Source organism: Cupressus sempervirens, chromosome 4, assembly GCF_028749045.1.
Source record: "Cupressus sempervirens isolate cs-2001-9-10 chromosome 4, ASM2874904v1, whole genome shotgun sequence".
NCBI classification, from domain to species: domain Eukaryota; kingdom Viridiplantae; phylum Streptophyta; class Pinopsida; order Cupressales; family Cupressaceae; genus Cupressus; species Cupressus sempervirens.
In genome coordinates, this window is record NC_143121.1 from 350,724,054 (window position 1) to 350,796,142 (window position 72,089).

The 72,089-nt window shown below is 33.3% G+C and overlaps 2 protein-coding genes and 2 pseudogenes across 2 annotated transcripts; 2 read left to right on the plus strand and 2 right to left on the minus strand.

The window, feature by feature from the left end:
• Positions 1–47,504: 47,504 nt before the first annotated feature.
• LOC149561486 (protein ANTAGONIST OF LIKE HETEROCHROMATIN PROTEIN 1-like) lies at positions 47,505–49,098 on the minus strand (annotated as a pseudogene).
• Positions 49,099–50,010: 912 nt separating this feature from the next.
• Positions 50,011–54,413, plus strand: LOC149561487 (thiol protease aleurain-like; annotated as a pseudogene).
• A 1,147-nt stretch (positions 54,414–55,560) lies between these two features.
• Positions 55,561–56,229, plus strand: LOC149561488 (scarecrow-like protein 21). Its single transcript, XM_089827839.1, has 2 exons — positions 55,561–56,018; positions 56,136–56,229. The coding sequence occupies exons 1-2, from the start codon at positions 55,561–55,563 to the stop codon at positions 56,227–56,229; spliced, it is 552 nt and encodes a 183-aa protein (XP_089683965.1).
• A 6,784-nt stretch (positions 56,230–63,013) lies between these two features.
• On the minus strand, positions 63,014–64,699 carry LOC149561489 (GRAS family protein RAM1-like). Its single transcript, XM_089827840.1, has 3 exons — positions 64,597–64,699; positions 63,290–64,513; positions 63,014–63,195 (listed from the first exon to the last, which is right to left on the minus strand). Exons 1-3 carry the CDS (start codon positions 64,697–64,699, stop codon positions 63,014–63,016), a joined length of 1,509 nt encoding a protein of 502 aa, XP_089683966.1.
• Positions 64,700–72,089: the final 7,390 nt, after the last annotated feature.

Consider the following 72,089-nt stretch of genomic DNA (forward strand, 5'->3'; position numbering starts at 1 on the left):
TTATGACCCCTTTCAACCCATTAGAAAACAATATGTATGTCCCTATAAATGCACGTTACATGTGGTTGGTTGAATAGGGGTGATAGGTCATCCTATGACCCCTTATGACCCATTGGAACCCAACTTGCATGTCTATAGGGGTCGTACGATGCCTAGGAACACATGCTATAATGTAAATGGTTGAAGGGTGTCATAAGGTATGATATGACCCATTTCAACCAATTTCAGCACAACATATATGTCCTAGGGGTCTTAGGACCCCTATGAACACATGTTGTCAAGTGATTTGTCAAAATGAGTCATAGGGTTTCCTACGACCCCTTATAACCAATTAGAGCATAACAGGCATTTCCCTAGGTGTCTTAGGACTTCTTGAAGCATATATCGTCATGTGATTGATTGAAAGGAAACATAGGTTATCCTATGGCCCCTTACGACCCTTTGGAACACATACTGTCGTAGGAGCCCTAATGATACATTGGAACACCACATCTATGTCCCTAGGGGTCCTAGGAACCCTATGAATAGATGTTGTCATGTGGATTTTCGAAAGGGGTCAATGTATAGCCTTCAACCCTTTTGACCTATTAGAACACAACATGCATGTCCCTAGGAATTTTAGGATCCCTAAGAACATATCTTGTTATGTGGTTGGTCGAAAGGGGATATTTGGTATCGTATGATCCCTTATGATCCATTCTAACACAAATTTCATGTGCCTAGAGGATCTATGAATTTGAGGAACATATGTTGTCATGTGAATGGTGAAAGAGGTCATAGGGTATGCTACAACCCCTTTTAACCCATTAGAACAAAACATGTATGTCCCTAAGGGTCCTAGGACCCCTATGAACACAAGTTCTCATGTGATAGGTTGAAATGGGTCATACAATATCCTATTACCCCTTATGGCCCTTTGGGACATAATATGCATGTCCCTAGGGATCATATGACCCTGAGGAAGACATTTTGTCATGTGAATGGTCAAAAGGGGTCTTAGGATAACCTACAACCTTTCATCACCCATTGGAACATAAAGTGTATATCCTTAGGGGTCCTTGGACACATAGGAATAGATGTTATCCTTTGAATTGTCAAAAGGGGTCACAAGATATCCTATGACCAATTTCAACACATTTGAACACAATAGGTATGTCCCTATGGGTCCTTGGACCCCTAGAAACATATGTTGTCATGTTAATGTTTGAAAGTATTCATAGGTTAACTTGCAACCCATTACGATAGATTCAAACACAATATGCATGTCGAACAAACAATGTCATGTGATTGGTTTAAATGGGTCACACATACCTATGACCCCTTACTACCCATTGGAACACAAAATTCATGTCCCTATGGGTTCTATGACCCCTAGAAATACATGTTTTCATGTAAATGTTGGAAAGTGGATGTAAGGTAACCCACAACTCCTTATTACCCTATCGATCACAACATAGATGTCCTTAAGGGTTCTAGGACTCCAGGGAAACATGTATGTCCCTAGGGGTTCTAGGACCCTTAGGAATACATATTGTCATGTGAATGGTCAAAAGGGGACCTACTAAAGTAAACCAAAACACATGTTGTCATGTGAATGCTCAAAAGGGGTTTGAGGAAAGCCTACAAAAACTTATGTGGGTAAAAGTACAAAGTTGTGTCACCTTTTAGGATGACTTATCAGAATGACTAAATTTGAGTATTTCTATCTAAAAGTAAATTTTGTTCAAACATATGATCTAGATAAATACATTGTATCTAAGTTATATATGGTCTCACACTTTTCCAATTGGAAATGCCAATTAAGTGCATGTTTTATACTAGTTTGTACCCAATTACTAAAGAAGTCAAATTATTTCAAAAAAGAAGGATTTCAATAACTCTTACTATTTTTATGATATTATTTTAATAACATATAAACACCAGTTTATAGAGCTCAAAGTCAAGAATATTCTCATATAGAGTTCATAGTGTTTTAATTAGACATAGTATGTTTTAATTAATAAATTCTACAAGCACATATTTCAACACTCAAAAAGATGATGATTTTGAGAAAGAAAAAAATATTAAATCATGTCGAAAAAATTTTAAAATTATGTTACGTTCTAGAGGAGACAATTCTCTTCCAGAATGTATAATTTTTCTTCTAGTTAGAATAGATTTGTTTTGAAAAATGTGGTGGGAGATGAAAGCTATCGATTTCAGGTGAGTTAGAATTTGAATCATTATAAAAGAGAAAATATAGCTCTAAATAATTTTTTTATTTTTGATTGTTCTAGCTATATATGTTATCTATAGCATAGTCTGAAATTCCATATAGTTTTGTGGTGGGAACTAGACCCTTAATTTTTAGCAGTTTTTAGTGGCTAAAAATTTATCTATTAAAATTAGGAAAATATATCAATTCTTACTCGAAATAATTATTATAAATTATAATCATAAACTTTATCAATTTATACACATTTTATTAATTTAATTCATTTTCAAATTCAATATAATAATGTTAGTTTTATGTCATTGAAGGTGAACTATCATACTCTTGTTAGGCTTTTCCTTTACAAAGGAGTGACACAGGTTTGTGATTTTACCAATGTCCCATTCAAACACAACATGAGTGTCCCTAGGGATCCAAGGACCTCTAGGAACATATTTTATCATGTCAATGGTTGTAAAGGGTCATAAGGTACCCTATGTCACACCATAAGAACACAACATGCATGTCCTTAAGGGTCTTAGGATACCTAGGAACACATTTTGTCATGGGTATGACTGAAAGAAGTCATAGGGTAAGCATCAACATCTTATGAACCAGTTGAACACAACATGCATGTTTGGAACAGATGTGTTCATGTAAAGGGCTGAAAGTGTTCCTAGGGAAACCTAGGACCCCTTATGACCCATTTAAACAAAAAATGCATGTCCCTGGGGAACTCATGTTGTCATATGAATAGTTTAAAGGGGTCATAACATTACCTACAACCCCTTATGACCCATTGAAACACAACATGTAGGTCCCTAGTTCTCTTAAGAGGACACATAGGAGTACATGTTGTCATGCAAATTGTTAAAATGGGTCATAGTGTAATATATGACCCCTTATGACCCATTCAAAAACAACATACATGTACCTATGGATCCTGGGACCTCTAGGGATACATGTTGTCATGTAAATGGGAAAAAGGGGTCATAGGGTAACCTACAACCCCTTATGACATATTTAAACACAAAATACATGTATATAGCAGTCCTAGGACCCACAGGAACATGTGTTGTCATGTAAATGGTCAAAAGGTGTCACAGAGTAACCTATGACTACTTATGACCCATTAGGAAAGAACATGTATTTTCCTAGTCGTCCTACGACTCCTAGTAACACAAGTTGTATTGTGAGTGGTTGAAAGGGGTCATAGTTGAACATGTGGCCCCTTTCAACCCATTGGAACACAACACGTATGTTCCTAGAGGTCCTAGGACCCTTAGGAACACATGTTTTCATGTTAATGGTCAAAAGCAGTCATAGGCTAAAAATAGACCCCTTTAATCCCATTAAAACATAGTAATGTCCCTAGGGTTCTTCGGACCCCTAGGAACTGATGCAAGGCTAAGAAAGGTTAAATTCTCTCAATAAGAAAAGCATATAAAACAATAAAATGTCAGACTATGAGGCATTCCATGTAGTGGTCTAATACATGAGAAGAATTAAAATTTAGACTCCAAGATTGCATCTTCTACCTTCTACCTCAAGTCTCTCCTCTCCTACATCCAACCAAGCTTCTTATATAGCTAGCTAAGCCAAAGTTAGCTAGTCCAACATTTAATTGCATTATACATCTAATCTTGGAAGAATAAATCAAAACCCAGTAAAATGACAATATTACAACACATGCCCTTAAAGATAGATCCACACAGATATTAGGAGTTAGATACAAACTGTGCAAGACACAACATCACCACTAGAAACTATTCAAATAGAAACAACATGCCTTACTTGATGAAAACTATAGGAAATAGAGACTATGAATAATGACTCTTGAATTGAGCCATGTGAAATATAAGAATGCACCCAATTAGGACATAGATCTAGGATAGGTCCTCATCATCATGCCAACTATGTGTAACCTAGAACCAAAAGCAATGACAACTATGTCACGAACAAAAAACTAGTACATTAAATGGAAATATTTTTGGTTGGTGCAAGATATTTTATTAACCCAAGATGCCCCTACATAATACACCTATTGTAAGAAGAAAATTGATGTCTAGGTTAGAAGTCAAGTGTGTTCTAACATGAATCATAAATGTCTAGTTCATCTTGCGATATTCATGACTTATCTTCAATTGGATTTCCTTTCCACTTAACAAGGTACTCCATGTTATACATTCCTTTGGTGCTTCTACTTATTTTGATTTTTAAGATCTATTTAACTCCCTCATCTTTCTTCTTTCGATGATTTGGATTATTAGTTAACTCACTTTTAGTCTCATGGTATTCAAACATATTATAATTGTTGAATTTGGTAGAAATTTTCATATCTTTTGGCAACTCAACTTCAAAAGCATTTCTAATGTCAACTTTCTTAGAATCTTACAAGGTTTAAGCTTCTTCATCTTTAATCTGTTGTATGTTGCAATTGAAAATCAGTTTTCTTCAAATGAGCCATTACTTGATCACCTTCATTGAAAGATCTGTCTTCTCCTCTTATCACTGAACCCACACATCGAATCAGATTATTTTTTATAAATTGTCTTTAGTGAAAATGAGATTCATAAAAAATTATCATTTCTAAAAACATGAAGGTCAAATAAAATCCTAGGATATTATCAAGGTACTTTAGAGGCTCATGGATAGTCATGTTTTTGTTTTCTTTAAAATATAATAATTTATGCTATCATAATTGGGATTTTTTGTTTTTCTACCAATGAAATAAATAAATCTTATAAAGTGTTAAGGCAAGGGTAGATTTGATTATTAGCAATAGAATATTCAACAAATATTAATGAGCTTCTCAGAGAGTGAGAGGATCTAAAAAGTAGGCATTCTTGTTTACCTACCAACTAGGTATTGTGGTTGATAATGGCCATGTGGATATCAACATTTGGAAACTTTTTATTAGGAAAAATAAAAATGTAAAGTTAACACAAATGAGAATGTTGTAAGAGTAAGTTGCATATAAATATAACTTGTACATAATTATTAGAAATATGAAATGACATAAATATTTTTTAGTTCTAAACACCGCACTTGTGATTGTCATCATAATGGAAAAAGTGCTATTTCTTCTCCTCCAAAGACCTACATCATAGAAATGATTAGAATTGTTTTCCATCTATTTCTCACTATTAGTACTAGCCTCATCCTTCTTCTACTGATCTTCATTTCATTTTTTATAAGACCATTTACTATATTTTCCACCATGACCTCTACCACTATTCTTCTTATCAAACTTGTTGTTTAGAATTTCCTCAAATCTTAGGGAAAAATGTTATGCCTCTTCAATATTGTTCATTCATACTAGAATTGATTCCACCTAAAAGCTAGGGCTCAACCCATTAAGATAACTAGAAACTTTCTCCTTGTCAGCTAATGCATTGCCTACTTTGATGAGAACTCAGTAGAAATCTTTGGTATATCTTTGCCTCTGATATTTTTCTTTAATTAAATCTTCTACAACGAAATCTTCACATGAATGTTTAGTTTGGCCTTTGCAAACATGACCTTATAGGTATGCTCAATAACTTTATACTTATAGTATTCTTGTAATTCATTGATCCAACTTATAAATTCCACTATGTTAAGATTTCCCAAAAATGTGGAAACCTTTAACTTTGGTCTTTTCCCAAACTTGGAGATGGCCCTAAAAAGCCTTTCTTCTTTTAGGTTCACAACTACCTCCTCTTCACCATTTTCATCTTCTTCCTCTACTTCATCCTCAATTTCATCCCTTAAACACTTTATTTACTTATTTTTTCTTCCAATGCTTTCATTTGTCTTCAGAGGGTGCTAAATCCCCTAGATGTAACATGCACAACTCTTCTATTACACTCTCATCTTGGAGGAATTTTTTCACTTTTGTAGAAACCCTAGTATAAACTCCCTCACAATCATGATCTATGTACACATACAACCAAAATCGTGGCCCTTGTGAAAAATATCTTAGAGACAATAATATGTTAACATAGTTAGGAAATCTTTCTTTGATACCACTTAATGAAGTGTGCTTCCTTTATTACCATAAAAAAAACATAAATTAAAAAATAACAATAATTTGGAAGAAAAAAAATGGACTTCTTATTTTTTCCACAAATGTGACATTAAAAAAAAAAAATACAATTTGGAAACCCACAAGAGCACCTTTGATACATCAATCTGCAAGATAGAGTTGTGAACTATTACTTTGGGTTATCCTAGACAATCTAGGAACCTTCCTTATATAGGAAACTTTACACTACTTGGAATGTTTATAAATGTTTAACCTAACTATTTAGGCCAACTGACCCTAAAATTACATATAGAGTTGGCTCAAAATAATTATAATATTTATTTTGGAAATATTATTTTCCCAACTTTGAAAGATCATAACTTGTGAACAGTTAATGTGAATGGCTATTATAGCCCCATTTTTAAATCCTCATGTTCTAATCTACATGGCTTGACTTGTGCAAGCTCTATTTGGCCTCATTTTGGAGCCTATCTAGAGCCTCTACGACCTTTAAATATGAGCCTAAAGGTTTTCTACCAAAAATTGGACCCAAAAAATCTCCCATAACTTCACAATTACTCATGATATGTTAGTAAGCATCAAGGAATAGGCTGATATATCCAAGATGAATATCCACCTATGCAATTAGGACATTTTGAGCTCATAGGATTTACATAGTAAGTAGAAAATCTCCAAAAATAACAATTAGGCTCTAAGATAACCCTTATTCAATAAACATAAAGGAAATATTTTTGGGTGATGCAAGATTTCTCTTAAACCCATGATGATCCTGTATCAGATCACCTTGTTGAATTTTCTTCACATTACCTTCCTCCACAAAGTGGTTCTCAAAACTACCAACCTTGTTTTTGAGATAAATAATTTTATTATAGAATCAACTATCCAAGGCTAGGGAAACATCAAGGTTATCCTTGGCCTTGTAAAGGAACTCCAAGGAGGAAGGGAAGACATCAAGCATTAAGTTCCCCTTATCCAACATAGTGACATTAGTATCAACATTCTAAAAATTATTAGGTTTATAACGATTCCAATTAAAATTCATAAACTAGTAGTCAACTATATTTTTAATAGGGGAGTTATTGTTACACATTACATCAAGCTTCTTATTTTCCCCATTTGCAACTTTTCTAGGGCTCTTCTTTCTTATAGGGAATGGAGAAAGACTCCCATTTTTATCATGTAACTTGTCAAATCCTTTCATCTCTAAATCAACATCAATTTTTGTGCCCTTAGGGTCATTCTTCCAAATCTTTCCTTGATCCCCAACATTCATTAAACTTTTTAAGACCTCATTAAAATCCTGCCCCATATTAATCTCACTTTTTTGGGTATGCAAAAAAATCCTTCATTTCTTATCCTTTTAAGACCAATAATATTTTCTCTTCACTCTACTAGGAATATCACCCTCCCCCTTGTTATAATTCTATATTTTTGATTTGTAGGTGTGGGATTTATAGTATTTTAAAAACTAAGAATAAGCCCTTTATGTAGAACATGCTTAAAATATTGTTACAATGCTCAATTCCATTATTTTTTAGTGATTTCAAAATGTAAAATAGAAAAGAGACCCTACCACCATAATAGAAATGATTTAGAAAAATAAATTTGTAATTGTATACTCTATAATACCTACCATCAAAGGTGAAATATTCCCTAATAAATGGAAACATCTTCATTTGAATAGGTTTAATTTGCATACTTGAGTAGTAATCTCCCTCATTAATTAGACCACTCCTCTCTTAATCATTTATGTGGAATTTTGCATCAACATGATCCATAACCTTTCTTTCCTCATAGAAACTCATGTCAACACAAGGAAGACCATAAATATAAAAAGTAAAGGACGGTGTAAGAGGGAACACGATATCATTTGGGCAATTAGTCTCCTTTCCAATGCTTAAATAATTCCAAAGTTACTTCCAACTTGAAACTATATATAGGTGTTCCAAATAAATGGTGACCCAACCTTTCTCAACCTGCTTCTAAATAGAAAAAACCTCCTTCCATTATACGTATTTCACTTTGTTCCTCACATTTTAAATCACCAACCATAACTCTGTTATTACTATTATGAACTAGATCTTTATTAACAATGGCTGAATTCAAAATGTACTTGAACATACAACTGTGAATAGTGAAAGTTATATCACCCATAAAGCATGTGAGTCATAATTACTAAACAAGGCTTACTAGTGTCATCTTGGCCTAATGATGTTACAAATTTCCATTACCTATCACTTCCATTATTCTTTGATATATTTCTAGTAACATTATGTGTCAAATCCATCTTTATTATTACCTTAAGGGCTTGTTTGGTTTCAGACATTGGAATTAAGAATCATAATGTATATTAGAATAGGAATGGCTATTCCAATAACAACAATTTTTTAGAAAAGACATAAACTCATTTTATGGGTAAAATGAGAATATTTATTCCTATTACCTACTCCAATTAACAAATCCCTCTTTATTATTTCCTTAAGGACTTGTTTAGTTTCTCGTATTGGAATTAAGAATCAGAATGTATATTAGAATAGGCATGGTTATTCCAATAACAACTATTTTTTGGAAAGGACATAAGCTCATTTTAGGGCCAAAATGAGAATATGTATTCCTATTACCTATTCCAATTGACACACCAAACATAAATTAGAAAACATATTCCTAATTTCCTATTCCTATTCCAACAACCAAATGGTCCCTAAGCTCAAATTCTAACTTAATATTCTCTTCAAAAAGAAAACTTGCTTGACACAGACCACTAAATTGGATATATGATCCACTTTCATATTGGCTTCCTATTATGTATAAGTAATGAGAACATTCTCAAAAGTTTTGATTATGGATCTCACTTCTTTCATTATATTATTGACTATCTATGAGGGGTCTGATTCACCAAATAAGCATTGAACAATATTGTTAGAATCCACATAAATGCAAAAGTTTTTGCATTGAAGTGACTTAGAAATATTATCAAGTTTTAGTTTTTGTAACTATTTCATCTCATTTACTACTATTATCTTTATCCATATATGATTTTCCATGTTATTTTCCTATTAATCTTTAATAATAGACATTTAATGTTGAGATTTTTTAAGATAGTCATTTAATTCAATAATGATAAATTAAATATAAATTTCAATATTATTTTTGAAGTTAGAGATAATTTACACATGAAGTCGACTTGTGATATTGCCATCAAGATTTAACTGTGTAGTTTTTGAGTCAAACTCATTGAGAATCACCTAGATCCAATGAGTGCTAGCTGATTCATTTATTTTCATGAGAGATTGATTTATGTTGAATCACTACTAATAAAATATGTATCAATGCGGTTGAATCAAAAAATACTCAGTTAGATTCTAATAGCAATAGATAAATTTTACTTCCAATGGACATTTTCTCCTAATTATAAATTGATGAGCTTAAGGGGCTTTCTAATAAATGGTTCATAAGGCACAACACTTGGTGAAGATTTTACAACTGGGCTTGCAAGAAGAGTGGGTTAAACCATGGAGGAAAGTTTTGTAGTTTAGCATGCTCAAGTTGGAGTAGTATTGGGATGGGTGACGTCCTAAGAAGTCTTGATGCTTCACCTTTGTGAGCATCACCTAGATCAAATGAGTGCTAAGTGTTCTATTTATTGTCATGATGAATCACTACTATAGAAATATAGGTCAATGAGTTTAACTAAAAAATTAAATAGTTATATCCTAACAAAAATATCACAAAATTTTTAGTTTATTTAAATTTTATAAAAAAATTGCTTTAGTTAAATTATAAATTAATTATAATCTAATTTTTTCACATGAAATCATATTTATGTTGATAGCTTTATATGGAAAATTTGTTGACATAAATAACTTTTTCACGCTAATACATTTTAGTGCTCCTCCCATATTTTTTTATTCTTCAGCTATAAACTTTAGTTATTTATTCTTTTTTCTCATTATTTTTTAGAAATTGGCATAAATAGGAATTACTTAATTTATTCTTTTTTCTCATTGTTTTTTTTTTTGAGAAATTGGCATAATTAGGAATTAATTTATGTTTTCTTTACAAAATTTGAATTGTATTTTGGTTTTGTTTCAATTGATTTAGATTTAGTTATTAAAATTATTCTAGATTGTTTATGAGTGCTTCTTTAATGATCATATTGTCAAATTTGTCAAATGGTGTCCAAACTTTAAATTAGAAGATTTAGATTTTAAATGCCCAATTTGGTTCAATTTTCAGTCAATACTACCTGAATTGAATCAGATTGAGATCCTCAAATCAATAGGGTCTTCTTGTGGTGAGTTCATAGGGATTGATGCTTCATTTCAGTATTATAACAATGTGAAATTACTAATTAAGACTAAATTCAATCAATCTTTACATTTCCATAAAAAATTAATAACAAATAAAGCAACTTATGAGTTAAATCTATACTCATTCGAAGGAGAAATTTTAGAAATAATAAAGATTGAAGACAATAATGGTATGGGGTTCCAAAATTTACCTCTTACCTCAGACCTTTGGAGTATGTTTCCTATGATTTACAATCTAAGAAAGAAGATGGGTATCAAATTCTCAAATCTAAACTCTTCTTTACAGTCTAAAAGTAAGGATGGGTCTCAGGTTGATATGCAATATACAAAACTAATGAATCAAGAGGAGGATAAGGTCAATCTAGCACCTACTATAAAGGTTAAATCAATTATTGTTACTGATCATAAAGATTCTTCGAAATTAACTCAAAAGAATGAGGTAACAAGGAAGTATAGATCTAAGAAAAATAAGAAAGTACCAAAGAGAAATTTTAGACAGAGATTAAATCCAAATGAAGAGGAGAATATGTCAAATAAAGAGGTAAAGGTGGATATATGTCAAAAATTGACAAAAAGTAATGTAAAGAGAGTAAAAGTGGTTAGTCCATCCATAATGGATCAAAAGGTACATAATGATTCAAGGAGGGGAGGTTCATTTAATATGTTAAGCCTTTCAAGAGAAGGAGAAATAGATATAGAAGATCCAGTAATAATACAAAATAGGGTAACAAGGGCTCCAGAGAAAGATGACATAGTTGAGCTGGAAAATTCCTTACTGTGTGATCCACTTATAGACAAAGTAGAAAGCAACAAACTATCGAAGTTAGAGAGGAAAATGGTGTAGCATTAGACACAATCTATAGAGGTTAAATCCTTGACTCCCAGCAATAAAGGTATCAACATCTCTTCAAAGTTTTGGCAGACTTTGGCTGCCTATACAAGTTATCCGTTTACTCAAGAGAATAATTAGTCAGATAAGATTGATAAAGAAAAAAGGGAAGATAGATCTAGTATAAAATAAGTACAAAATTTTTTAAACAAAGATATGGATATGATCTCAGAATTGGAAATTTCAAATCCAGAAGATAAGGACCTAGATCAATTAACTAAGGAGTTAATTCAGGTATTTAGCCTCAATAATATAAACTTTAGGACAGATGCCCAGAAGGAGGCTTTAATCCAAAGGATCCTCAAATTAGGAGGCAAATATTATATAGCTAAAGATCTTAGAAGGGATCTACTAAAGATAGAGATGGAGGATAACATATTAAGACAGACTCAGAAATGTGGTAGCACAACAGAGACATACCAAGAAGTTAACAGAGCTAGAAAAAGCATCATGGAAGAGATAAAGATTGCAGTTGAAGAGTAGCTATGAATAATTAGTGAGATCATCAATGAAATAGAAAATGAAGAATTGGATAAACAAAGTGACTTCAAGACATCTTCTGGTCATAGTCCAGTAAATTCACAGCATCTCGAGATCCATATGAATCAAGAAGGTTTAAATTCACCAAAATATGGTAGATCAAAAGGCAAAAGAGGGAGGAAATCTTTGAAGGAACTAAGAGAGGAAAATGGACATTGTAGAGAATAGTAGAAGATTGATGACTTGATAAATAGTGGGAAGAGGAAGTACCTTCCCAGGCCATCATTAGGATCACCACATGGAATGCTAGGGGTTTAAATGCCCCTAGTAAAAGAAAGGCTAATAAAAGCATATCTTAAAACTTTTAACTTAGAAATTATATTAATTCAAAAAACAAAATTGAATAAAATTGAAGGTTTAAAAATTTATAAGGTGTTAGGTTTTTGGGATTCTTTCTTTCTAGAATTTGCAAGTGCATCAGGGTGTCTATGTTTAATTTGGAATCCTAGGAGGGTAGATATATAGTGCTTAGAATTTAGGAACAATTGGATATGTGCTAGAGTGCAAAATCTTAAAATAGATCTGAAATTTATTTTAATTAATATTTACAGTCCAATTAGTCATTTAGGGAAGAAAGTTGTTTGGGATGAATCAGGCTCTGTTTTTCAAAATCATAAGGACAGTCCCATTTTGGTAGTAAGTAATTTTAATACTATTTTAAGCATAGAAGAAAAGGTAGGAGGTTTGTAGCATCTCTCTCATTCGTCTCTAGATTTTAAAACTTGGATTGGAAAACATAATATGATAGATGTTCCAATGAATAATGGTATCTACACATGGAACAATAGAAGGAAGGACTTTGCGTATATTGCTGAAAAGTTAGATAGGTTTTTTATAATAGGTAATTTTGAAGATTATAATTTAATTTTTCAATCCTCCATCCTGCCAATTGCAGGTTCTAATCATTATCTTGTTTGTTTTGAGTTTAGTGAACCTTCAAAACTAGTCTAGAATCCTTTTAAATTCAAAAAGATGTGGTTTCAAGACCCCAATTTCATCAAAAATATTAGAGATTGGTGGAAAAAATCTAGATTTGAAGGCTGTAAGATGTTTTTTTTTTTCTAAACTAAAATTTTTAAAAGAAAAAAAATCTTAAGATGGAATAGAGAGCATTTTAATAATATCTTGAAAGAAAAGATGGAAATTGAAGACAAATTAAAAATCTTAACCTAGAAATTATTAAGCATGGTATGAACAACGAAACTTATACATTAGAAAAAGAACTCCTTGCTAAGCAGGAAGATATTCTCTCCAAAGAAGACATATTTTGGAGATAGAAATCATGAGACAAATGGCCAGATGAGGGTGACCGGAACACAAATTTTTTTCGTAACTCCACCATTTATAATAGATCTAAGAACAAAAAAATGAGTATCACTAATTAGTTGGGAATACATATTGATAAACCACAAGAAATTGTAGATACATTCATAATGCATTTTTAGGGGATATTAAATAATTATGAAGGATCTAATAGAGCAGTTCAATAAAAAATGCTTAAATTTATTCCAAAATTAATCTCATATGAGGATAATAAGGAGTTAAATAAACCAATTACTTTGGATGAAGTAAGATCAACTGTTTTCAGTATGAATCCGGAGAAATCCTTGGGACTAGATGGCTTTCAGACCTTTTTCTTCCAAAAATGTTGGGATATTATGGGGGAGGATCTATGGAAAGCCATTGAAGCATCTAGGAACGGAGGAGCTTTGCTAGCTAAAATAAATTACTCATTTCTCACCCTGATTCCTAAGAAGAATAAGTCAGATACTCTAGGAGACTATTGACCTATTTCTTTATGCAACATAGTTTATAAAATATTCTCTAAAATCATGCTGAATAGGCTTAAAGGTTTCCTGCCAAGCTAATTTCGAAAGAGCAAACAGGTTTTGTCTCGGGTAGATCTATTTTGGATGGTATCCTAACTATTTAAGAAACAATCCACTCGGCATCAAAAAATAAGGAAGCGTGTATGTTTTTGAAATTAGATATATAAAAGGCTTATGACATGGTTGATTGGCACTTTCTTTGTAAGGTTCTTGAATCATTTGGATTCTCTCATCAATGGATAAATCTCATTTTCAAATTTATTTCTATTCTTATTAATGGAACACTGGAAGGTTTTTTAGAAATTTCAAGAGGTATTAGAGAAGTAGATCCATTATCTCCTTCCCTCTTCATCATTATGGCATAAGTATTTGGAAGAGTGGTTTCATATGCCTATCAAAAATAGAAAATTACTAGCATCACTGTTACTAGGAATATGCCTAATATCACTCATCAACAATATGCTGATGACACAATCCTACCAGGTAAGGGTACAATTTTTGAAGCATTGGGTCTTAAGGATATCATCAAGTCCTACATGGATGCCTTAGGTTAGATTGTGAATGATGGAAAATCAGAGATTTATTTTCTGAATACTAATTCTGAAATGGAAAATTAGATTTGTAGGATTATGGGATGTAATAAGGGGAAATTTTCGTGTAAGTATTTAGGTATTGCTCTTGAGAAGGGTTCGAAATCCAATAAAGTTTGGCTGGATATGCTTGATAAGCTAGATAAGAGGATAGATAGCTAGAAAGACAAGTGACTTTCAAAGGCTGGAAAAACTACCAAAATTAGTTTGTTCTTATCGGCCATTCCTACCATTCCTCTCTCTTGCCTTTCACTTACTAAGAATACACTTTCAAATTTTGAAACAAAACTTAGGAACTTTCTTTGGAAAGATAGTGAAAGTGACAAAAAATTATCTCTCACTAAATGGGATGATTTATGTAAACCTAAAGAATGTGGGGGTTTAGGGATAAAGAACTTGTAGTGGCAAAATGAAGTGTTAGGTATGAAACTTATATGGTGTTTATACAATGAAAGAGACCACAAATGGGCCAAGATATTTTATAACAAATATCTTGATCTGGAAGATTTGCTATCTCTATTTAGGATGAAAAATATGCCGAGAGGGTCAGAGTACTAGAATTTTATGTCTAAGTGTCAGAAATTAATTTGTAAGTTGTTGACCTGGGATGTTGGGTTTGGGGATAAAGCCTTATTTTGGGAGAACTCCTAGGATGGATGTCCCCCGATTTTCTCTTCCCCCATTCCTGTTAATCTCAAAACAAAATTGATATGATTATGGGGTGATAAAGTCAAGGATTATAAGACTAAGACATTTTGGGAAGGGTCCCAACAATGGATCTAGTGACTGTTTGATGGGTTAGGGCTAGACCCCAATTTAGTTAAAGCTTATGAGGAGATTTAGTAAGATAGGAAGATTAAAAAATTGAAAAGGTACGATGACCTCATTTGGGTTAGCTCTAAGGATGGTAAATATAGTGTGAAAAATGGTTATAAAGCTTTGGTCTAGTCTCAAAGTTGGAAGCAAGTGGAGATGCTTCTCAAACTATGTTAGGATGCTACTTATCTCCCTAAGACAAGATTATTTTTTTGGCTTGCTCTCCAAAATAGGATTCTGATTGTCAATTGATTAGCTAGATTTGGTATTATAGGTCCTTCTTGGTGTGTGCTATGCAAGCATAATAATGGAGATGTGGGTCATCTTTTGTATAGTTGTCTGTATGCGTAGGTTTTTTGGGATTGGCTCAGGTTTTATCTTGTGTGGTCTTCACCTTTGCCAAAATATTTTCAAGATTTCCTTTTAGCCTGGCCTACTAGCATGGTTCATGATGTTTATAATAAACTTTGGAATACTTTCCCTTCGATTGTAGTATGGGAGATATGGAAGGAAAGGAATCATCACATCTTTCAGGATATGGAAATGAATGTGGAAGGATTACTATAAAAAATAGAAGCATCTATTGTGGAGGTGTTGAATTCTCACCTTAGGAAATCCATTAAAGAAGAGGGGTCCTTCTCTATTTGGGATGGTCTTGTGAAAAAGAATTGATCTAATCTCACTAATCTGCCTCTTGTATATTTGAAGAAAAGCAAGGAGAAGAGGGCTAGGTGCAAATGGGAACCACCTCCTTGTGGATGGTTTAAACTCAATTTTTATGGAGTTGCAAGAAGTAATCTGGGTGTGGCCAGAATCAGTTATATAATTAACGATGATACTGGCAAGTGGGTAGCTAAGAAAGCTTCGCCCATTCCTCCTACCCTTTGATAATCTGGCAGAGCTAGAAGCACTAGACAAAGGATCACAATTATGTATTAGCCTAGGTTTGTCTAAGGTCATCATTGAAGGTGATTCTTAGATTAGCCTCAATGCAGTTAGCAAGTGTGTCACTCCTAACTAGGTTATGAATTCTAAATTAAATGAAGTCATTATGCTCCTTGATCATATCAAAGATACTCAAATCTGTCATATTTTCCAAGAAGGAAACTAGAGAGGAGTGTCTTTTCAAATCTATAATAATCTTTACTTCCTTTTGGCTAAATGTAGTATTGGTAAAATATGTTAGGATTTGTCATAGTTTTGCATAGAGGAAGACATTATGGTTAATGTTGGGGTTGTCTCGGTTGATTTCTTGATTTTCTTCTTCTTTCACTCTATTTAATTTTTGCAACTGTTAACTTTATTAATATCATCTCTTTGCTTTATTCTTGTTTCTTATTTTCATTATATATTTATATATATATATATATATATATATTCATCCATATGTGTGTGTGTGTGTGTGTGTGTGTGTGTGTGTATTCTAATTCACTCACTTTTATATTCAATTATTTTATGGGTCTCTAAGCTATTGTTTGCTTGGAGGCTTTTTCTTGGGTTCCGATATGGGTAAAAGCACAGATCTGTGTCACTATTTATGATACCAAAACCTATTTTGGTCAATTCTCATTTCTCTATCAAAATTTTTTTTTTTCAAAAACTAAAAATACCCTTTCATAGATTTGAGATTCAATATTATCATTATATAAATTTTTGAGTGTTTTTATTAGTTATAATATGTTATAATCTCAAAATATTATAAGTCGATATTTCAACATTTCAGAAGATGCTGACTCAAAAAAGGAAAAAAAATTGTAAATCATATTAAAAAAATTTAAAAATTATATTTATGTCTAGAGGAGAGAATCCTCTTCATGAATATGTAATTTTTTTTTCAAGAAGGTATATATTTGATAGGGAAGTTTTGATGAGAGGAGAAAACTATTGGATTTTGATAAGGTCAAACTTGAGTACTTATAACAAAGAAAATATACATCAAAAATAACTATTTCTTTTTTTTTTCACTAGCTATACATGTCATCTATAAAATATTTTCAAATTAGAACAAAAAAAGATTATTTTCATATACTTGTTTGATGGGAACTACACTATATTTTTTACAGTTAAAAAAAGGACTTCAAAATAAAATAAAATGAATAGATTCTTACTCAAAAAAATTATAAAAATTATAGGCATAAAATTCATCCAATTCTACACATTTCATCAGTTTATATCATCTTCATATTTTAAACACAAATACCATTTTTTTTGTCATTAATGTTGAACTATCACATTCTGATATCATGTTTCTTTATAAAAAGTGACACAGGTTTGTGCTTTTACCCATTTATGAGGTCTTGCCTATTTTACCTTGTATTTTTTGTGTTTTCCTCTCATCATTTCAAGGTCAGGAAATTGCAAGCAGATTGCCTTATGATTGATTTTTATGATTTCATTCCTTATGATTTCATTAATTTCCATTAACACCAAGCACATTTCTGGGTTGGTGATTGATGGATACAACTATCATATCTATGAGTTCTAGACTCTTCGAGGGTATTGTCTTTATTTAATATTGCTTCACAATAGTTTTTGTCATTTTCCATCACCTACAATGGATACAAACATTCATGTCTTCCACATGATCGAAAATCGTACATTAACCTTTTTGGGAAACGTCAAGCCAAAAAGATGGAATCGTTTGCTCAATCCGATCAATTATATGAAGAGAATTGCAGTTAGCAGGGCCATCGGGGAGGGTGTGTTTGATTATGGGGCTACTTGGAGGACTAATAGTAGTATTATAGGATCATTTATTGGATGTCTAGTGTGAGCAAAGGTCAAGCTTGGGGATATTGTCAGATTATGTTGTGATATTTTTAATTCAGTATGGAGAAAGGTGCTTGAGAAGGCTATCTATAGCATTGATGATAAGTTTCGTATCCCCCTCCCTAAAAAATATATGAGTCTCCCTCTAAGTGCGACTGACTTGGAGACTACATATCATAAGCAGACATTGATAATTAGGGAAAATTTGGCCTTCTATCAAGAATGGCCATGGCTGGAAGCGAGTATCTAGTTTTTGCTAAGATGGAGAAGAATTATGGAAGATGAAGGTAAAGGATAATTAACTAATTATCTCAATTTTTTTAATGCCTATATACAACCTGGTGTGGTCTTTGATGATCTCGATGCCCTTGATTTCTTTACGCCTAATTCTGAGAAAACAAGTAGGGCCAAATTCAACTTCGAATTTCCTCCAAACTTCTTTGTTGAGAAGCCAAATGACATTCCAAAGGTCATAATGGTGTATTGAAAGCAAAAGAATTAGTATTTGTCCTGTGGGAATGGTTTTGGTTGAATGATATAGCTAGGGCTTGTAAATTCTCTTTAATATGTATTCCTAGGGTTTTAGTATTTAGTACTGTCAATTTTATCGTAGGACTACAAAAGTGTATTGCCCTGGATTCTGGAAAGAGGGTGTTTTTGGACTCTGGAATGTTGTGATATTGCTTTTCCTTTTTGTATTAACATACTCTATTATATAATGTTACTTGCAGTTTATGTTTTGTACAAATGTTTAAATTTGTATGTTGTTTCATTGGCTTTATTTATTGTATGGTTATGGGTCTCATTATATGGTGGTGGATGTGTTTTTTTTAATTTAGATTGCTGAACTTAGATTTTCATTATGTAGAGTATAATAGCTTCAAGTTTTTAATTGGTAGTTCTAAATAGCATTAAAGATTCTTTGCAGGATATTTCAATGGGTTGCATCAGTTTGGATAATTCATTACAATCTACATATGTTTAAGCCGTAGATTGTTCAGGTCATGATAGACATAGAATTTCACCTGATGAATGTTTTGTGGGTATGGGATGCATATTGCTGGTACTGTCATTATATGGGAGTCTTTGGTTTACTATTCATCGATTCTTTTGCCTGTAAGTTAGTATTGCTTGTTGATTGAATTAACTTTTTAAAGGTTAATAGTAATAGGTTGTTGTTTATAATTTAGATTGGTTTTTTTGATATGGCTCTCCCTCTTGGGCTCTATTTCTTGGTTCCCTAGGTTTTAGTAGGGTTAGAAGTGTATTAACCTTTCATTCATAGAGTTGTTAAGACAATGAAGGTTTCTTTAGGATGTTGAGATCTATTATGGGATTTTGCCTAATATGGTATTATTATCAGTATTCGTATCAATCTAAAGCATGCATTTCTCCTTATGGTAGAAATTTAGGCAATGCGTATTTAAGTTAGCTAGTTTAGTCTCTATCTTTTAGAAGTTTCAAGTTTATAATGTTTCAGGGATTCATAAATGAAAATTAGAACCTCAGATGGGTTGTTTCAGGTGAATATTTTTTCAACCTTTTGGATGCTGTGAGTAAGAATATGTTAAGGGTTTGGCCTTGACAGAGTGTGCCTCTAGTTTAGCTAGCTATTATTTCGAATTGCTTTCTTAGATTTTGTAATTACGATATGACTTGCTAATTTTATGGTATTGATGGAGGATGGTAATATGTGATGGGATGAAATTTTACTCATATTGTTCAATTTTCTTGGGTTGTAGATTATGTGATTAAGCTCCTAGTAGTATTTGAGGTTATATTTAAGTATGCTTTCTTTTCTACTATGATAGGTTTGAGTAAAAAGTTTCCTTTTCTTGGTTATTTAATTTGTAAGTAGTAATTTCTAACTTTATGAGGTTGAAAATCAAACCTTCACGAAATCTCTGTATGGCTATGTTTTTTGAGTTCATGGTTAATACATTTTCTAACCATGTTGATTGATTAAGCTTAGTAGGAGGAATGATTGTTCGATGCGGGAGTATGCCAACATATAATTGCTTTTGATTCCAATTTAGATGGACACTGACAAATTTTATGCAAAAATGTAACCAAACCTGATGTGTTTATTAGGGGAATGCCCCTGTATATGTTGTACTTTTAAATTTTATATTGTTTAGTAGGATTTGACTAGGGTATGCCCCTATAAAAGATGTAATAATATAAGACGTCTATTCCAAGCTAGACTGGAGGTTTTCTTCTTCGTTCTTTCCTACCAGTGCCCATTTGAACGGAGTGAAGCTATTATATCTTATTTATTAAATTAATAAAATTAATCAAGGCCTTGATCGTTTACCGATTAAAATAAATTTTAAAAAATAAAAATAAAATTATTCTAGACTGTTTTTTAAATTAGTTTAATTTTAACTTTTTAAATTGTTTTAATATTTTTTATTATTACTTTAATATATTTTTTCTCTTATATTTATTCATTTTATTTATTTCTTCTAATTATTTTTCAAATAATTATTTTATTCATATATGACAAATTAAAATATACATAAATATTTTCGTAATCTATTTAAACTATTTTTAAAATTTTATTTTAGTTAAATTAAACATTAAGTATAATTTAATTTAATGACATTAATCTATATTATAAAATAGTTTTGTTATTAAACACTTAATGACTCTTTGTTACAAGCAAAAAAGCATACAACTACTACATACAATATAGATATTGATTAGTTTACCATACAAGGATGGGTACTCCCCTATTGTAGGATTGATGGAATATCAATTAACTTCTTTAGAACATGTGGTGACATTAGTGATGGAGTGGAACATGTCTACAACACATTGAGGGATCCTTTGTTTTTGTTGTTGTCTATGATTGTCATGGAATTAGATGGAGTATAATTGATGACCCACAACATTTTTTACTACATTCCACAATTGATCAAAGGACATGACGAGTCATAGTAGTTATATTTTCACGCCATTACATCCGATTGTCAAAGCGTTAACAAAGTCACACTAGTTATGATTTCATGTCAATGGTTGTGTAAGAGCCATTCCATTGTTGTCGTAGTCCATATGGCATTGAATATTCCTCTAGTAGAAATATCAATATTTCTTGGATCTAATTTTTAACATGTAACGATAACATGAATTGGAACATTTCATATGACATTTAGCATGAAAATGTAGTGATGTCAGCAATGTCATCACTTTTACATTGTTTTCTTATATTAATTGTCTTTATATTTGCAGTTGGTTGATCTTTAGGTCATTTTATTCTCTAAAGTGTAATTTACTTATTAAATTAATTTAAGTAGGGTCTATGACGTTTCACATAAAATAAAAATATTGATTTTGAACATGATGGAATAGAACATCTTTTATACAATAAAATTAAAAATAGAAAATCTATACGTGATTAATCTACCTAAATTGAATACATAAATAATTTAATTTTCTTTTATAAATTGACCCTTTCCATTATTTTAGTTTTTCCTCCATAATAAAGGTATAGGCTAATGACCCACAAAAAACTACCAAAGACAAAACAAATTCAAACTCTTTTTTTTTATCCAAACACAGTGATTTTTTTTTTCAATTTTTTTTTTGTTTTCAACTACAAACCATGCAGACCATGAAGATCAAATGATGAAATTTTCAAAAAAATCCATGATGATTTAAATTTTTTGAAAATTGGTCAACTATACATTTTTGTAAGAAGATAGCCTAATCCCATAATAATGTTAGGTTTCTCTAACATTCCATACCATAATTATATAAAGGGAGCATTTAGTTTTGTTGGAATAACTCACTATACATTACAGTTTGACTGAAATAATTGGACAGTCTGATTCGACCGAATGATGTCAATTTGTAGTCTTTGAAAAGATCGTCCCAAACCTTTTCCAACCTTTCTTTTTCAATACTATTAATGATAATTACACTTTTACATAATCCAAATTTCTCCTTTAGGAATTGCCATCTTATCGTCATGTCTGCCGATTTAAATTATGTTGGATTTGTATGTTTCTGGTTGCCTTTTGTGTGATGATTACATTAACATTACGCCGAATTTGTAAATATCGCGTTTTATTGGGTGTGAGTACGATATTTAACATTACGCCGACTTTATATAAACCTTGACTGCTTCAAGTGGACGGTGCGGGCCCCACTACCAATTCTGCTTCTGTTATATTTGTCGTCAGTTTTCCGTCCCCTCTCTAACCTTCTTCTCTATTGCCACAGTTACGGCTGTAGTTAGTTTGACTCCTCTTTAACTCCCCACTCTCCTAGTTAGTTAGTTTAACTCCTCTTTATTGCCACAGTTACTGGTGGGGTTAATTTGACTAAATTTGAATGTCTCCCGCCCAATTCTCTGCCCGACCATTTTTAACTTTGGTATAACATTTGCTGATTGAGTGACACTACATTCAGAATTCGGTTCATTTACACTGATTCGATATTGTAGAAAATGCAATGTGGTAACAAATTAGAGGAAGAGGAGCAGTGCTAAGAGAAATAGAGAAAGAGGGAGAGCTGATAGCAAAAGCTTGAGTAGATGCAGAAGCAGGAGTAGGAACAGAATACAGACTCTCATAGGTTCTCTTTACACTCTTAAAATGTGTGGGCAGAGAGCTTAAAAATTCTTTAACAAAGACTCAAGGTGATGCCAAAGCGAAGAAAGAGGAACAGCTTAAAGAGAGAGAAGGGCGTATTAAAGATGACGGAGTTTGTGACTGTGATAAGAGAAGCTTTGCTAGAAGCAGAATCAAAGCTCTCATTGGCTCTCTTAAGGCGCCCATGAAAAGCTTGGGGAAAGAGCTGAAAAATGCTGCAATAACGACAACCCAAATATACTGATACACGTGCATTTTATTACCATTTCCTCCTTCACACATTGGGAAGCCCTTTACCACCACCACCAATCTCTATCCCGAGATCAACGAGCTCGTCCTCAATGTCAATGGAGGAACGATTGTTACACTGGTGGATCATGGCCCCTGCTCTACTTGTGAGGAAGAATTTCAGTCAAATCAAGAGATTCTGCCTTGTGGACACAGATTCCATGGCTGGAGAATAATAATTGCTGCTGTCTGTGTTGTTTCATCTTACAGGAGGTTGATGCCACGATGTCACCAAATGAAAGCATGCCAGGCAACAATGAAGAAACTAGTACATCAATATACCTTAATTAGATTTTTAGCCAAAAGATTGTAATATTTCACATAAGAGTAAGCTCTTTGAATTGGGACCTTTTTTAAAAACTATAATGATATACTAAACGATGAATGGAATGTTAATAGTATAGAGTACGTTTTTCGAGTGATTTTTTTATTTTCTAAATAAAGATTATGTAAGGGATCATATATATTTGAATTTTATTTTTTATGTATGTATTATTGAAACAAGTTTGAATAGGTGTCTTGAAGGAGGATATCTTTCAAAGTATTTTATATATACTGTAAAATATATATATAAGCAAGTAGTAGTAATTGGAAATAGGAGATATAAAATAAATAAATGTCATTTTGTCACATGAAGATTACGGTTATGACAAGGTTTTGATTGGGATTAAGTTTATTAGTTTGATTGGGCTTATGGTTTATAGTTGGAGCTCGGGTAAGGTTTTGCATCACAATTCATATTAATATTAGGTTATTATTTGTACTTGAGATAGGATTTAGGTTTAGGATTGGGATTAGGGTTGAGGATTTACATTGGTATTAGGACTAGGATTTACATCATTATTAGCATTACAGTTAGACTTTGGTTTTTGATAAAGCTCAGGGATTAAGATATGGCTTCTAATTATTGTTAGGTTTATATCATGAATACAATAATAGTTAGGTTTAGGGTGTTGATTACAGTGCAAACTATGATATCCCTTTCATCAGATTGGAAAAAATTGTAGTCATTTATGAATGTGTTAGTAAAATGTTAAGGTAAATAATCACACAAATGTACATGTTTCTATATAAATTTATATGTACATGTGCATGCATGTATGTATGTATTTTTTGTTTTTCTAATCTAAGTATCATCGTCTAATTTGATAGTGCATGCACTATAATTATTATATCCTTCAAAATATGAGTTAGTGGTGTCATTTATGTAAACTTGATGTGACAAGATTATAAAGATATGTTGGAATCAAAAAATATGTACATAAATTTAATCTTTAATCACCAAAAATAACTTTAAATGTTGGAATCAACAATTATGAACATAACACAAGAACACAAGATATTTGTGGAAACCCAATGTAGGAGAAAACTACAAAAAAAAATTTGCTTTTATATATCGTTATGAGCACCAACTCACTGAAAGCTCCAACTCCCACACTTTGTAGGTGTAGAACTACTATAAACACCAACTTCTTGCTTCTATTTTTGTGGGCACCAACCCATCGCACACAAAGTTCTTTCACCTTGGAAATGTTGCTAACTCAATTGATGATGGTCACTTTCTTAGCACAACTTCTTTTCTTTAATCTGGTATTTATATTTGCGACACTCATATTGCAAAAATATCATCTTTTGTACCCTTATTAAAAGGAGTAATAATTTTATGTATTATTTTGGCTCACCCACACACTTGCCTGAACTACAAATTTGAATATCTTATAACCTTATTGATAAAAATATTTCTTTATTACTTCACATGTTTTTAGTTCTCTTACATTCACTTATCAACGCTTCCCTTTACTTCATATACTTTGCCTTTTTCTTTTTCTACATATATTCATACTCACTCCTCACTTGTTTCTAATTTCTATTTTATATGTATTTAATGTGATGCAGGAGCATCCTGGGTTGCCTTGTTATCCTACTCATTTTTGCTCATTTTGTAGTTGGTGCTGAGTTACTGTCGCACTCTTCAGGTGCCGAGTTACTGTAGCACTCTTCAAGTGCTGAGTTCCTATCGCACTCTTCAGGTGCCGAGTTCCTGTCGCACTCTTCAGGTGTCAAGCTCTTGTCGCACTCTTCAAGTGCCGAGCTCTTGTCACACTCTTTAGGTGCCGAGCTCCTATCGCACTCATCAAGTGCCGAGTTCCTGTTGCACTCTTCAATTGCCGAGTTACTGTAGCAATCTTCAAGTGTCGAGTTACTGTAGCACTCTTCAGGTGCTGAGTTACTATAGCATTCCTTTAGGTGCCGAGTTACCCAGTGTATGCTGAGTGCCAGTATTTGGACGTGATTTCTGCGAGCCAACTTGCGGGAATTATTTCATTTGTGACATTTAATTTAAGATCTTTTCTTGGGATGAGTCCAGACCGTTGTTGGGTCGGCCCTCCTCTTATGTAATGTTCTAGAATGTTCTGTAGGCTATTTTGGCAAGTATAAATAGAGAGTTTAGGCTTAGAAGCTAAGTAAGTTTTTGAGAAGAAGAAAAGTTTTGGAGGGAGAAGAACTGAAAGTGCGAATTTGCTATTGGATCTTTGAATGTGAATGTATTGTAATTGGTCATAACCCAGAAGGCCTCACAGTTGGGCATGTATGAAGATATTTTGATGAATCAATAGAAGTATTTCCCTCTTCTCCTCCTTTGGTTGATGTCCACTTGTGTTTGCTTGCATTGTGTTAACTCTTGCAAGGTGGTTTGGATAGTTGGGTGAGCCTTTGGCCCTAGTTCTTCACCTTTGCCTGCGTCAGTTGGTATCATAGCTTGAGGTTCATCCTTGTGGAGATTGGATCGTGTAGAACCCTGATTTAGATTTGGTTGTAGGGTGGCAGATCTATGGATTTGACCTATAACTTGCAAAGGGTTATGATCTTGCAGGAACCTGATTTGTAAAGATGGTTCGTGGTAGAGGAAATAATGTTGATAATGCTATATTGGATTAGTTGAGACGAATTGCAGCCAGATTAGATGCTGTGGAGACAGCCCAGATGAGAGGAGCACATCTTGATGATGCAAGTGATGATGAAGCAGTAGCACCAAACCATAATCTAGAACCTGAAGAAGACCAAGATGAAGCAAGATTGTTGAGAGTATTGTCTAGAGCGAATGTAAAGCCTGTTGTAGAAGTTGTTGCTTATGATGGAAAATTGGACACCAATGCTGTGCTAGATTGGATCTCTGATATGGAGAAGTTCTTTGAGTATGAAAACACTCCTGATAATAGAAAGGTGAAGATTGCAGTCACTAGGTTGAAAGGTCATGCATCATTATGGTGGGAACACTTGCAAATTGATAGACAAAGGAGAGGAAAGGAGAAGATCAAAACTTGGCCAAAGATGGTGAACAAGGTAAAGAACAAATTCATTCTTGCTGATTACCAAGTTAGCTTGTTGAGAAAGATGCAAAATCTGAAACAAAAAGACATGACTGTGAAAGAGTATACTGAGGAATTCTATAGGTTAGACATCAGATTTGGACATGTGGATGATGATGTTGAGAAAATTGCAAGGTACATTAATGGATTGAGATCTGGAATACAAGATGAAATGAGTTTTGTGAAGCTGGAAAGTGTAGAAGAAGCATATCAATATGTCTTAAAAGCTGAGGAGATCTTGACAAAGAAGCATGAACAAAGACAGAGAGGTAGAGGTGGTAGATTCCAGAGAGGCAAAGGTAGATCTTATGGAGAAAGTGGTAGATCTGAAAGTTTTGTGTAGGAAAAAGGAAGATCTGAATGGAAGAATGATGACAAAAGAAAGACTGAATGGAAAAGTGGTAATTCTTACTGAGGAGGCACTAATTCTTACCGAGGAAGAGGTAATTCTTATTCTAGAGGTGGATTTCATGGTAATTGTTTTAGATGTGGCAAAGAAGGGCATAGATCCTTTGAATGTAGATCTTCTGAAGGTGGGCAGAATAATAGAAATGCTGTGATTTAAGAAGATGATGAGGGTTCACCAAGTGGACCTGAGGCTGGAGAAAATTTGATGGTGAGAAGAACCTTATGCAATAAGGGAAGTGATGAGGAACCTATTTTAAGGAGAAGTCTTTTCAAGACAAGATGTAAGATGGCTGAAAAATGATGTAAAGGGATCATTGACAGTGGAAGTTCTACAAATCTGGCATCAGAAGAGCTGGTTACAAAGTTACAATTGCAGAGGCTGAAACATCCCAAACCTTATCATGTTTCATGGATCAAAGATGAGCATAAGATATTGGTAAGTGAGCAATGCCTTGTGAAATTCAAAATTGGACATTATGTTGATGAAGTTTTGTGTGATATTATGCACATGGATTGTTGTCATATTTTGTTGGGTAGACCTTGGCAATATGATATATATGTTGTACATGATGGAAGATTGAATCAATATATTCTTTGGGTAAATGAGAAGAAACAAACATTGTTGCTTTTAATTGAAGTTCCAGATGAGGTTAATTATACTGCTATGAAAATTTGCATGGTTAATGAGAAACAATTTGAAAAAGAAGTGAAAAAGAATCAAGTTTGTTTTGCTATAGTTCCAAGAAAACCGAGTTTTGTCAATGGAGACCAAGTGCCAGAAAACAATGTTAACCGAGTGCCAGTCAGTGGTGACCAAGTGACAGATGGTAGTATTGACCAAGTGCTTGGAGAAATTGCAGAATTGTTGAATGAGTATAAAGAAATTATTGTTGAAGATATTCCTGATGGTTTACCTCTAGTAAGAAGTATAAGTCATTGTATGGACCTGATCCCTGGAGCTAGTTTACCAAACAAAGCACCACATAGATTGACACCTGCAGAGAATGAAGAACTTAACAGACAAGTGCATGAACTGTTGCAGAAAGGTTTGATCAGAGAAAGCTTGAGCCCATGTGCTGTACCTATTATATTAGCACCTAAAAAGAATGGAAAATGGAGAATGTGTACTGATTCCAGAGCCATTAACAAGATAATAGTGAAATATAGGTTTCCTATGCCAAGAATGGATGACATAATGGATTGTTTGAGTGGAGCACAGTATTTTACCAAGATTGATTTGAAGAGTGGCTATCATCAGATTAGAATCAGAGAAGGTGATGAATGGAGACTGCTTTCAAGACAAAAGATGGTTTGTATGAATGGTTGGTTATGCATTTTGGTCTGACTAATGCACCTAGTACTTTCATGAGGTTGATGAATGGAGTTCTGAAAAGATTCTTGGGTAAGTTTGTGATTGTTTATTTGGATGATATTCTGATATTCAGCAAGACTAAGGAAGAACATCTTGAGCATATTCGGCAAGTATTGCAGAGGTTGAAAGAGGAAAAGTTGTTGATCAATCTGAAAAAGTGTTCTTTTATGCAAGAAAAGATTGTGTATATGGGGTTTGTGATTTCAGCTGATGGTTTGAAGATGAATCCTGAAAAGGTTAAAGCAATTTTGGAATGGCCTACACTTGAGAATGTAAGTGAGGTAAGATCATTTCAAGGTTTGGCTAGTTTTTATAGAAAGTTTATAAAGAATTTCAATGCTGTTTGTAATGCTATGATTGAAATAATGAGGGGAGATAAAAAAGAATTCAAGTGGACACATGGAGCTAATAAGAGTTTTGAGACTTTGAAACAAAAGGTTGCTGAATTACCTGTATTGGCTTTACCTGATTTCAACAAAGTATTTCAAGTTGAATGTGATGCAAGTGGTAATGCAATAGGAGCTGTATTAAGTCAAGAAGGTAAGCCTGTTGCTTTCTTTAGTGAAAAGTTGAATGATGCTAAAAGGAAATATTCTATGTATGATCAAGAATTCTATGCCATTGTTCAAGCATTGAAGAAATGGAGACATTATTTGATGCCTAAGGAGTTTGTGTTGTACACTAATCATAAAGCTTTACAATACTTGAGAAGTCAACATAAATTGAATCAAAGACATATGAAGTGGGTTGAGTATTTGCAGAGTTTTACATTTGTGATCAAGCATAAGAGTGGAGTTACTAACAAAGTTGTTGATACATTGAGTAGAAGACGTTCTTTGTTGACTGAAATGAAGGTTGAAGTTCTTGGTTTTGATGAGATGAAAGAGTTATATGATGCTGATCCTGATTTTTTTGAGGCATGGAGAGAGTACAGAGCACCAAATCTGACAGATCACATAAGTATGATGAGTATTTCATTCAAGAAGGTATGTTGTTCAAAGGCATTTAGTTGTGTATTCCTAGAAGTCCTATGAGGTTGAATTTGATTAAGGAAAAGCATAGTGGTGGATTAGCTGGACATTTTGGAATTGATAAGACATTGAGTTTGCTGAAAGAGAAATATTATTGGCCAAAAATGTATAAGGATGTTCAGAAATTTGTAAAGATTTGTGGAGTTTTTCAAGTTGCAAAGGGAGTGACTCAAAATACTAGTTTGTATACACCTATTACTGTTCTTGAGAAACCTTGGACTGATATAAGTATGGATTTTATTCTTTGATTGCCTAAAACAGTGAAGGGGTATGATTCCATATTTGTTGTAGTGGATAGATTTTCTAAGATGGCTCATTTATACCATGTAAGAAGACATCAAATGCTGAGCATGTTGCTGAAATTTTCTTTAAAGAGATTGTGAGATTGCATGGATTACCAAGAAACATTATTTCAGATAGAGACAGTAAGTTTGTTGGTTATTTTTGGAAGACTTTGTGGAAGAAGATGGGTACTGAATTGAAGTTTAGTTCTACATTCCATCCACAAATAGAAGGACAGATAGAGGTTGTAAATAGAAGCTTGGGTAATTTGCTGAGATGTTTAGTTGGGAATAAACTGAGTAATTGGGAGATGGTATTGGCACAAGCTGAATTTGCATATAATACTTCTGTGAATAGGAGTACAGGGAAGACACCTTTTGAGATTGTTACTGAAATGCATCCTAGAGGTATATTAGATTTGAGAGATGTTGTTGGTGAAGGAAAAAAAAGCCCTACATGAGAAGAATTTGCTGATTTTATGGAGTCCTTGCATAAAGAAGTGAAGTTGAGGTTGGAACAAAGTAATCAGAAGTATAAGGAGAATGCTGATCAGTCTAGAAGAAACCATGATTTTCAAGTTGGTGATGAGGTGATGGTTCATCTAAAGAAAGGAAGATTCCCAGTTGGAACATATAGCAAGCTGAAGATGAAGAAATTTGGACCTTGTAAGATCCTGAAGAAGTTTGATAGTGCTAATGCTTATGAAGTTGAGTTACCTGATGACATGGATATATCTCCTATATTTAACATTGCTGATTTGTATAAGTATCATGAGTCAGAGGATGAAGTTGTTATGCCAGATGATTATCCTAAGAAACAGATTGAGGAAGTTGAACAAATATTGGATCAGAGAGTTGGCAAGAGTACAAGAGGAAAAGATTACTATGAATATTTGGTGAAGTGGAAGAACAGACCTATTGAAGACACTTCATGGATCTCTCAATTTGAGTTGAATTCAGCTCAGGTTGGGACATCTCAATGATTCAGGAGAATCATTTCTTCCAACCTTGGTTGTCTAATGCAGGAGCATCCTGGGTTGCCTTGTTATCTTGCTCATTTTCTCATTTTGCAGTTGGTGCCGAGTTACTGTTGCACTCTTCAGGTGCCGAGTTACTGTAGCACTCTTCAAGTGCCGAGTTCCTGTCGCACTCTTATGGTGTCGAGTTCCTATCGCACTCTTCAGGTGCCGAGATCCTATCACACTCTTCAGGTGTCGAGCTTCGATCGCACTCTTTAGGTGCCGAACTCCTGTCGTACTCTTCAAGTGCTGAGTTCCTGTCGCACTCTTCAGGTGCTGAGTTACTGTAGCACTCTTCAGGTGTCGAGTTACTGTAGCACTCTTCAGGTGCCGAGTTATTGTAACATTCCTTCAGGTGCCGAGTTACCCAGTGTATGCCAAGTGCCAATATTTGGACATGATTTCTACGAGCTGACTTGCGAGAATTATTTCATTTGTGACATTTAATTTAAGATCTTTTTTTGGGATGAGTCCAAACCGTTGTTGGGTTGGCCCTCCTCTTATGCAATGTTCTAGAATGTTCTGTAGGCCATTTTGGCAAGTATAAATAGAGAGTTTAGGCTTAGAAGCTAAGTAAGTTTTTGAGAAGAAAAAAAGTTTTGGCCGGGAGCAGAATTGAAAGTGCGAATTTGCTATTGGATCTTTGAATGTGAATGTATGTAACTGGCCGTAACCCAGAAGGCCTCACAGCTGGGCAGGATGAAAATATTTTGATGAATCAATAGAATTATTTCCCTCTTCTCCTCCTTTTGTTGATGTCCACTTGTGTTTTCTTTCGTTGTATTAACTCTTGCAGGGTGGTTTGGATAGCTGGGTGAGCCTTTGGCCCTAGTTCCTCACCTTTACCTGCGTCATAATGTGAAGAGACATATCTCTTTAGAAGAATATGCATCTTCTCATTATTCAACAACATTTATTAACACCTCTTAAAAATTTCTTAAGGTAATCTTCATATTAATTAGATCCCTTGATTAATAGTCAATTATATCATCTTTAGTTGCCAAATATCTTTGTATGATGGTTTAAACCTTTTCTTGTGGTTTGATAGGTTATTATGACAGTTGATATGATTTTAAATGTTGACAACATAGCTCTTTGATGATTCATGCTAAATCTATTTTCTCTTGATAACTCATCTTTTGTTTTAATTTTGAAGGGAAATGAGAACATCACATAAATCTATCTGCTATAAGTATGCACATCTAGTATACCAAGAATTCTTGAATAGCTTCTAATAATAAAATACAAGTACATACTACTATACCATAAAAGAGGAAACAAATATAGTTAATTTTCCATAATCAAAACCTTCAAGGAAAGTGATTGCAGTTTGTAGATCGTACAAATTTCAACAACATTATGACCTATAGAATTAATATTCTAGAAGCATAAAACTAGAAGAATGAGACAGAATAGAACACAAGATATCCATGGGGAAAACTTTCCAAGTAAAACCCCACCCTCCAAAACATCTAACTAGTGTATTATTCAGTATTAGGGTGAGTGCACCAAGATGATGTACAGAAAGTGGGGGTATAAGTGGACACCTTTTTCCTAAAATTAGGTAAACCTAAACTTCAATGAGACATTTGAGGGTCATCCACTGAAAATGACAAGATGTATAAAATATATGAATTGTAGTACTCTGAATCTACTTTCTAAACTACTAGAGCTTTTACAAATTGGATAAGATTGGTGGGTCAAACCCTCCACACACAGAAAAATGTCCTTGATTTTTTTAGAAAACATAACATAGTTGTTTTTGTGTGTAGCACAAAAGACCATGTTATGGGCCCGTTTGGCTGCAGGAATAGGAATAGCTATTTTGGAATAGAAAATGGGGTTACATATTCTTATTCTATATTTGGTTTAGCCAATATTTGATGGGAATTTGTGGACCCCAAAATTTATGTTTTCTAAAATAAATAAAAGTGGAATAGGAATACGTATTCCAATAACACCTATTTTGGTGGAATTGTAAAACCCCATTTTTGAGCCAAAATTGAAATATGTATTCCTATTTTGCTTCGTATTCCAAATCCAATTTGGTGCATCCAAACAAAGAATTCAAAATTTTAAGAATTTACATATGCCTATTCCGCTTATATTCCTGTTGCCAAACGGGCCCTATATTTAGTATCTTGCATATCCCTTTGGTAGGATGATATTTAAGAGTCATCTAGAAGTTGTGTATTTTTTTGAAATTTTATGATGAGTATTTTTTTAATTATGAATTATTGAATTGACTACATCCTAAAATTTTGGTACATGTTCATGTGTTGAGCATAACTTGCATCAAATAATTGAAAATAATTTTTTTAAAGCATATAGAATCAAGTGTAGAATAGTAATATATAATTTATTTTGAATTTTGTTAAGTATATAAAAAGTTATAAAAAAAATGGTAGACATATGTATGTGAGGAATGTCAAGGTATTGGTAAAAGTAATTAAAGTTTGATTGTTAATATTGTCCAAAAATAGAAAAAATTATATGGTTAGAAACCTAAGAAGATGTTTGATATTATGGTAGTAGTTTTAGAGATATCCACTTCACCATTAGAAAACTTGATGAAGGTAAAGACAAGAATTCATCTTAGAAGATGAAAAAACATCTGGAAATAAATGGAGGGAAAATAGTCTCCCAAGCCTTTGGGTCATTTCCCTATGCTATCACCAAGCCATAACCTGACCAGGTTTCTAGGATTCAAATAACCTAATCAGGTTATGAAATGAAAAAGTGCATTGAAAACCTGATCAGGTTATGCAAAACCTGATTAGGTTTTGAAGAACTAAAAGTAGGCTCTACTCCAAAGGCCATAACTTTCACATACAGAGTCCAATTGACTCCACTCAAAATGTGTTGGAAAGATATTGAAGAGATCTATAAGATGATGTAGATAAATTAGTCCTACTTCATCAAAATTTTATTTTCCGTCAATTTGAATTAAGAATAATCTAAAAATAAGTAGTCATTATTTTCCAAATGCATAATCAATAGGTAAACATGAATGCTAACATAGTGTTAATTCTCTCAAAAACACATACACACAATCACTCACTCACTAAATAAATCCTAAGATATGTCTCTTACTTTTCCTAATCTCTCACATTCTTTAACTAACTCCTAACCTCTCTCTCTCTCTCTCTCTCTCTCTCTCTCTCTCTCTCTCTCTCTCTCGTTACCCTTAAGTATTGTCTCTCATTGAGTAATCCCTAAGCCCCCTCTCTCACACTAACCCCTAAACTCTCTCTCTCTCTCTCTCTCTCTCTCTCTCTCTCTCTCTCTCTCTCTCTCTCTCTCTCTCTCTCTCTCCTATGTCCCTCTCTATCCATCACTTCATCTCTATCTCACTCTCTTTTATCCTATCCCCTCCCCCTCTTCCTACCCCTTACACTCTCCATCTCTATCTCACTCTCTTTTATCCTATCCCCTCTCCCTTTTCCTATCCTTATAATTCTGATTACCATGTTCCAACTTCAACTTCACTTACTCATGCAAAGACTTCATAAAACCAACAAATATATTTTCCTTGTATTTGTTTGAGTTTGACTATTCCTTCAACAAGAGTTGTTCTATATCCTAATTTTGTAATGCTTCTATTGACTAAGTTGATAAACCACACAACTTGATTAAGATATAGATTGTAGAAAGTAAACCCTTACCACCTAAGAAAATTAAACCTACTCAAAAAATATAATAAAGCTAAAAAATTTTTTGTTATGAATGATGTCTTATAAATTAAGGATCTCAAAGGCATCGTAGAGAAACATAAACCCTTTTTTGATAATCCAAGATCCTCTAAAGAAAGGAACTATTAGCATGGTTTTCCATTAATATCAATGGAGATAAAAGAAAAATGTTACATAACTATATTGTAGATCATTCCTATAGTTTGTCAAATATTTTATTGAGTGAAAGAGTAAAGGACTGAATGGAAAGTAAAAGGTTAAGGTAAGATTAAGACATGAATCAGGTATTTATGAAAAGAATTCTTGTTGTTGAGTAGTGAGTTAAGGATTTTTATTGGTGCTTCATCAATTTCTTGAACAAATCCATTGGTACTAAGACTAGAATATATGTTAAATCACATAAATGACATGGGGTCAGGTGGGGGGTTAGCCATAGTTTTTTATTAGAGTAGTTGACTTGATGTGTTGTTTGAAACAAGTTTTTTTATCCTCTCATCATGGTGATAGGAGTAGAGAAATGTGCAAAAATAACTTTTAATATAAATAACTTACTTTTGGATGTTAATTTAATATTAATTGATAGAGTCATTTTTATGCCTAAGTTTGGTATTCAATGTTTAATGTATGTAGCAATGAATTATAATATTTATTAGAGTGAAACTCAATAGTGTTCCTTATTAAAGTGAATCTAGACCTTGTGATGGATCAAGATGCATGGAATGAGTATCTTCAAAGTATATCAAAGAATTGGGAGCTTCTTCATAGTTTCTTATTCTATGGTTCTCATAGGACATTTGGTCCATAGGCCATTTTGTTCTTTTTGTAAATTTTGGTCTTGTTATTTTATGAAATTTTTTGATGATGTGCAGTAGATTAGGCTATAGGTTAGATTTTTATAGTTATATCATGTTTTATTATCATTTTGACATATACATTAGATTTTGCATTCTATTTCTTTGGGGTTTATTTTTATGATGGTTATAATCTTTATAGTGCTAACCTAGGCATACAGATTAGTAGAACTTATATAGTTAATCATATTAATATTTTGATATTGATTTTAGATAGCTTAGATCGAAGGGATGGGCTTTGTAAGACATTATTTTTAGATTATATTTTGGATGTAATTTTTAGTAGGGTAGTGTTTCTACTTGTAGTTTTTTGAGGTTAGAATTTCTTTGGTATTTGTGATCCGTTATGTTGTTTGTGGAAGTATCCTTGTCAAGGATCAATGACCTTTCCTTTCTTAAAACAAATAAGATTGATGAGTTGTAAAGCTCAATTTAGAATGAACAATATCAATATGCATTTATTTATTTTTATCAATAGTTGATGATGTCAATAGCATGGATTATGTTTGTATTCCTTATTGATTGGTAGGTTGATCATTCTAATGATGTTTGTGTCAAGATCCTTGAAATCACTCTTAGTTTCGTAAGATTACATACACATGAGAGATGGTTTATACTACAACACATTGCTTAGTATACTATTATATTTATAGTGTTTAAATCATTAGTCGAGAATCTAGCACGCAAATAAAAATGTAGTTATCTTTACAACAAAACCTTCAACCAAAGAAAAATTTAATTGAAGATGTTTTCCAATTTTGAAGTTGCCATCATTATTTTTTAAATAGTAGAATACCCCATATTTAGTTCTTACTATTGCAGGATCACTCAAATATTATTTTTAGTTTTCTTTTGAATACTATACATGTGCTTTATAGAATTTTGGAAAGAGACAATATTAAACATGTTTGATTATTAACCTCTTATCTCTTTTGTTATTTCTATGTGAATACGAAATCTTCTTATTTGGATATTAATTTCTAACTCTGTATGAGGTACCAACATTAGATATGTTTCACTTTCACCCTTTGTGCACCTTTAGAAAAACAACATTTTTAAAAAGTCATATAAGAGTAGAAATCAAATTAGATACATTTTTTGGCTCAATATTTCAACTAGAGGAGAATCTCTAGGAAGCATTGAAATTTTATTATCTTCCGAATTTTCTCCTATATATTAACATTTTTTTTTGTATATAATTATATTTTTATTAAATTATTAAATTTTATGCATGATATGTTATGCTTGGTTTCTTAACAAATTCAAGGGCCAAGTCTACAAATAGATATGTGATTAAATCTTGTCAAATATTACTATATGTATCACAAAGTAAAGGATAGGCACTGAAAAAGAAATCTTGAGATCAGTTATTCTTTATTAATGAATCGGTCCATCCATCCTTAAGAACAACAAATCACTCTCAAAATTAAATTAAAAAAATTATCACCCAATTTATATGCTTTTAATCCTAGTTCATAAAATTAAAATAATTTATTTATTATTTTGTAAAAATTGTTTATCTTACAAATTATTAAATTTTTCTTTTTAAAATTTATTTACAAATACATTTTATGTAAAATAATAACAAAGTTCAACTTTGAATTTTGGGTCAAATTTATTTCAATTAGTAGTGATTAATAAGAAACTCTTTCAGGTGAGAATGAATAGTTTACTTGATATTCATTATATCTAGATGACGCTCTTAAAGATGATGCATTGAACCTTCTAGATGTTCCCCATCCCAATACCTCAACCAAGTACATTTAACTATTAAATGTTGTCGATAATAAAATATTTTTATTCTTTTTGATAAATCTTTTAAAAAGTTGTAATGAAGAAATTTTCTAATATAAAGATCTAGAAATAAACATCCTAAAACATTTTAAATGTCACACATTAAATAATCATTATATTTATACATTTTTAAAAAAGAGAAAACTATTAATTATTTTCTAATATTGATAGCAAAGACAAATACTTTCAATAGAAAAAGAAAAATTTAACTGTGATTTACTGTATATCTTAACAATTCTAGCACAAAACTAACTCTAAATCTTTATATTTCTAAAACAAAGTTTTAAAATTTATAAGCCCGGACAATAGTGATACGCTCTTCTCTTTGGCTCTTATCCTAATTTTTCTATAAAGAACAACGGTTTTCTACCACAACAAAAATATTACCTCCTAATAACACATAAATTATTTAAGAAAAGATATGGGCATTTCATAATAGAAGAGCGAAGCTCCTTTACCGAGTCTGAAACAATAGGACCATTATCTGGTCGATGCCCTTATTCGCCGTCATTTTTTCTATTAAAGCCCGTAAAACCCTTTCAACTCTGAGCACTTTCGAGAGACTTGCTGCAGAAGTTTTAATGGCAAAAAAACAGTTATATTTTATTGTATTGCTTTTGTTAGTGACAGAGAAATGACTTGGATTGCTGGTTGAACGGCCTACAGATGCCTCACCAGCATTGTCTCAACAACATTACTACACACAGGATAATTACTTCAAAATCAATCACAGCAATCTACAATATAGAAACGGTTCAGCAATCTACAATATAGAATACGTGTAAATGAACCGAATTCTGAATGTAGTGTCACTCAATCAGCAAATGTTATACCAAAGCAAAAAATGGGAGGGCAAAGAATTGGGCGGGAGACATTCAAATTTAAAGTCAAATCAACCCCACCAGTAACTGTGGCCATGGAGAGTGGGGAGTTAAAGAGGAGTCAAACTAACTACAGCCGTAACTGTGGCAATAGAGAAGAGGGTTAGAGGGGGGACGGAAACCTGACGACAAATATAACGGAAGCAGAATTGGTAGTGGGGCCCGCACCGATCACTCCAAGCAGTCAAAGCTTCGAGTGTGCCGGTTAAGCCCGGCCTGAAATTCCTATTTCAATATTTGATTATTCATTCAGGGTTCGTTTAGTTTCTTGAAGATGATAGGAATTGGCTTTTTCGAAAATCGGGATTTGAAAATTTGTGCGTTTGTTTCAAAATTTGCAAAATGGAATTAGCATACGGGACTTCCAATTTCGCCTCAAACTCAGGTTTTCCAACTTCCTAAAAAAAGTAGGAATTGAAAATCAAAACCTGATTTTGTTTTTTAAGGAGTGTAAAAACAATAGATTGAACTACTTTTTGAAATTTGTCTTCAACTCCAAGCTTACGCATAAAAATGTGTCTTCACGAACAAACAGTTTCAGTAAAATCTCAAAAATCAGAACAAAGGTATATAAAACCTTAATTTGACTAAACCAAAGTTTGTAGAAATTCGGATTTTTTTAATTCCACGAACCAAACAGACTGTCAATGAAACAGATGGCATTCAGGTTTACCCATATCTTTCAGTCCATGATCAGTTACCTTCTGGGACGGAGATCAATATAGAATACCAACTGGAGGGAAAGAAACGGAAAGTGAGTTTATCTGACAATGCAATCACCCCTCATTTCGTGTCACTACCCTTTGAATCGGCTGTTGTTACAATTGATGACATCTTTCAGCTGCGAGAACCCCAAATGTTTCTTTGTGAGGACAAAATAACGAGCCCTGATTTTTATCATATCTTTCCCTTAGAGGATGAGCTCATAACTTTTTATGACGGGTCAGAGCAAATGGGTGAGCCTTATCATGAAGAAGATCCTCAGGCTATCAATGATATATGCGTGCCGCCAACCAAGGATTTCCTGTCCTGTGAGGAAACCCTGAATTTGGAAGGAGCTGAGCGCTTAACTGTATGCGCTGATGAGGAGGAAGAGAAGGGGATGGAATTGGTTCAACTTCTGCAAGAGTGTGGAGAAATGATAGAAGAGGGGAAATATGATGAGGCTGCTGAACTGGTGAGAAGATGCAAATGTTTGTCTTGTCAGATGGGAAATGCCACACAGAGGCTTGGCTTTTATGTCTCCGCCGCTCTGGAGGAGAGAATCGAACTCCAGACTCTCGGCATGAAAAATAACTCAGCTAAGCCAATTCGAGATTTTATCTCCAATATTGACATTGAAATCGACAGAAATGAGTTCTGTGATCTGCTTGCTTATCTAACAGAGCTCTGCCCTATGTCAAAGTGATACAGTTCACGTCTGTGCAGGCAATCATAGACGTCGTAGGGAACGCCGAGAAGATTCATGTAATTGAACTTGGGATGCGAACTGGGTCGCAATGGACCGTATTAATGGAGTACCTGGCACACGGATCTTTATCACCTTCTTTGCCTGCGCTTGAGGTTCTCAAGACACTACTACATAGTGAGTCATTTTAAGACGTTTTTTAAAGACAAAATTATTATCGTTTTAACTTTGCCTTCATTTTCTTTTTTATTTATGTTTTAATTTTAAATTATTATTTTTTGTCTCACATAACGCTAAGTCTGAGCGGGAAATTTATTTCATCGAAAGATGAAAAAAAGTTGAAGCGGCAAACTAATTTCATCCTGCCCAGAAAGATACACGACAGAAAAAAATGTGTAGGAGCCAGTCATGAAAAGTGTGCGGATAGATTGGATGTTGCAGATTTTGATGATTTCTTTGCTACATGGAAATTTGGGTTTTGAAAAGGCCTATGGATAGACAAGGCTCCGCTTTCGGCTGTTCATGCATTTTCCGTACATCTCAATTTAGGGGATTTTTAAAATCCAGGAGGGTTTTCAAATCGTAAACATGGTGGAGATCTAGATTTGGTCAGAGTGAGAAGGGTGATATTGCAGGGCCGAAAGTGGATAAAACCAAAGTTGATAATCCTAATTTCATTGCTTCAGCACAGAATAATAAATTTGTTAGCTCAACCTAATTTTTTGAAGATGGATTTGGGGAATAATGGTGGGTTGGGGGAAAACGTCAGGAGAAAGAGAATTCATGCGGAGGTATCTCTTTTGGGATAAAATCATCTTGGTTCTAACATTCACAAGCAGATCCACTGTAAGTAGTTTTGAATTCTATACCCCCAGGTTTTGTCTTCCTTAATTTAGATATGCGCATAGGCTTGTAAAAAGCCTTTCTTTTTGTTTGGGACAAGTCTGTTATTTGCTTATCTATGGAAGCATCATTTTCACCCTGCCCTGTTCAGAACACGTTGTCTCTACAACATGTTTGGTTTGTACTTCCCCAGTTGTGACTAGAGCGTCCAGATCTGGATATTTTGCCTAAGATCAGAGGATCAGAGAATTCTTGTTAGGCACTGTAAATTTGATTTTTTCATAAATTGATAATTATTTTACCATTCAGATCTGTGTGCTAAGAGATCCTAATTTTAGCCTTTAAGGACCCTGCGTTGGAAATATGTAGGCCTCCAAATCTGGATTTTTTTGCCTAAGAACAGAGAATCCCTGTTAGACACTGTAAATTTGATTTTTTCTTAAATTGATAATTATTTTATCATTTAGATCTGTGTGCTAAGAGACCCTTATGCTGGCATCTAAAGACCTTGCGTTGGAAATATGGAGTTCTCTAGATCTGGATATTTTTCCTAAGAACACAGAATCCCTATTGATAATTATTTTTTCATTTAGATTTGTGTGCTAAGAGACCCTAATGTTGCCCTCTAAGGACCATGCATTGGAAATATGGAGGCCTCCAGATTTGGATATTTTGCCTACGAACAGAGAATCCCTGTTAGGCACTATAAGTTTGATTTTTTCTTAAATTGATAATTATTTTATCATTCAAATCTGTGTGCTAAGAGACCCTAATGCTGGCCTCTAAGGACCCTGTGTTGGAAATATGTAGGTCTCCAGATCTCGATATTTTGCCTAAGAATAGAGAATCCCTAGAAGGCATTGTAAATTTGGTTTTCTCTTAAATTTATAATTATTTATGTGCTTAGAGACCCTAATGTTGGCCTCTAAAGAACCTACTTTGGAAATTTGTAGGTGGTGTTTGATGTCAAGGAATAGCACAAGATTCATATAGGTTTTGTAGATCTAAGAATATCATGGATCATGGGAATTCATTTTTTGTTTTCTAATGTGCATACCCTAATACTAACAAAGATATTATTTTTACTAAATCTTCTTCTAAATAAACAAAATGTATATGCCCTTATGCATATATTATTTAAATTAGCTATATCACACACTCAATTAAACAGGAGTTGGGTTTCTTTTCTTATTGCGATTGTTGTTATGTTTTAATCACAGATTCTTGAGACAAAGACTTGAAATGTTAGGTGGGTGGGAGGTAATTTGTAATTGGGGGTTTACCAGAAAAACCCTAGGCCTATCTGCACTTTCTCTATGTTTCCTCCCACCCCTATGAGGATTTCTTATGATGTCTTACCCCAGCAAAGTACTGGATGCTTCCCTGAGCCTCTTGTGCAAGAATCTAATTGGTTGGGTGAGCAATAAATAGATGTCTAGCTCAAGCCATTGAACCAAGGACAAATTGATCAACATCAAACAATTTTTCCAATTCCAACTGTTTAGGTTGATCCAACTCCCTACTGTTGAGGTTGATTCAGAGTAGTATAAGTAGGAGACACGTGTGCGAAATAGGAAAAATTATTTATGTTGTATTTACATCTTCCTTCTTACCAAGGCATATTATTTATTGATTTTAAATTTCAATTATTATCAGTTTCTTTTTGTTTCTAGATTCAACGGTGTGTGATTTTGGAACATCAATATTTCGAATCACACCTTGTGATAGTTAATTAGGATGAGTAAGAGATTTGTAAAGAGAAAAAAATGCACCCAATTGAATCTAAAAGCAAAGAGATATGACTCATAGTTGACCACAGAATTGTAGTCTATTTGATTTTAATTATGCTTTTTAAATTTTCCAAACAAAATTACTAGTTGAGCTCACCATATCATATTTTACTATACATTTATTCTCAAAGGATAGTGACATGGAGTTGATAGCCATTTTTTTGTTATCGATACCTTGCACATGCATTTGCTATGATTTTTAGACAATGGATTTGTCAAGATGGAGGGCTAATGTTATTCATGTTACAACAACCACTAACAAAGTGGTATGTTGTTTAGAATATTGACACTTTCTATTTGAACACAGAATCAGGCATCTAATATTTTATGTAGTTTGTAACATGACTTAAAATATGTCGTCAATTTGAGAATATCAGTACTCACAACAACTAGTAACAAGAAGCTTTGGTGGGGCTTTTAGAAAAGAAAGTTTCCATAGGATTTTGGTCATGGGAGCGGGTAAAGGGTAATACAAGCTCTTATTTTTAGCTTAATTGGGACACTTAAAGTCTAATAAAGGACTTGAATTCTCTAATAAAGTCCTTTAAAGAACATGAATTCTCTGATCATAGGCATTTCAAATTTCTTCTTCATGGATTCAACAAAGTTAACACTTTGTTTGTCATCTCCACCAAAAATGAAATCATTCGCAAAGATCTCTGTAATCAATAGACTTGTTTATGTCTCTTGCTTCATGTATAGGTTACAGTTATCGTTGGTTCTTACAAACCCAATCTTTATCATGTATGAGTATAAACTCTCAAACCATGCTCTTGGTGCCCAGTTCATTCTATACATGGATTTTCCCAATCTACACACTTGGTTCTTTCATTGTTCATTCTCAAATCCCTCAAGTTGCTCGATGTAGACTTCCTCTTCCAAAGCTCTATTCAAGAATGCACACTTTACATCCATCTCATATACCTTGAAGCTTTTGTTTGCAACAAATGCTAGGATCAATATCCTGAATCATTCCAATCTAGACACTGGTGTGAAATTTTCTCCATAGACTATACCTCCTTCTTATGCATATCCTTTACAAACAAGCCTGACTTTTTTTCTGACCACTTCTCCATCTTCATTCATTTTGTTTCAAAACACCCACTTTGTGTCGATGTCAATTTTGTCCACTGGTCCAGCCACTAAGGTCCATGTGTCATTTTCCATTATTTGGTCAATTTCTTCATCCATGGCCTTCCTCTAATTTGCATCATTCAGTGCTCTTGTAGCTTTAGGCTCTATGTGTGAGAGTAAACATATTGTCTCTCGCCTTTCTCCTGGTTAAGAATCCAATATTTTTGTCTCCAATAATCTGGTCTACTGAGTGATGTCTTCTTACATACTTAGCTAGCATTGGTTCCCCTTTGGGTGCTTCTGTTCTGTGCTCTTCGGGTTTGGCTTCTTCTTCTTGAACTAACACAACTTCTTGTACATATTCTACCTCAACTGGTACCCTTTTCATTGTATCACTAAGTAGAATCTACTCAGAAAATTTGTAGTATTTTAGTTCCCTTTTTTGTCTTCCTCATTCTTCTGGGAGAATTCATCCACCTTGACATTGGCAAATTCTACAAATTTGTTTGTCCAAAGACTCGGACACTAGAGGCAATGGGTGAGCTATAGTTGTTGCAAGCTTTTTTGTTGGTAGAGCATCCCAAAAAGATACCTTCATCTCTCTTAGGCTCAAAATTTCCTTGGTATTCAATCCTCTTGATATAACACTTGCTTTGAATACATTGAAGTAGTTGACAAATGGTGTGTTACCAAACCATAGCTCACATGGAGTCTTCTTTGTCCATTTCTTTACTTGTATGTGGTTTAAGGTCTACATTGTGGTGCTTACAACCTCTCTCTAGTAGAATTGTGCAATGTTGTTTTGGATTCTTTTGTGTTCTAGCACAGTCTATGATTGTTATGTTGCTTCTTTCAGTGACACCATTCTCGTGTGGTGTTCTGGGGGTTGGCATTTGCCTTTTGATTCTGCACTCTTCACAGTTTTTTTGAATTCTTATGAGGTGAACTCACCTCCCCCATCTGATCTCAAGCACTTGAATGCCCTATCAGTCTCTCTTTCTACCTTTTCCTTGTACACTTTGAACATGTGAAAGGCTTCTGACTTTTCTTTAAAATAAATAGTCCACATCATTCTAGAAAAATCATTAGTAAACAACATAAAGTATTTGTCTCTAGATACAGTCTTTATCCTCATGGGATCACACAAGTTGGTATGCACTAGTTCTAATGCATGTTTAGAAGTAAATGACTTGCTTGAGAAACTTAAACTTGCCAACTTTCCTAGTTGACAGTCCTTACACATCACATTGTAAGGTTTGGTGATTGGGGGTAAACCCCTTACACAATTCTTCCTGCCTATTCTGACAATACTTTAAAACTTGACACAACCTCCTATGCCATAACCAACTGTTATCATTTCTAGTTACCATTGAAGTAGTACTAGGAATATTGAAGTAGAAAATGTTACCTTTGCATTGTTCTCCTATAGAAAGTAGCTTAACACCTATATCCTATCTATTTTAAACACCTATTTTAAAGCTATTCGACATTCAATAAGTGTAAGTGGTAGGAATAAAGCTATGACAAGTAATTCCCGAAAATTTTGCTAACAAGCTGTTTAAATTCTTCTTAAGTTTTAATGGCCCACCCCCTCCAGAGCTGCATTACTGATTTGTACCTACCTGGTTATGTTAATGTCCAAGGTCACAAATAGAGACTCTACCTAATCTAGGACTGCTCTTAATTTATTATATGCAAATTTCAGGTACTTGGTTTATGCATAAACATTCCTTGAGTTTTCTGTACTGCATATTTAGTTCAGGAAATGAAGAATTGAATGGGAAACATGGTGAACAAGACCAACAAGAAAACACACAACAAATCTACACTTGCCTTGGTGAAACCTGGAATTGATTGAAAGTCCAACAAATAGAGTAGTAAAAATTCTAGGTTAGAAGCTCACAAAACTATTGCCATCTACAACAAATCATCTTGCTTCTTTTGCATTTAGTTTTCTATACCCTTCATAGATAACACGTCCTAAAGCTGCCATTGTATCAAAAGAACGTTCACAAATCTTGATGGGAGCGCTGAACATTTTTCCAATAATGTCCCCTCAACGTTACCCAATAGTCTGAGAATTCCCCTCAGCATTACCCGATAGTCTGAGGATTCGAACCTGTAACCAAACTATGATACCACTTGTTAGAATGGGGTTGCCGTTGCACCAAAAGACTGATCTATCAGTGTCTGATACAACCACTCAACTTATAGTACAGAAGAAGCAGTTAGGCCCTTGTTGCAAATTCCGAAAGAAGTGCTGAACATTTTTCCAAAAAAACTAAACCCTACATGATGTTTTAACTTTCTCCCAAACCTGTACTTGTGATGATTCTTCAAGCCAACATAAAAAACATTGACAGAAAATAGCATAAAGTGCTGGGAAGTTGTCCTTGGTGCTCTCTTAAATTTACTGAGGTGTTTGCGATAGGCTCTGCCATGAATGAATCCATTTGTGAGGCCTACATGACATATTCGACCAAGATTTTAAGTTGGGTCATGCCCATTATAGTCACTGTGATACAGGTAACATGTTTGACCATGATTACACAAATCTGTCATTATGCCATAGAAGACACGTTCAGCTGTGGTTGAATCCATTTCTACATGTTTGTTCTTTAATGTTGGCAGATCAAATGAGATCCATAGAGACTCTAGACTGTCCTAAGGGTATCTGTGCATTTTTTCAACTTTCTATAATTGCTTGCATCATTCTACATTTTCTATCTTATGTTGGATTGTGAATGAGCATATACAGTTAATGTCGTAGGAGTCATACGAGACATTAAATTACATGAATATAGATGAAAAATATGGTACCTTTTTTTCCCCAAATTACGAGTAAACAAAACTTAAATCGACCTGCACATTCAAGAATCCCTTGCAGCTAGCCACAAGAACCCATTTTTATATCTCATTTAGGCCATGGATAGTTTGAGGTAAAAGTGCCTATGGAACTAAACACATACAAACCATCGAGGTAAAAGTGCCTATAGAACTAAACACATACAAACTATCTCCTCTGTTGGATGTGGTGTACCAAGAAGTCTGCTGTACTTGGGAGGAGAACAAAACATTTGGAAGTTCTTTCATACAAGATGTTGCATCTAAGTTTTTTTATGTTAACTTATTTTTCACAGCACTGAGCAAAAACAACTTTTTATCTTTTCATCATATTTGAGACCAATTAGGAAGTTCATATGTTTTACGACGACATATAACAGTTCTTTAAGTTCTACAATAAATTGCCATAGTAAATCTCTTGACTCTTAATCATAGTAACCGAAGATAGTTATAAGTTTAAATAACTGTAAAGGACAATACAACTATTATTAGCAGATTTGAAATGTATGGTTTTAAGTTTTAACCTTATAAAATGATTGAATCAGGATGCCCTTATCACCTCACACATACTAAATAAGAGTAGATATGCTTACAATGTTTATGGATTTAATTGTGTAAAGAAATTTAATATCAAAATCTTCGCACAGTTAAATCCACAAACAATGTAAGCATTACTATGGACTGGAAAGATCATGGTTGTTATAAGAGTGGATATATATAGGAGGAAGATCCAGTAGGTATTCTGCTGTTGTGCCTAAATCAGGAGATATGAGAAGCAGAGTACCATAGGGCCTCCAAATTAGTTTAATTGTTACCTAGGCACAGATGTTCCTTAACAATGCGTTTGCAAGCATTCAATTAAGACTGTTTTTACATGACTGTGATTTCAAAACATTCTATAAGCAGCCAATATACTCAGCTGAATTTCATTTTCCCTAGGAGTGATCTTGGATAATGCATTTCGGTTATCCAAATAATAATTTTGGAATTTATTGATATAGACTTCAAATCTGCTCACACTGATGAGACAGTGGCAGGTATTCAAGCATATCTACATTGTAATCTCCAAAGGATCTTCCACATTCAAAAATTATGTGTTTCTATAACTTGAATTTTATGCAAGCATCAAACAAATCCACAAAAAACATTGTAAATATTATATAGATTGAGTTACTCTGCTTTCAGGAAAATGAGTGTACACGTAAAACTCATAGACGGGCTGCCCTTACTATCTTTTCTTGACAATGTTTTTGCAGATTCTAAACCTTCCCCTCAGCTATCATGCATTCCCAAACACCCAACACATGTAAAAGTGCAAACCCAACTTCCAGAAACTTTTTCTCCGAGTTTAGATTTATAGGGTAGCTAGGGGGATTGATACCATTGAGCTGCGTATCTCTTAAACATTCATAATTTCATACCCACGCCCACACGCTCAAACTCCTATTCTTAACAAGTAAAAACCTCATCAATAACTATCGATATATTCATGCTTCGGGTAAGATTGTGTGTGAATTTATTAGTATAAACGTTTTAGATCATATTCAAAGATCCATTGTCAAAATTTCTTTATATTCTTAGTTCTCTTATCCTGATGATGGATCATTAGGTATGATCCAAAATGTTGATGCTAATAAACTCACACATAATCTTATGCAGAAGCATGAATATAGCATCAATAATTTAAAAGAAAAAAGAACAGCATAACTAATGAGAAGCATCTGTCCCTAAACTACCTAAAAGATATATGTGTGAGGAGGATAAAGGACAACGATTTTCATAATTCAGAATCCAAATTCAGAAGAACAAGGACAGGAATAAATCACCATAGCTTCATACCATTTGGACTAAATACAAAGAGAGTATATCATATATTGTTATAATCATGTCTTGCTCTGAGTAGCCAAAATTCTACTCTCACAGACCTTATACACTAGGCGTATTTTGTAGAGATTGCTCCATATGATCATTCTAACCTTGCAATAAAATAGTAGAGCCCAGTTCCAGACCTATCCTCTACAAACCTTCATAGCAATTTGAATCATCACAACAATCTTGGCCTTCTTGCTGCTCTCTCCAACTCAGCTTCGCCCCTCCTATGAAGCCATTCAAGAAAAAGAGCTCTCCTCCTCTCCTTTCCTATCATCTGAAGATTCTTTTCATCCTCACCTTCGTATGAAATGACAAATTCCTGAGTGGGTGAGTTGTCGACCTGTTCTTTCGGCTCTGGCTCTTCAGTGATCTGACAAAAATTATGCAAAATGCAGCAAGCGAGTATAGTCTGGGCAGCATACTTCACATCCACATTCAAATTCTCAAGTATCTTCCATCTCTTCTTTAAAACAACAAAGGCATCACCAATTTTCGCTTGGACCCTGAGAAGATCCTCATCAAAGTGACTCTCAAATTGCGTCACGATTGGTCTCGTAAAAAGGAGTAATTACAGAGGCACTTAGAGGGAAGGAACCATTGCCCACAACAAAAGGCCTTAAAATTGCCCCTCCTCGCACTTGAATTTTTGGCTGGTGCAAGATCTTGCCTACCCTGAGCTTGCTCCAAATACTACTAGCCCTGAAATGAGTAGCATTATCCAATCTTCCAGGAGCATTGCAACACACATCCAAAAAGACCTTATCTGCATCACAAACACCTTGTAAAAGCACACTGTAAAACCCATGGGTAGACAAATAATCAGCGGGCCTGTAAGAATTTCTTGACTTAAGCTGGAGTTTGATATGAGTTCCCCCAATACTACTGCATATGTTGGGAATCCCAGTAATAGATTCAAAATTGCTACTCAACCTCTGAATCCTTTCCTTTGTAGGAATCACAATGTATTTTGAATATAATTTATTTCTGCTTGCCAGAACTCCAGTGATGATCTTGGTGTACTTTATAACCGTAGAAGCCCCAAGATTGTACAAATCCCCTATTTTTCTCGGTGAATCTCCATGTGCAAGCCTATGAATTACCATTGCCACAGCTTTCTTAACATCCACCGGCCCTTGCACGAAATCTGTATTAGGGTTTTCAATATAAGGCCTGATTTCCTCCATTAGATATGTGAAAGATGCAAATCCCATCCCGTAATTCTTAAGCCATTCTTTGTCCCTCGCATGGGCATCCATGAAGGTATGATTTTGGAACCCTTCCCAGGCCGTGCTATTTCTAGGAACTTTCCAGCACTCTCTGCCCATGTTTGGGAGACATGATGATGCGTAAAGAAAAGCGCAGAGGACTAAGAAGATCGATGAAAGAGGGGTTTCTGGCTGCAGATCTTCCGAGTGAAGAGGTTGGCTGCTTGATGGGATGTCGCTTCCGAATACAGGGTGCAAAAACACTACATGGGCATCCACAAAGGTATGATTCTGGACCCCTTCCCAGGCCATGCTATTTCTAGGAACTTTCCAGCACTCTCTACCCACGTTTGGGAGACATGATGATGTGTAAAGAAAAGTATAGAGGACTAAGAACATCGATGAAAGAGGGGTTTCTGGTGCAGATCTTCCGAGTGAAGAGGTTGGCTGCTTGATGGGATGTCACTTCCGAATGACTGGGTGTAGAAGGATAGGAGCAGGAACTCCAATAACTCCATCTCCTCCCCATTCATTTGCTTTGGGCACACTTTTCTAATGGTAAAAGTGCGCTTAACTAGCACGATCTTCGATGAAGAATAACATATTCCTCTTTTTTGTGCTATTATATATTGGGGACTCCCATAAAGAAGATTCCATACATGTGTTTTCAATTAAAACCACATATAAGCATCCATGTCTTCATGGGTTCCACTGTTTGCCAGTGCTCATCTCTTCATAATTGATCATTCTACTTCTAGAAGTTGCTTCCCCTAAATTTTTCAAGCAATCAGGTGGATTGTATACTGATTCCTGAATGCACAACCCTATCTTATAGTCGGCATCCATGAATTACTCTAATCATTCTCTTCGTACTGCATCATTCCAAATACTGGATTTCAGTAACCTATTGCCTGATTTATATCCCTTAATATTGTGGGGGAAGGTGGATCCCATAAATTTCTCCTTGTGGACATGGGCTCTCAGCCAAAAGAACATACTTGCGTTAACAGAGAGGGTAAACATTTAGGGATACATAGCCTTCAAATAAAGGAATCACTAATTGATAGCATGGCTGTTCTGTTGAGAATTTAAAATTCAGCCCACCAGGTTTGCTAAATGAATCAATGACCTCGAAATTAGATGCCAATCGAATCCGAGGGAAAAGATCTTCAATTTTTTCATTAGAAAGCTGATTTTGTACTCCAGTCTTTGTTGTGAGGCTGCGGAATAAAGAAAATACTGCCAAGTCGATGAATTTGAAGCTCCAAAAATATTAAGGGTTTTTCCAAATTGTTTTGAAGTGTCATTTTGCTTTATTTTCCTTAAAAATGATCATCTTTTCTAACGTAGGTGGAGCCTTGGAAATTTTACTATCTACTGCACTATTGTTTGGTTGATCATGATCTGTTCCTGTTGCCATCTTACGGATCATGGGTACTGCTTTAGATGCAAGGTAGATCCCACAGTTGCATAAAGATGGCTATTGATCAAGGCATTGGATACTAGAATATACTAATGACAATATGTAGGTCAGGCGTCTGGCCTAAGGAATTTGCATCTAGGAATAAGAAATTTAGACCGACGGTAGGTGCAGAATTAGAACCCAATGCGAGGTTCTCAGCCCTTTCTATGCTCTAGAATATCTTGATACTTCCTAATTTAAAGTTGGTTGGCTTATTGAAAAAAATTACTTGTGGATTTTGAGTAGTTAGTGTATAAGAAAGAGGCAAGCAATTTTATGAATGTCTCCACAGAGGAAAAAAGAATAAAAGTAGTGAAATGTTCAGGAGGTACAATTGCAGACAATTGGGCCAAGAGCAAAGTGAGACTTCGTTAGCATTTTTTTGCCATAGGAAAGAGGAAACTAGCTATTGCATTTTTGTGTGCAATGGGCAAAGATCAATTAGAGAAGATTTTGGCGTATTGTTTGTTTTATGTGTAGACTATATGTTGCTTATGCATACAAGGGTTGTAACGCGGAAGTGATAGTTTTATATCAACTATGCATTTGCTTATAGAGAGATGGATAAGAAAATATAGATAGATGCAAGACAAGACTATTATAGAAAGAGATAAGGGGAGATTGATTGAACGAGTGTGTGTGAGAGAGAGAGGTGGGGGCTCAAGGGAAAGATAGATGTCTATATATAGAAGGAGATGAAGAGGGATTGGAAAATGATTGGGAGATAAATAGAGATATTGTAACGCCCTGCCAAGGGATACAAAAGAATTAACTAATTTTGGTAAACATTTTTTTTTAAAGGAATAACATACACATCAATCATAAAGTAGCAGAAGCAATAACATAAAATCATACAGAAGCAAACATAACAGATTACATTCCTTAAGGATCTCAAGATGTTCAGTCACATTTAAATTTAATTAATATTATATCATAGGAGAAAAATGCAAAGGTAACATTTAGAGGGCTAGAAAGTACAAAATTAATACTAGGAATACTAGAGTGACAGGACCAAATCCAATATCTGATTTACTACAGAGGGACTGGAGAGAAGCTGGCATGATAAGCCTAGTGAGAAATCAAGGACACTGTGGATCTTGCTGGACATTTAGGTTTGCACAATTTTACATTTCTAATTCTTCCTCTGATGGAACCCATTGCGGATAATTTTTCTATGAATACGTGAAGAGACTTCTGATTGAGGATAATTTGATCTCTCTAGTGGATGGGCAAGCTTTAATGGGCAACCTTAAAGGTGTTTCTTCTAATATTACTTAGATGCAAGTGTTTGTATGAACTGTTATTCATAAAACATGGATCGATGAAGTTGACTCAAAATTCTATAAGGTTCAATTCTTATAACAATATTATAATAATTAAATTTTTGATATTAAGAGAGGGGTTGTTTAATTGCAAGGTTGACTTCGAACTATTTGTTAATCTCTTAAGTCAGCCCCATTTTGGTTGTTTCTAAAATAAAAAATAATATCACAATAAATTTGATCTATTGTTATTTAAATGTTAATGTTATAGCACCACTGGAGCTCTTGAGGCTGCCTATAAACAGGCTACAAGAAATTCTGTGAACCTGTCTGAACAACAGTTAATTTACTGTGCTGGAAACTTCAACAACTTTGGTTGCAATGGTGGCTTGCCGTCCCAAGCATTTGAGTATATTAAATACAATGGTGGGCTAGATATTGAAGAGGCTTATCCTTACATGGCTGAAGATAGTGTCTGTAAATATGATGTCAAAAGTGTTGGTGCAAAGTTTCAGATTATGTGAACATTACTGAGGTAATTATCCATTATCATCATTATTACAACCAAAACTTATATTCTGGAATCGTTGTCTTAGAATACAATACTTATACCAAAAAGTCATATGCAGTTTTATCTGAAAACTCAAAATTAGGATATGAGTCAATTAATGGATTTTTGCTTGTTTACAGGGAGATGAAGAAGAACTTAAATAGGCTGTAGGTGTAATTTGTCTTGTTAGTGTGGCAATCCAAGCAACTCAAGAAATCAAATTTTACAAGGGAGGGGTCTACACAAGTACACATTGCGCTCAAGGACCCATGGTATGTATAGAGCACACCATTGTTAGTTTGCAAGCAATTATAATTTAGTGAAGCTGTATATGAACTAGATTGTGTGATGTGTTTTTAATTATCTATAGAGTGCTTTTTGAAATAAGAAAATGATTGATCTCGTAGTGATGGTTATGGTCTGGAATTGTCTCACAGTCTGATCTAGGGACAGTTTCACCAAATTCAGAGACTCTGAAAATCTTTTATCTTTGATCAGTTTTAATTATTAAGCTTGAATAGACAAGATTTTGAATTTGAGTAATGTGTTTAGAAAACTATGAATTATTTAAAATTAAAATTTATAGAAATAGATAAAAGTAAAAAAATTAAGAGTTCTTTTTATCAATTTTGTTTTTCTACAATTTATAATGATTATTATTACTGTCTATACGCTTGATTGTACGTATTCTTTTGTATTGACACTTTTAATCATATTCATGATCTAACATCAGATTTTGTAGATATCACGAATAGAAAACTTGATATAATTCTTAAGATTAATACAAAAAAGAACACAATACAAGAAATATGAAGAAATTTTATTGAATAAAGAGAAAAAAATAAAAGATAAAGATAAAAGAATTTTAGTTCAAAGGAGTTGTCTAGGAAGGAAATTTGTTTGTGGTTGTAGGATGTAAACCATGCTGTACTACAATATGACATTAATTGCTAAGTATTTTTACTATATATATTCTTGTTGCGCAGAGATTTCTTGATCATACATTTCTCCTCATTCAACATTTTAAATGATTTACTGGGAGATCTACTTGGACATCATTTGGGAATAAATAGTAAAGAGTGATGTGAATTTGGCATGATTTTTGAGAGTTGAACTATCTTTACATTGTTGTTTCTGGCATTGCCTCTTACTGTGCAAGTTTTTGGATGCAGTTATATTACCTATTGAGAATAACATTCCTATCAACCTATTGTAGTGGTGAGATGCCTTGTAAGTACTATTAACCTAAGGGACTCTATCAATGGCTAGTGCTTGGCTGCAAAGGTTGTGTCATTTATTTGAGAAGATAGATAGAATATCGGTCATTTAACCCAGTTGTTGTTCTTCCTATTTTGCAGGATGCACAACCCTTTATTCAACATGTCATGAATGGAAATTTGAAGGCTTTGTTCAAAATTTACTGTCCAAATCGCAAAATGGTTGTAAGGAGTACAATCAGTGAAGAGCTAATTTGGTGATTTCTTTATCTCATGGTGAGTTCTTTACCCTTGGCAACTTGTGTTAATTTTTGCATCAAATGTTTATGATTTAACAAACCCCTGCACATGTATTATCTTTTTTATCAGACCTAGTTATTTCCTATAATGTCCCATCCATATCTCCTTTTACTTATGTATGGCCCTTAATTCCTCTAATCCATGAATACTACAACAAATATCCTTTTATTTAAAAAAAATTCTGGGTCATGTTTAAACATCACATTTTAATCTTTGATTTTTAAAAAAAGTTTTCTATTTTAATCTAATATTGTACAAACTTTTCTAATATATTCTACCTATTAGTATCATTCAATTGAACAAATAAAAACTTATAATGTATTGTTTAAACAAATCCAAAATTTATGAAGATAATATTATATATTTAAATGCTGATTAATTTACCTATGATATTGGTTATAAATTGTTGGTTTGATTTTGTTTGAAGTATCAACACAAAGAAATAGGAGTGTCGACATCCTCCGCACTTGTCCCATACTTTGGCCATATAAAATCTCTAGATGTCTTTGCAGAGATTCTTCGTAGTCTTTGAAGTAAGTCTTCCAACATTTCTTTCAGCAAAGTCTATTCTTTTGTCATATATTTCTATTTAGATAGAATACTTAAGTTTTGACCAAGGATTTTCTCATAACATGGGAGACATTCATTTCTAGAGGAGATATGTGATAAATATTCCTCATGTCATTTCGACCAAGGATTTTCTCGTAACATGGGAGACATTCATTTCTAAAGGAGATATGTGATAAATATTCCTCATGTCGTTCCCAATCAAAGAGAAAAAGCACCGACCCAAGCTTGTTATGATGTATCTAGGAAAAGTATAGTGTCTAGTCTCACAATTCTTCCATCACACCCCGTTAAAAAAATCAACTACCTTTCAAGGTTATTGCAAGCTGTAGTGGCTAGGAATGTCTCCTCTTCTAGCTTAATAAACTACTTGCCCAACAATAACTTAAATAACTAAATGCTCTCTTGGGGTTGTTTGCAGTTTGGTAGATTCATGGGAAGTGAGCTCTCCAACATAAAGACTTCCATACACTGAGCCACATAATATCTTCTCAAGACTATTGCTCATGTAGGCACCATATTTGTTGAGGTATAAAATGTGTTAATGATTTCACTCATAAATTACTATCTATCTCAAGTGGGTTTATACATTATTGAGGTTTGTATGAACTTATGCAGGTCAGAGATCCTTACAATGACCACAAATGCTGGTAGAGGCTAGAGGATATGGACATTGTCAGATCTTATAAAATTGATGGCTAAAATCCTGGCTTAGATGTGGCATCCCTTGTGTTCTATAGAACACATCCTTCCTTTTCCAGGAGTGCTTCCATCATGGTAAATTTTAGCAGTTTCACGAATTCAATCTTACTAAATTCTATGTTTTGTTGGGTACCTCATCAACCTCCTTATTCTAGATTTTTGATTTCGCTGATAAACTCAGAGGACCTTATAGTAACTTGCTTAAGTCTGCAGTCTGTCCATTCTATTGCTCTTCTTTTGGGTTAGAAGTAAACGTAAATAAATGTGGTATGCTTTCAGATTATACTGTAGCAAAAATTTAAGTTGAATTGATTTTCTTGGGTGTTCTCTTAGGATGAATTGTTGTGGGTTGCTAAGTGGATATATAAAGCAATAAAAAGTGCCAAATATTTGATCTACATATGACTAGAGTTTCAGAGCTCATTAATTTGTTTTGCTCCCTTCTTGTGTGTCTTATTTGCAAAAGTTTAGACTTCTAATTTTTATTTTTAAAAAGGTGCTAGCTCAATGGACGAGCACCTGCATTACAAGCAGGGGATGGTGGTTCAATTCCATCGTACCTTAACATGAATTAATTAATTATATTGTAGTTTATAATAAATAATATGAATGTTTTAATTTATTAATTTGTTCTATCTTCTATAAAATAATATTAAGAAAGACAATAAGTGAAATTAAAGACATAAATGTATCTATAAAGACAAATTAAAATCGTCTCTAAGAGACAATAATAGTGTTGTTCCTTATTGTCTTTAGAAGACAATAATTTATGACAATAGTTTAAGACACTCACTTAAAGACATATGTAAGACAATACCCAACTTTTTTTTTGTCTTGAATTATGACAATTCCCTTAAAAATTGTCTCTAATATTGTCTTAAAAGCCCCCTTCATGTTGTAGTGAGATTATAGCAGTTGGAATGGACGGCAAAGAGCTTTTGAAAACCTGGAAAAGACTTCATGAGCTGGCTGAATCTTTGGCGGTCCCATTGTCATACAACATTGTGGAGATCGCAGGCATAAAGGACATTAAGGAAGGTTTTTTCACCGTTGAATCTGACGAGGCATTGCCAGTTTATGCTCCATTTGTTCTGGGAAATCTGTTATACGACCCATTCCTCCTGGAAAGTCTCTTAATCGTCTTCAAGAAGCTCCGCCCAAGGATAATGGTGAATATCGAAGTAGAAGTGCAGAATAATTCTCCGTCTTTTGTGAATAGATTCAGCAAGCTGGTTTCCTTTGGCGTTGCGTATTTTGATCCTTTAGATGTTACTTTTGTAGACAGAAATGATGTTAAGAGAGTGAAGAATGAAGATTTAATTTCTGGGCGTCCGATGAGGAATATGATTGTGTATCAGGGGAAGGAGAGAACTTCTAGGCATGTCAAAACTAATGTGTAGAGGTCTTTGTTCATACTAAAAGGGTTCCGGGAAATTAGCTTCAGCTTTCAAGCTATGTATCAGGCTACATTGTTATTAGAAGAATCTGGTTTCAGAGAATATTACTGTCCGGAGGTAGATGGACATGCAATAATTGTAAAGTGGAAAGGAACTCCATTGTTTGGACTCTCGGCATGGAGTTGTGTCTAAATTATTGTTCATGACGAATGCTGAAACAAATATTGTACTAAATATTGTAAATATATTATAATAAGCTGCACAGAGTTTGTCACCCCATTTGTACGAACAAATGTCACATAGAGAAAATGTTTTGGTTCTTTTCGTGTTGTGTAGTGATTTAAAGTACAGGCTATAATATCTAAGGAAGCAAAGGAAAATGCACTACTGTTATGGTGAATTGTCGTCTCTTTATTCTAACAATCTCACCTCACTCTGAAATTTGCGTTTCTTCTCATCATTTCTGCAAAGATGCCGGACTTCAATTTATGTTAAATTTTGGAATGGTCAGAGTTCTATTCCGATTGTAGAAAAGTAATAGTTTGGAAACTTGGTAATAGTAATAAATCGTAAATGAAGTATGAAAATTCTGAAATGAATTTTTTTTATAAAATATGATAAAAGTGTTTGATATTTAAAAAAATGATAAATTAACAAGTGGTGTAAGTATTCACAATGGCAAGTCTGTATAGTGGTTGTTCACCGTACAGTGAGATACCATATCTATACAGTGATGCATTGTACATGTGATTCCACCATACAATGATCATTGAAGGCATCTGACCGAAGATGTTCAAGTGATTGGAGGTGTCTGAATAACTATAGACATCTGTGTAATATCTCCATCTTTTTAGCAACTCAGTAGAGTTCTTAGCCTTTACGTTCTGCAAAGGCTAAGTGTAGAAATAAGAAATTAATTAAATTACTTTCTTATAAAGTCATTAAATAAATTAAAATTAAAAGGTGACTTTATATTTAATTAATTTAAATAATTATTGTATTGCAAGGAGAAGCTTCTAGATAGTGCATTAATTATTGGAAAATAGGAAGCCTCTGGTAATTTAATTTTTTAGAAGCACAATTAATTTTTTTATTACAAGGGAGGAGTTTCTAGAGAGTGCATTAAATATTGGAAGGAGGAAGCTTTTAATAAATGCAATTAATTAATATTTTATTTCCATCTAGAATAGTGAAGGACAAGTATAAATAGAGGTGGGAGCTTCATTGTTTAGTGATCCGATTATTGTGTGTGACATATGATAAGAATCTAGATGTGTGAGTTACAGATTTGTTCTTGGCATTAGAGGACATTTATCCTCTCTTGTGACATTCTAGACATCATTCCCATGGGGTTTGGCCTTTGGAATTCATTGTTATATATTTGATTTTATTAGTTTGAGAACTAATATTATTTCAGCAGTGATTCAATCTTTAGTTTGCATAAATTCCTTCTTGTTCATCTTATGTGGTTTTAAATATATGCAAAGACATTAAAATCTCTTTCAACTGTTGGTTAAGTTCTTGGGCATTTCCATGTTGTCCATTACAGTGGGGTGATCCCACAATAATGGGTTCCACTTTAGTGGGACGAACAAATTCAAAAAAGTTGCAAAATTTTTGCCATTTCAAACTTCATACATTCGTGCAAACCCTTTTGACGTGTTGGCGTGAACATGTACCCGACATGGGTTCGTGCAAACCTGTTAAGATATGTTCGCGCGAACGTACATTCGCACGAACTCATGGTAGCTAAATTTTCAGCGCTTAAAATCGATTTCTCATATTTTTCAACTCACTTTTATGGCAACTACTATTCATTCAGAGCGTTTGGGCGAACGTGTCATTTGTGCTACTTCTGTCACCGTCATCCTGTCGCTTTCATTCTGATTCTCTTCATCGGGTATGTCAAAATATTTTTAATTTATTATTTTTTAATGTTTTAAAAGTATTTTTAAATGTTATTAAAGTAGATTTTAATGTTTTTAAAGCATATTTGAATGTTATTTACATTTTTAATAGTTTTGAAAACATATCTAAATTTTAATTTAGTATTTTTATTGTTTATTTATATTAAATTAGAAAACAGAAAAATATTATATAGAAAACATTAGAAAAAAATTTTAGAAAACAATTTTAGAAAACATTAGAAAACAATTTTAGAAAATATTAGAAAAAATAATATTAAATTTAGGAAAAAAATTAGAAAACAAATTTAGAAAAAATATTAGGAAAACATCAGAGAATTTATTATTTAATATAAAATTTAGAAAACAAACTTAGAAAACATATTTAGAAAAAAAAAAAAAAAAATTAGAAAATTTAGAAAAAAACATAACAAAAATATTAAAAAATTTAGAAAAAACATTTTAAAAAATTAGAAAATTTATAATTTAATATAAAATTTAGAAAACAAATTAAAAAAAAATATTTTAAAAAATTGGAAAATTTAGAAAAAAACATTAAAGAAAATTAGAAAATTTAGAAAAAAAAAATTACAAAAATGTTAGAAAATTTAGAAAACAAATTTAGAAAAGAATTACAAAAATATTAGAGAATTTATAATTTAATATAAAATTTAGAAAAAATATTTTAAAAAAATTAAAAAATATATTTTGAAAATTATTAGAAACAATATTAGAAAATTTATAATTTAGTATAAAATTTAGAAAACAATTTTATAAAAAAAAAAAATTGCAAAAGCATTAGAAAATTTAGAATTTAATATATAATTTAGAAAAAACATTACAAAAATATTAGAAAATTTATAATTTAATATAAATTTTAGAAAATTTTTTTAGAAAAAATATTAGAAAAATGTTAGAAATTTTATAATAATATAAATTTGAGAAATTAAAAAAAAAAAAATTAGAAAAAAATTAGAAAATTTAGAATAACATTAGAAAAAATATTTTTAAAAAATTAGAAAAACATTACAAAATTTATAATAATATAAATTTTAGAAAAAAAATTTAAAAAATATATATATATAAAATGTAGACATTTATGTTTTCGATATTAATGTTTATATATATATATATATGTCAAATTCACTTTAATGTTTTAATTTTAGAAGTTTAATTAAATGACATATCTTAAGGGTCTAGATCCTAAATTGTACATGTAAAAATATAGATTAGAACATGTATAATTTTTTATTTTGAGCATAGATGTACATGTATATTTGTTCATGGTTAAAAGTAGATGTATGTACATGTTTTTAATAAATTCACATTTTTATATGTATAATTTGTGTATATGTTAACTATTGATCTTAATTTATCTTATAACTAAGTGTAATTAACTATATTTAATAACACGTCTTAAGGAGAGATCTTAAATTATACATAAGAATGTAGATTAAAATGTATATTTTATTTCATAAATGTACATGTAAATATGTTCATGTGTTAGATATAGACGTGCATACATATGTTTTCAATATTCATGTTTAAATGTACATATGTTATTATTTTTAATGTCTTAATAATTAGAAGTATATAATTAACTATATAATTCAATGACATGTCTTAAGGGGAGATCCTAAATTATACATATATAAGAATGTAGATTAATTTGCATATCTAGGTATGAATATAACATACATGTACATCCAAACCCTAACCCTAACCAAACCAAACCCTAACACTAACCATTATCCATACCCTAACCCTAACCTTGATCTTAAAATTTAATTTCTAAACTCAAGATTATAAATGATAATAAATACCTTAAATCATAATATTGAACCAAATCATAAACTTCATATGCTAAGTTCCCTTATCCTAAATTCTTAACCATGGACCTTAATATTAACCCCTAAATTTAATGCTAGAAATTATGTAAGTTCATGTAAACCCTGACAATGTCATAAGGTCTTAAATCTTACCTAAAATTGAGCCTAATTACACTAAAACCCTATTTCAAAATCTAATTGAAACCTAACTTACATAAAATTAAAACAAGTTGACCCTATTCCTAGATTGTTAAAAATTACATTTGAGATACATGCACATACATTCAAACACATGTACATACATGAAGTATGACCCTTGTTTTAAATGATCTATATGTGACCCAACTTGAAACCTAAACCTCGAAACATTATCATTTAAGAGTAATATAAATAATTTATTACCTTTTAATTGAATTCTCTAATAATACCCCCCAAAGTATAATAAAATCTTAGAACAACAAATTAGCTCTAACCATAACCAAACTCTCAATTTTAAAGTTATCTTATACTTATATGCAAATTAATCTAGGTTCATGATGTGTGATGTATGTTTAATTACATGTGTATAATTTTTAATGTTAAAAATAAAAAATTGTGTATAGCAGGTAGTTTAGCTCTTCATACATTTCTACAGATATGGCTTCACACGATATGCTTGATGCAGCTTCTGGTGCGACACTTGATGTAGTTCCTGCTGCGACTCCTACTATGGCACAGGTTGATGCGATTCTTGTTGCAGCACTTGATGCAGTTCCTGATATGGCTCCTCATGCAGCTCGTGGTGGGGCTCGTGCTACGGCTTCTGGTGGGGCTCGTCATGCACCTCGATGTAGGGCTTGTCGTGTACCTGAGAATAATTTCTTCTTATTCTCACTATTTTGACCTGATTTCATACTAGACACCTTCTCTAATTTTTATTTTCCTTGTAGCATAATGTTTCCCTATTTTGCCTCAATTTTCTAACTCTCACTATTGTTTATATTGGAAGACATAACCTCATATTTCCATTTATCTAGACATAGTAAGGTGTCTCATCCTTTACATAAGTAAAGACATCCCACTACATAGTAAAACCATTTTAGAATATTATTTTTAGGTCTTCATAATCTAGATTATTTGCAAAAATTTCTAACTCATCCTTGACAAGACACGTCTTATTGATATTTCTTGCAACATCTTCTCCATTGTTAATGAGAGTATTCAACAATTTTTTTGAGGAATCAACATCTAGTTAGTGGTAGCACTCAGGTATACATTTACAATCTAATCCCACATCTTTTTTGTTGTATCTAACTTTTTGATATACAAAACTATATGGTCTTTTATACCATCAAGGATAAAGCTTATTTCCTCAGCATCTTTTCTAAGAGTTGTATTGCATCTTTACATTCATCTACACCAATGAAAATATATTCACAAATACCATTCTCTTCTAGAAATAAATAAACTCTAGCTTTCTAGACATCAAAACTAAAGGCTTCATCCAATATGTCCCAATCTCCTAAACATGTTGAGGCCATATTCAAGGATAATTAGAAATAATAAGTTTGATGAGGTCAATGTAGTTTTCATAAACCCTTAACTTTCATTCCTTTGCCTGTGCTAAACCCTTTCTACTCTCACAATGAATCTAATACTATATGGAAAAATTGTTACAGATGTTGATTACTATTCTCCTAAATTATATGGATTATTTAACTAACCAAAAATAAATCACAACAAATATTGATAAATCACACAAGTGCAATTAAAAAAGTAAAATAATAGAACAAAAACATGAAACACAATGAACATGATATTTTCAAGAAATTTCTCATTAGAAGTATCTTTAAAAAAAACTAGTATTACAAATGAAAAATTCTTATTAGACTTCAACAAATTATGAGATAGACAAATTGCTTGCCCCTAACTAGCATGGTTCCCTCAATCTTCTAATTACATCTGTTAGAATTCAATTGTTCTTTTCTTTAACACTATCATGGTGCCCTTTCTATTTCTATAAAACTTTTCATTGATATTGCAAATTCATTTACAATAATTGAAAATTTTTCACAAGTGTGTTCTCTTCAAGTGCTTGTCAGGCCCTTTTATAGTACTTCCATTAGCAATTGATAGTTGTGATTCAATCTCAATGAATGGTTGAAATTAATTAGATGTTTACAACCTTAAAAACTAATTCTAACTAAAAGTTGTTATGAATAAGTTAGTTGGATACACAATTATCTACAATCTAACAATATTCATAGAAAAGTATTTATTTTCTACATCCTCAAAATAAAGACACACCCGTATGAAATACAAAACTAACATTTTGATTATATTATTTTAAATTAAATTCATTTAATGTTTCTTCTATATTTCATTTGAAGAACAAATTGGCACTACCTCTATTTAAAATATAAAACAAACTTAAAAACAATACATATATAACTAATAAATAGAATAAAAAATATTTGTTTTTTTTTTTGATGAATAGTCCTAGTAAGAATACAATTCACAAAAATGGCATGGGGGATACAAGATCACCATGCGAACGAGTTCACATGGTCATGGTCGTAGCTGGAGAGAAAACACATGGCCCCAGCCGGAATTATACACTATTCATTAAAAAAAAACATATAAAAGGCAACCTCAGGTAGCCAAAGTAGTGCCAACTGAGGGTGGTGGTTCATCTCTATCATGGAAGTCCTAATCATCTTTTGGATTGGGGGGCGAGCTAGGAATAGTCTAGCCATCTTCAGTAGCAGCAGTAGGAGGATCAGTGGTAGCCTCTACATCTTTGACCTCTGGCCATAGAGGAGAAATCACCAGATCTAGGCGAGGCCATTTCCTAGAAAACACCGGATGAGCACCAAGAGGAGGAGCCGGGGACCAACCAGAACCACCATGAGGTGGGGACGCTGAGCGGTGCCTCCATCCACCATCGCCTCTACCGGGAGAGCGATGGCGGGAAGCCTAGGAGCGCGGGGTGTGCGAGTGGCGACCTGAGTAATGACACCGCGAACACTGGCTATGAGACGTCGAGGTTTCTACCGAGGCATCGGGAGGAACTCTGGCAATAGTGCAAAGGGCATTGCCTCAGTGGTAATATATTTCATTTTATTTATGCTAATAAGACAGTAATCTATACAATTCAACGTTATGTAATATATTTCGTTTTATTTATGGTGTGAATGGCAAAGACAGATACAATCATTGGGAGAAACAGCAAAGAAGGCGTCATTGATAGCTTTCTAACCCTTATTACGTTATCTTACAAGCCCATGCCGAAAGTGAGTGCAGCGGCCTTCCATTCCAGCCAAGAGTCATAGCACATCCATCCTGTTCAATAGTAAAACGTTCTCCGTTAACATACTGCTGGAGCAATAGTCTTGCCTGATACCAAGCCGCATAGCTTAACTTCTTTTCTCCAAATCCAACCCGTGCTAAAAAAGACCTCCACGTATCCGTTTTAACGTGTTTCACTCTTCTGTACTCCCCCTCGCAGGCTACAATGTTTTCTCAATTGACTCCCAGCACAGACTTCTTCATACTTTGCCCTTCTCATATCATTTCTGTCGGGCAGCACGGCCTCCAGACAATCAAAGTAAGCGCTGTAATACAAGAGCGCCTCCGTGAACCGGTCAGAGAACACGGGGGAATTATGCTGCCCTTCTACCTCTGAAATCAACATAATCCGGGGATATAGTTTCCTGATTACATCGACAGTATTTCCAAGAATAGCAGGTTTACATAACAAAACGGTTGGAACATTCACGGCCACGAACTCCCATGCTCTGACACTGAATAAACCTTCGTTAATATCCTCAAACTTTGAGACCTTTATTGGGCAGTAGGAAAATGGGACTTCCACAGATTTAGCAAACTCTGAAAGCCTTCTTCCGCTGTATTCTAGGTCATCAGAATTCATACCAACGGCTGTGATCTTGAGATGCTTAGCGGCAGAAAAAGAATATCTCACGGAGAGGGATTGAATCAACGCCGTCCATTGACACCCAGTGCGAATTCCCAAATCAATCACATGAATTATCTTCCTTTGCCTCACGGCATCAATGATAGCTTGGACGGCAGTAAATTGTAGCAGTTTGAGAAAGGGAACTACAGTAGTGCAGAGACCAAGTAAAGAAGAAAACTCAGCTCTTGCATTATCTTTACTGCAGCTCTCGGTGAAATCTTTCTTGTAGTTGGTGAAATCGGAGGTTATTTCTTTCCCCCTATTTGGCTTATTGCTAGTGTGGCGTTCGATTCTCTCTTGGTCGAGGGCTTCGGAAAAGTAATAACAGAGCCTCTCTACAGGGTTTCCGAGCTGCGATGTTAAATTCTTGCACTGTTTCAGCAGCCTGGAGGCTTCTTCATATCTCTGCTCGCTCACCATCTCTGCAGAGGAGAGAAGAAGATGAGCCAATTCAATTCCACTCTGCTCTTCCCTGGGCAGGGCAGGAACTGTGAAAGAGTTATGCAGATTGAAGCCCTCCTCAGCATTCACATGCATGTACTGAACGCACTCCGCTTTAATGATTTCCTCAGATGACAAGCCCTTCTCAAGTCTATCAGCTACACGCACAGGGAATATATGACTATTGATGATATTGGGCATTGCTGGAAATTTCTTAAACTGAGCAATGAAATCTTGATCCGCTATCTCGTGATCCATAGAGCCTATCAGAGCAGGGAAATTGTCCTCTTCATAAGGGTTGTCAAGTAGATAGTCCGATACAGATAAATTTGGCCGTTCGTCAGGCGCTACATTCAATATTTATGATTTCTGTTTAATCGATGAGAGACGCATTAAAATGTGATGATGACCTATTAATATCGCATCGAACCCAAATCGATTGTCTGAGCTTTTCGTTCGTTCCAAATTGGTACGTAGATTTCCATATCTGAAATCTTCGTGATTTCGGGGAAAGCTATTGTTTGATGTAACATCACAGATGACAGCGCACTCCTACATAGAGGTGGGGTTAGAAACGATTATAGAGACAACTATTGGGTTAATTGTGTTAATTTGAAATGGAATAAAAGTTGTTTATTGTTGTAAATATTGTCTTTAATTATTATTTTAACTTATTGTCTCTTAATATACAATATTTAATTATTGTCTGTAAAAGATGATATAAAATTAATATATTTATTGTCTTGTAGAGACAATTCCATGTGTCTTTATAGTAAGACTTAGACTTATTGTTCATAGAGACAACATGTTTATAAATATCACCTATATGAACACATGTACTAAAAGTTAAATAATTTAATTTTAATATAATATTTAACATTTAATGTTTCCAAATATTAGTAATAGAATATTCACTATAATTATTCTCAATATTTTATTCTTGCAAAGCACTTAAAAAAATAGTATAAAATATACTTGAATCAAAAAATCATATTATTTCATTTATTATCATTGTTGTCATACAACATAATGTGGGAGATAATCCGCAAGAAAGGAAACATAACATGAACACTACATTAAACACTTATATACATAGAACAATGAGCCAATAGGAGTACATTCTTTTCTACAATGAGTAAAAATGGTTGACAAGTGATTGAAGAACCATAGGGCCCACCAAAGAGCCCACAACATTTTTGACAAATGATTGAAGTGCCAAACTCATTTATGGCTAAGCAAAACTCATTCCTTGATTGTACATAAAGGCCACTTGAATAACTCTCGAAACCTCTTCTATAGGATAATTATTTGCTCATTTTGGATCCACAAACACCTACATTGAGTAAATTTCATGACACTTATTCGTCATAATTTTTCACAAACCACTTTATGCATATGTACAAAAGACAAAATTCATCTTTTAAAAAAAATCTTCATACTTAACAAATTAAAAGTAGAAAAATACAATAACTAGTCCTAGAAATATGCCCTTCTAATAGTCTAAATGACCATTGAAGCTTATCAATGGCACATCAAATTGCATAGGTAAACCAAGTTGTTTTTGCAATGCAACTTTACATGCATGCTTTCTAATTTCAATCGTTTCAATAGAATAATTAGCATAACCATCATTCTTGAGGTGGATATCCAATTCTAAGTTCCATTCCTTATCATCAATGTCATTCACAATCCCTCTTAGTTTCCATGAATTCCACTTGATCACTTCATGCAAACCCTACCTTCCATTTTTTTGACATTCCCAAGCATAACCATGGCTTATTACATTGATTCAAGGCATAGTCTTTAGGCACACCATGAAAACATTCAAGTGTTCTCTTGTAATAGGATCATACAACCTAAATTTGTCAAGATAGTGTTTAGGAAAATCTAGAAACTTGTAATCATCTAGTGGCTCATGTCCATAGAATTGAGATAGTCATTACAAAAACATCACAATGCTAATTTTTAAATTAGAAAATAAATAAAATCCACAAATAATTGACATACAGTTCTTATTTTTTCTTGACATGGTAAACCAATATAATACAAACAAGAATTTATAGAAAATGCAAGTGGATACCCAATGAAAGAAAACTAAAATCAAGAATGAAAAAGACAATGCAATAAAATTTTATGCTCTAGAAGTAAAAAGATTTATGGAATATACAAGCTGACTAATGACATTACTAACTAAACAAATATGCAGTAACAAAAACATATGCATAATGATAAAAGGTAATGTTGTGTTTAATTTTATGGTTTGGAAGAATAATACATTTGACAAAATATACAAGTTAACTTACGACACCATTAATTATGCATATCTGTAAATCCCAAGAACAAATGTAAGTATGGATATGCCATTCAACAAAGATGACATGCTTTAAGTTTTCTACTTTGGAAAAGCCATGTCCTTTAGACTAAAATTCAAGTTGACTAAATATTATCAAGTGTGTGCGCGCGCGCGTGCGCGCATGTGTGCAGAGCACAAAAATAAATACAAGCATGCACATAATTACTATTAGATACCAAACAAATTCTAAGCTATTTTTAACACCATATGCATGATATTGTAGAGTTTTAAATATGGGAAACTTCTGTTTTTGATAAACCATAGGTTGTCAATATCTAAATTCAATATTTTGAAGTTAAAAGGACAAAAGTTTTTTGTAGGCATCATTTCTATGTTGTGTGGATATAACCTAATCTTAATAATCACAAGTAGTTTTTTTTCTATAGAAGTTGATATGGGTAATAATTATCTCGTCTCATTCATTTTCTCATTAAGGGTGTTGTGAAAAATCTATACCTATAAAGTAACTTTAACTTTTATAGAGATGTCCAAGGGATTGAGCCTAACTGGTTAAAATACTCTAAATTCATTATGGAAACACATGTTCAATTCTTCATAGGGAGGTCGAAAGAAAGGTTTCTAAGTTATGAATCTTGATCTTCCATAAATGACCTACTACGGAGGTGATTTCTAAATAGTAGTGAATTTCTAGAAGGTGACATTTGGTCTTCTATAGATTATTTGTAATGTGTTTTCTTATAAGGAACTTGTATTGGTATCATGTTGATGCTCATATGAGAAATATATTTTTAACTAATTGAAACTAAAAAAATCACAAACCTAATGTATTATTTGGGTCTAAATTGAAGCAATGATTCAAAAATTCAACCTACAAATATAATTTTAAAGTCATGTCCTAATAATATTTTACCTCTTGAGCTATAAAGATTCACCTTGTCATGATTTTCATGACATAGCAACAAAAATCTAATGTGCTAAGTTATGGATCACTAGTATAAATTGGGTATATTCTATCAATCCATGAGCTCGATAGTATGCCTAAAGATAAACTAGAAACAATATAGTCTTCCTATAATTTGCAATAAAGGCCACGTTACCATCTTCATAACATACAACACCATAGGATATGTGCTAATGAACCTTCTCAAAATACCAATTCAGTACCCTACCAATTGGTACAAAGCAAAAGTAAATCATAATTTTAAATGAAAAATAATCTAAGAATTTGAACTAGTAGAATAAGATATCAATATCAAATGTGGAAAAATATTAATAGTACTAAAATATAAAAAACTCAATGGAAAGAAAAAAAGTTATTTTGAAATACAAGTTTTAGAATTGCCAAGCTTAGCTCAACTATGTGTGTATGTGTATGACATATTAGTTATTAGATGTAATGAATTTATATCCTAGATAAGGATTAGGTTCAATAAGTATATCAAAATCCTCTGGATGAGGTTTCTTGATAACATTATAAATATTTGTTGATATCTAATAGCATGTTAACTTAGTTAAAGATCTTTAGTATTCCTAACAGTGAAGCCAACTATCTTTCATATTTCCTTTATTAGAAAGTATCTCACATATTAACCACATTTTTAATGTCTTAAATGATGACATTTGATATTGGTATTTTTTTGTATTTGAAACTCCAAGATGACATATCCTTAGCTACCTCAAAATTTTACATACAAAGAACATTGTTAGTGTATGATAGAGGTTCAACTATCTATGCATCAAGTAAGTATGATAAAATCTTGCTTTTAACATAATCATAGTCCTCATTGAGAGCTTAATTGTGTATAGTTTAAGTAGACCTAATGATAAATTTGTGTGTAGTACATAAAAGGAAAATGTTTAATGTAGAAGATATTCAGTTGCACATATTATTTTAAAAAAATATTGTTTTACATTAATAGAAAAAAATGATCCACAAGCTTTGACAAGGGTCTCATATACCCAATTTTTGTCTAGCTTGCCAATAACTTATAAAAAAATTTGTAGCCATAAATGATGACACTAAAATGTGTAGTGTCCATCCAACTAAGTCATTGTTGGATATGATGAGGAATATAGGAACATGAATTCCATGGAAAACATTCAATGTTGCTCCTCTTAAAATGCATTTATTTATGGATTCACTCTAGAATGGATTGATGGGTAGTGTAGGATCCATGCTGGACTTTCGACTAATAACTTTCAATACAACTATCTGAAAGCTTAAAATATTTATCTTTTTTATGACATGACCTTGGATAGCATATCCAGGATCCACACAAATAATAAAAAATATTGCCTATCCTAATGGGGAGCTTATTTTTACTCAAACAAAATAAATAAATTATGCCATTCTCAAATATACAAGAAATAAACATCATATATAACTAATATTTAACAAAAAATTGATCCACTCATAGAGATTACTAATCCATCCAAATATGGTACAAAAAGAAAGCAATGTAGTACTAACATCCAACTATCAAAACTTTCCTACTCTACAAATTTCCTACTCACTTGCCTTTACCTGTGATGCCTTTTTCCATTCTGCTTCCATGCCCTCTTAATCTTGGGATGGATGGACCCCCCCACAACCACCCCGTCAATCCAACCCTATGTAATATGTATATTTCATTTTAATTTTCTATTCAAATATTTAAACATCTTGACATCACCTAAACTTTTTGAGCATTGCCTAGATGAAATAATTAATAATTATTTATTGTTCTATTAATCCCCATAAGCGATGTGTTCTTATGAACTTCTAACAAAGCATGGCTAAATGAGCTTTACTCAAGAGCTACATAGTCAAAATCCTAATAGCAATATGACAATTTAACTTGTAGAAAATGTCTTCTACATATCTCTCTTTAACAAGCTTGTAACTTAGTGTTGATGATCTATGTCCTATGCAAAAGGCTCTATAGTTATTTAACACAATTTGAAGACTCAAGACGATCACACAATGTACTTATTGTCACTAAATTTTTAATAAAGCTTAAAATATACCAAGGGACTCAATTTTTTTATATACAATTTTGTATTTCTATTGATTTCATGCTAATATAAAGTACATTACCATATGGTGAAATGAAATAATCTTCATTAAAATTTGAAAACAAATGCATACACTAATGAACTGTTGACTTGGTGGTCAGCAACTCCTCTAGGGTTTGGGGTATGGATTAATAGCCTCTTGTGGGTCTGAGTAACTATGGGGTTTGTGACGTTCATTGATAGGTGGAGTTTTTGGTGCAACGAAAAATGTATCAAAAATTGTTATCAGAGCCTTGGGTCACAAATTTGAATCTTAGGAGGTCTCCTTCATTCCATTAGTGTAGAACCCTTAGTCGGTGCTAAGGGGGAGATTGTTGACCTGATGGGCAGCACCTCCTCTGGGGTTCAAGACATGGCTTAACTACTTCTCATGGATCTGAGTAAGTCTAGTTGTTGTGACATTCATTGGTAGCTCGAGTTTTTGGTGCAATGGAAAAAATATCAATAGGAACATGTGAATTTTTTTAATATTAATTAAAAACATTAAACTGTAAAGGTGTATAAAATAAATATACTCATAATACACACTATAAATATTTTGTATGAATTATCCTCATCATTATAGTATATGAGTCATATTGATACTTTGATGATTTTGAACAATATAAAATAATTATTTGTGGCCAATCTTATTAGTTAAAAAATCTCCATAAAAATGTCAAACGGAAAGCTACCAAATATTAATACTACTTTTTAGTTCAAAAAAGGTGATCTTCTTGATACTCCCATTTCCTAGAGTCACTTTAGTCTCTTTGTTGTTGGTATGTCAGAAATTTGTGAAGATTTGATGGTTGAGCTCTATGAGGACACGTCCATAGAGGGCAACACTACTCATATTGAGCTGCCAAAGATTGAGGATCCATTTAGAAGGAAAAAGTTTATTTGAAATATCTTCATGAAGAGGGTTTGATCCCTTCTAGGGAATGAATTGAGGGCCACAAAAAAGGGCTCTCCATTCAATTCATTGACTCCTGAAAGGATTGATGTGGTATTGGTAATGATGTCTCACTTGAAGTCAATGAGAATGGTAGTGGGATATCCCTGGAAGGGATGAATTGAAGGAAACTAACTAGGCTTGTGGATCAAGCATGTTTGAGAAAGTTTGGTTAAATGGGTGAGTAAATTAAATGCTTGTATGGTCATTTTTCTTGTGAAAAACTTCCAGAGCATTGGGATACGGTTTGTTACACTCTCATGAGGTACATTAATCTTGAAGATAGTTTTAAGGTCATGTACTATTATCACTTTCGCACCCTCAATCACTTTAGGATTATGGAAATTATATCCTTTTCTTATTTTTTGCTATACTCTATTGAATATTGTGTATATAATGTGCATAAGAAAAGAGATGAGAGAAAGAGCTATACCATTTATCACCAAGCTCTTATGTTTCATCTCTATAAATTTTATAAGGCTTTTAAACCTCAAGTGCAAAATCTCACGCCTCACCTCTTAAAGAATCTAGTACTCCCCAAGCTTCTTCATATTCATGTCGTGCCCTAGATGATAAAAGTCCCTTCTCCCTCCCTAAGTAGATTAAATTTAAAAAATTGAGGTCATGGATGTGAATATTGATGGAGTTACGAGTAAGAATAAAATCTTTGGGGCTACTAAGAGTTGGAGAGAAAGGAATTCCTCTACCTTTCTTGGTCAAGATAGAGTAATTAACTCAAACTTTACTAAGAAACTAAGAAGAAAGTTTGTCCTAAACCTAAAAGGAAGTTTAGAAGGAGAAATTATGTTGAGTTGGAGGATAAGTATACAACCAGTGAAGACAAAGGTTGGGATACCCCTACTTGTGTTTAGTACAACCCTGTACCATCATGCGTGTTAGATACTTTAAAATTTAAAGGTAGTACCCCCAAGTCTATGGATGAGGGTGATGTTAGTGATCAATGGACTGTCATCTCCTATATTAAAAACTTGAACATTGATACTCAGAATCTGGTGATTGCAAAGAATGGGAAGAATCAAGGAACCTTTGGGAGGATATAATAAGAGGGGGATAGTTCTATTCCTCCAAAAACCTTTGATGGTCATCCACTAGTGAAGGATTTTTTTATCTAGGATGGACTAAACCATCACTTTCCTAATCAAGAAGACTAATGATTTGGAGGAAAATTTTTATGAGTGGTGAGTTTCTCTCTATGGCTTCCTAGTGGATGATTGGTTGTGGCTCTTACTAGAGATTTCACATAAAGATAAGAAGGAGAGTTAGCACCTAGTTCCATTCTCTTTTTTTTGTGTGTTTGTATGAATTTATTGAATAGCCCATGGTGCTCTCTATGTTAATATTTGGACTTGGGTTATGCCAAGATGGATTAAATAGGATAGGTTTATATGTATTTGTGGTATTTTGATTACTATAGACTATAGTAACTTTAGATATATAACTAACTTTTTTTTGGATTTTTTTATATATTAAGGATGGGGGTAGGTTAATCTAATGGTAAAGACTTATAATTGATGTTCATCTGAGATATTTTGTCTTTGGGTTAGCCCCCATGTTGGCTACACTTAATATCAAAAACTTTAATACTACTTTATATTCATAA

What these genes read in the sequence shown, in the direction of transcription:
- LOC149561489 (XM_089827840.1), bottom strand. Translation starts at nt 64,699, where the DNA reads ATGTTACATCAAACAATAGCTTTCCCCGAAATCACGAAGATTTCAGAT. An exon ending in AGCTCAGACAATCGATTTGG is followed by an intron (nt 64,514 to 64,596) that starts GTTCGATGCGAT and finishes TATTGAATGTAG; the next exon opens with CGCCTGACGAACGGCCAAAT. An exon ending in GGCAAAGTATGAAGAAGTCT is followed by an intron (nt 63,196 to 63,289) that starts GTGCTGGGAGTC and finishes GGTCTTTTTTAG; the next exon opens with CACGGGTTGGATTTGGAGAA.
- LOC149561488 (XM_089827839.1), top strand. Translation starts at nt 55,561, where the DNA reads ATGGACGGCAAAGAGCTTTTGAAAACCTGGAAAAGACTTCATGAGCTG. An exon ending in GGGAAGGAGAGAACTTCTAG is followed by an intron (nt 56,019 to 56,135) that starts GCATGTCAAAAC and finishes ATCTGGTTTCAG; the next exon opens with AGAATATTACTGTCCGGAGG.